Source organism: Harpegnathos saltator, unplaced genomic scaffold (genome assembly GCF_003227715.2).
Source record: "Harpegnathos saltator strain DR-91 unplaced genomic scaffold, Hsal_v8.6 scaffold691, whole genome shotgun sequence".
Classification (NCBI taxonomy): Eukaryota; Metazoa; Arthropoda; class Insecta; order Hymenoptera; family Formicidae; genus Harpegnathos; species Harpegnathos saltator.
In genome coordinates, this window is record NW_020230528.1 from 34355 (window position 1) to 106443 (window position 72089).

Sequence of the window (72089 nt, forward strand, 5' to 3'; positions counted from 1 at the left end):
CGTGTCAACTGTGTGTATCGCGCTGACTTTTTCCTTGATTATTTAATAATACACTCAATAATACTCTAATATAATACAATAAGTTCTAATAATACTCGAAGCTGAAGAACCGAAAGAAACGGAAAAAACTGATCGAAGATTTGTAGTAGTTTCCCAGTGCAATGGACGACATGGCGTCCACAAGTATGGAAAAATTGCACGAGGACCGGTTTTTGATTAATCGAAAAAAGAGCGACTTGCATCAATCAGGATGATTATTCGCTCATATATTATGCATAGTCGTAAAAATAAAGCGCAGTAACTCAATGTTTTTGTGTACTTAGAAAAACTAAATAGTAATATAAATATTAATATATGGATAAAATAATTAAAATCGTATAAAAATTGAAACGCTCTAAGAATAGAATGCTTCCGCCGAAAGCCAAAGGATACGCTCGCGTGCACCGGGAGCGCGTCACGCATTCAGACTTTTGCACACTATTGAAAGTGGAACAATATCTGTGATATATGGACTTACATAACTGTTAACGGTCAATTATGATACAATAGTCCAAGGATTCTTCCGCCGCTTCACGTATTATTCCAAGAACTTGGCGTCGTCTCGACGGAAGAAGAACCAAAAACCACAGGACGCTCGCAGAGTTCCCGGCAAAATAAATGCGTCGATCGGAGAAAGAGAGAAATTAGAGTAAAAGATCTCAGAGGAAAAGGGATTAAAAGAGGGATTAAAGGTGATTAATGGAGAGGAAGTAGAGGAGAATTAAAAATCTTAAGAAATAAAACAAAACCGGAATAAAAACATATAATAAAGGAAAGAAAGATAGTGTATATAACAGATAGAAAGAGATACCATATGTAAAACATGAGTAGAATATAGAATGTAGAATAGGATAATGTATAGAATTGGATAAGATAATGTAAAGGAAAGAAGTGCGAGGAAAGAATGGATGAATGAATGAGAATAAGGCCATATTGTAAACCAAGTCCCTTCTTGGTTAGGAATTAGCTGAAGAATAAATATATACATATATAATATATAAAAAGTATTTCAGAAGAATAGCTCTAATCTAGAACAGTGTTTTTCAAACTTTTTTATCTCATACTTGAACCTTTAGTTAAACTTCCGCGGCACACTTAAATTATGATAATCAAAAAAGAGTTTTAAAAAAATATACCTTTTTGATTTATTTATTAGGTGTACAAATGAATAATCCAATTTTTTCAGCTACATTCAAACTTTATTTTAAAAGGAAGTAAATTAAATTGTTCAATCAAAGTATTCGCCGTTGCTTTCTATAACTTTAAGCCATCTTTCAGGCAGCTGATGAATTCCATCTCGGAAAAATGTTACGTCTTTGGACACGATAAAGTCGTCAAGCCATTTTCGGATCTCATCCACTGATTGGAAGTGCATATCGGACAAGGCGTGTTGCATCGACCGGAACAAGTGATAATCGGATGGAGCAATGTCTGGTGAATACGCCGCAAGTGCTGCAATACGTCCCAGCCAAGACTCATTATGGTGTCTTTTGTATTGGAAGCAATGTGTGGCCTGGCATTGTCATGCAACAATTTCACTGGACGTTCTCCTTTGCCAGTATACAGGCGTTTTCGTTCCAATTTTTGACTCAAGCAGATTAATTGACGTTAGTAACAGTCCGCAGTAACTGTTTCACCCGGTTCCAACAACTCATAATAAAGCACGCCCTTGATATCCCACCAAATGCAGAGAAGAACCTTCTTTCCGAAGCGATTGGGTTTTGCGACCGATTTTGATGATTCGCCGGGATTTACCCATGACTTTCTGCGTTCCGGATTGTCATAGAGTATCCATTTCTCGTCGCCCGTAACGATTTTCCACAAGAAAGACTTTCGACACTGCTTATTGAGAAGAGAAAGACACGCTGCCACTCGTTGATTTTTGTTGGATTCAGTGAGTTCATGCGGAACCTATTTTCCTTCTTTCTGGATCTTTCCCATCTCATGTAGGCGTTTGGAAATCGTTTGCTGCGTTACTCCCAACTGTTCTGCAAGCTCTTTTTGTGTTTGTGCCGAATTCTCAGCGAGCAGTTGTTCCAAATCATCATTATCGCACTTCGGAGGGCCTCCAGGGCGTTGTTTGTCGATTAGACTGAAATTACCGCTTTTAAACCGCTTAAACCAAAATGCGCGCACATCGTACGATACAACATCTTCGCCGAGAAAGGAACAAATCGGTTCGCACGTTCTTGCAGCATTTTTACCTTGTTGGAATTCGTAAGGAATGCAGTGTCGGATATGCACCTTATCTGTTGCCATTTTCGACTGTACTGAACTGAATACTTTTGAAGGTTATGTTGGGCCTTTCGCCAAACTATATGTTCTTTTTAACAGCTATATGTCAACATTGCATAATCACAAAAGAGCGGGAAAATCTATTCAATTTAAAATTGATTTCATAACTGCTTAAAATAATTTGGATTATTCATTTGTACACCTGATATTAACACAAACAAAATGCCACCACCATGACCAAAAAATAAAACAAAACAATCTATTATAATTTGATAAAGGTTACACACTCTACCCACTTTAGAAATAAACCGGTGTTTATTTATCATAACAATGATATATTCGTATAATCAATTTAAAGAGGTTTTAATTTTGATGTACATACTTACTGTGCTTTGAACTGCTTTCGAAAATAATTTAACTAATGATCTTTGAAAATTTTCGCGGCACATCTTAAATCACCTTTCACGGCACACCAGTTGAAAAACGCTGATTTAGAGAGATAGTTTCATCGGGGCACGTTATGCTGAATTGTCGATAAATATGTACGAAGCAACAATTGCAATTTTCTTCTCTCGGGCCATTTTCCCTTCGCTTTTGACGTCAATGCTGATCGCACACTGAGAAAAAAGATTTCGTTGGGTTAACAAAATATCAGTAACCGCGACAAGTGGTTTCTTAACGTGAGCCAGCAAATGACTCCGTTGTGCTAACAAATTATTTTGTTGCTCTAACCAACAATTTCGTGATGGGAACAAACGTTGCATCTTCAACGATGTACACTTGTTAAAATTACAAATAACGAAAAATGCTTTCTCGCGGTAACTGTTTGATTTGTTTTCCGTACAATTATCAAACAGCATTCATTCGTTGTGACAACAGAAGCCTTCTTTTCAGTGCAACTGCCGTTCGCGGAAATAATACGTGTGCAACATTATTTTTCCGATCCTAACCGGACTGAGATAGATCGGTGTGGAAATTAACTGATGACACGATGAAATTTATAATATTTATGCCTGCTCGCTAATGCGTTCGGCTATGCACTAGAAAATTGCTCACTTTGAACTGTTTACGTCGAAATTGTTTCCTGCTAATATCCATTAGCCTCAACTCGCTTCTCTCTGAGACAATTAAAAGAAGAGACGAACATGTATGCAAATAAAACGCTATAAGAAAAATAGTTCTCGTAAAAAGGCGGAAAGAAAAGATGCAATCGTTGAAGAAGAGGTAATCTCTTCGTATGTCATGGAATTTCTTGCGCGATTAAGCCAGGTATGAAAGAGAAGAAAAAAAGAACATAATATCATTGTTGACGTCGTGTCATGACGGCAGTGTCGTCGTGATGCTATGTTCCTGGTACACGCTTTTTACCGGATATTTGTCCGATATGCATTGACGTCATAATAAGAAGTTTACTGTACACAATTTTATTATTGTGCGCTGTAATGAGACGCAGTTTCTGTATCATTTCTTACTCTCAATTTGTCTCCTAGTTATAGCACCTCGTTCATTTCCATACCAGTTACACCTGGGTTTCCCATATTGCGTTTCATTATTCTTGCTACGGGCTTATTAGCAATTGTAATAATTATATCCGCGATCGTCGTGACAATAAGAGGATGCACAAAAAGACGGCGACAAGCGCAGGATCGGTGTCTCGTAATAAACATGTACGTCAAATACAAACTCGTCCAATTTATTCTCAGCACTTGTCAAGATTTTTTCTTCAGACGTTCCGTCACACGAAAGCTGCGTTGCGTCGTATCGCAAAACACGTGCCGCGTCGTTCATTCGCGTCAGCGACGTTCGCAGTCCGCAGGAGACCGAACTTTCATTTTCCATCAGAGCGGAAAAGCTTCCTCCGCGTTTCGTCGACAAAGAGACGTCGTCGAATTCCGTGAGAATTCCACGTCGCGGCTGTGCTCGCAGCCGATTCCGCGACATCCCGAGAACGACGCGAGCGGCGAATGGACTAGACGACCTGAAGAAGTAAGATCGCGCTGCCCGCATAGACCCGCATGGCGAACCGAGACACAGCGGCGATCGATCGAATTCAGCCGGCCAGGCCGCGATCGGCACGTGAGCGGAAGCACATGTGTGCGACACACACGTGCGCCGAGACACGGACGGATATTAGGTGAGGAGGCGATGTGGACGAGGACGAGAGAAGAAAAACGAGAAAGAGCCGACGGGGATCGGTCCCGGCGGCGGTGATGTCGCCCGATAGACGGGGCGACGACAGCTGACCTTGGCGGGAGGGTACCGAGGCCCGTCATCGGGTCCTCCGTCGTCGAGAAGACACCTTTCCCCTACTCGAGCGACAGAGCGACGTTCTACTGCGGCCCCCGGGAGGAGTGACCTTGACTCAGCGTGGCGCGCGGAGTGCAGACGATCACCTGGAAGGCCCCCCCGGTGCAGCCCCTCCTTGCGCACTAACGTTGCTTGAACCCCACTTGCTTAACCAATACTTAAGTCGCGAGCACACCGCGCCGCGGACTATTCCCGCAGCATCGGCCGTTGGACCCATAGCATCTACACGCACGCACCGTCACACCACATGCACGTGTACACCGTCACCGACTACGTACGCGTGCCCTTCCGCCTTCAACGAGACGCCCTGCGATATATACGACGTGTCGGCAGCGGGTATCAGCGGGTATCGCCAGCCAGAGTAGACGGGAACGCGCGTATGCGATCGCGAGCGTGCAGGTAGCAGCAAGGAGACCGGCGAGAGGTCGGTGCAGGGTGGACGAGAAAGAGAAGGAGAGAGAGAGAGAGAGAGAGAGAGAGAGAGAGAGAGAGAGAGAGAGAGAGAGAGAGAGAGAGAGATCCTCGCCCTTCGCGAGGCATCGAGGTGCGACCTTCCGGCCGCGGGAAACGGCGATCGACAATCGCCAGCGGGGGAGCGCAGCACGCCAGCGGAGAGGAGCAGTGTGCGAAAGTCGAGTTCTCGCGAGTCTTGCGGATGCCCCGTTCGATGGTCGGGCCGATTTGACGAGCGGCGACGCTGACGACCAGCACGACGCACGTAGAGAGATCGCAGAGCGGTGACGCTTCGGTGAGGCGGCGGTTTTCGAGAGCGGAAGTGTGAAGTGCACAGTGTGCCGGGCGATTCCTTCGTCGGAGGACTGGAGGACAGGATCTTCGCGCGAAGCTCAGCGGAAAAGCGGGATAAGGTAAGAGTCCGGCGCCTTTGAGCGCCGCACGGCTCAGAGGGCGGTCGCGAAAGCGCGGAGACGTTCCGCCGCGAGAGAAATCGGGGCGTTTCGTTAAATGGCTCGAGACTTGGCGCGCGCCCGTCGGGGGCGAAGCTCGTCCGCGACCTCGTCGGAAGAACGGAGGACACCGCGCCGGCGAATTTCCACGTCGCGAGGCTCCACGGAGCCTGTCCCGGTAATTGGGACTATCGCGCATGTGACCTCAATGTCGAGTCGAGCTTGACCTCATCTCACGGAATCTACGTTCTCGCGCGACGCGGCACGCGATAACAAGGATCGCTCGCGACGACTCTTCGGTCGCTGCAGTCTTCGGGATTTCTCCGGGAGGGTGAAGAGTGCGAGCGAGCATTTATCCCCGTTTGAGGGCCGGTCGTCCGGGAAAAACAATTCCTCCGCTTGGGATCCGCCGATCGTTGCGCCCTGTCGTCGAATCGACGAATCGGAGGGAAGATTTCCAAGGTCCCTGACATTTTGTATTCGACAGCCGATGGCCGCGCGGGAATATTAGCCCGCCGCGGCAATAGTGCAGTCATTAGCAGCGCGGTCATTAGAAACGTTGCAACCGGATTAATCGGAGGTGTCCAAACCGTCGTTATGAATGACCTGTACGTGCGCTCGAGCGCGCAACAGAAAGTAGACACGGCCAAACGACGTGGTGTGGAAACGGCTCTCTCTCTCTCTCTCACTCATCCTGCGCGATTGTTGTTCCTTCGTTGTTGCCGAGTCCAGCACCTGTCGGTGCCGTCCGCAGACGCCCTTAAGCCCATGTCAGACTACGGATTGGGATTGAGTATTGGGTTGATATTTAACCGATCAGGGTTAAGTTTACTTTGAGATTATTTTCTTTTTTCCAATTGGTCAAATTTCAATCCAATCTCAATTCCAATCCATAATCTGATACGGGCTTTACGGTCACTCGCGCGGACAACCGCCCATCTTTTAACCTAATCCGTCGGTAATAACGCGTGTAACCGTGACGGACATGAAATGCTTCATCTTACACAATTGTCTTCTTGACAGAAGTTGTAATATTTGGCGCAAGGTCGTTTTCGAGCGAATTTCTTAACAGCGCGTTGTCCTTTCGCGATATCTAAAAAAGACAGTCCACTTCCGCGCGGCGCAGAGGCAGGGAGAGCGCGTGGGCGAGAAAGAGAGCGAATATTGGGCAAAGTCGACGGAGACATCATCGTCGACGCGCGTTTCTCATCGATTCGGCCGTCAGAAAAGCGAAGGAAAAAACTAGACAACGAGACGGACGTGGATCTCGCGGTCGAACGGAAACGCGACGGCTCGCGGCGATCTCACGGTGGTGTTCAGTTTAGCATACGAATCTAGTTCGATCGACCTTCATCGCGTACGATGATGATGTGATGATATGCATTAGGACGTGGCTGTTTGATTTATTCCGTACGCTCGTCGTTTATAATAAAATGTTAATCATCGACGGACTGAAATTACCTGAGCACGACACTCCTCATCACGCCACGTCGCCGGTCTCATTATAACTTTTTTCTACCGCTACAATGTTTTCACGCGATGCATTTACTGATTCGCAGATAATGCCAGCTTAGCCGTAATTAGATATCGTATGTGTTAATTAGGAAATGCAAATTTCTTTTAAGAGTGCTACTTTAAAACAAATACTGTTAAAAACCATCTTCGTGAAGAAATGCTCTTCGGGAATGATCGGAGATTCCGTGTTTATGACTTTCCTGTCGTCGTTTTTTCTCATCCTATCGTCGTTTTTTCTCATCGCTTTATTGCTCAAATGAGAAAAAATCTCGCACAAAAAAAGCAGGAGTATCAACAATCTAATGAAATCTTGTGACATGAAACATACTGTGACGTCAAAACCGCGATCAGATAATTACATAATTGCACAACTGATTAAATATAAGTGTAAACATCAAGAGATTTCTCCGATACGATGTATAATACTGGTAATATTTAATATATTTTCAAACGAAGAAAAAAATCTACCAAGGAAAAATGTGACGTCCAAGAGCTCGTTTGCCTGATAAAATCGACCGAAGCCTCTACAAAGCGTGTAAAATCGACCAAAAGCGCGGCTGCGAGTCGGAAGCCAAGATGAATATTGCCCGTCATCGCGAGATGAAACGAAGCGTAAAAATTTAGAAATTATTCTACAAGCTAGAGATGTACGAACTATTCGAATTCGAATCGAATCGAATTATATTCCGGTAATTCGAATAATTCGAAAATTTCGAATTGAAGATTCGAGTACGAATCAAATATATTAGCATTTGCGCGCATCAGCTACAAAACGGGCCATCTGGGCCTGTATGTTTGAACTCTTAACTTGTAATTAACTTAACTTATAATTAATAACTTAATTATAAATTACTTTAAATATTTAAATATATATTTTACTTTTAGATGATATATTACAACATCAATATTCCCTTTCATATTAAAATCTTCCATCATTATTTGCATGTTTAATAGTCGTGTTAAATTTTTTAATGATTCGATTCGATTCGATGCGAATTCGAACGAAATTTCATCGATTCGATTCGAATTCGAATGAAATTTCATCGACTCGATTCGATTTAAATTCGAATTTAAAAAATGAGATTCGATTCGATATAAACATTCTTGATTCGCACATCTCTATTACAAATGTCACCAAGTGACGCTAGTGATCCTCCGAGCTCGTTAGCTCTTCGGCGCTATCGTCGAAATTCTGTTCACTTCGTCGAGCACCGCTTAATGACAAGACGATCGAGCGTCGACTTAGCTGATGAAGCCCGGACGTTTTTCGGGATCGTTAAATGTCCACGAGACTGGCTGCCGCAGCCAGTGGAAAGTGTTAAGAGGAAGGAAAAGAACGCATTTGGCGTTTGCACGAGGAATTAGCGCACGCTCGCATTGCGTGGTACACCTCGGCGAGACCTCACGAGTACTCCACGCTGGTCAAGGTCTCTGGGAGTTCTCGGGTCGGCCTGGAGACGGCGACATTCGACAGAGTGTTGACAGGACGCTTTCATTCGGCCAGAGTACGTTAGCCCAGGTTAAATGAAAGAGCAAACAACTAATCGTCCTTACTTAGTTCGCGCTATCCTCCGAAAAGCGCAGATTCACTTCGCTTTCAAGGTAAAACACGAGGAGCCTAATTGGACTCGGGACGCTTCACGCTGCATTTGGAAATCGACGATACGGGATAGATACGATCGATGATAATATAATACTTTAATCTGGATGGGACGCGAAGGTCGCGCAGGACAACGCAGAGCAACTCGCCCGCCGTCACTCATCCGCGAGCATCCTGGCGCGACGCAACCTCGAGTCGACGTAGTCAACCTCATGAGAAATCGCGGCGCGGCAACAACAGCGACCAAAAACAGCGGTGCTTTCACATCGGACAAGAAGCCAGGCGCGATTTTTACTTTTCGACCGACGCAGCGCAAATCGCTGGAGCGTCCAGTTGGAAACCGTAGAACCGCGCGCATAGGCCGCAATTAGGTCCCCTAAAAGTCGGCGCTGATCGGTCGTGTATGGTAAATAGTTTTACGACATTGTCGTCAATCGCACGCTCGCTTCCTCCCTGCTCGCCGGCGGTGGGAGGCAAAACCGCGTCCTGCAAGTCGCAATTAGCCGCGGCCGTAAATTTCGGGGGAAAAAGTTGCGCGCGCGCACGCGCGCGCAGGATCTCTTACGAATATCGCGCGGACGTGTCTCTACTTTCCTCATAAAAGAGAAATGTGGCCGCGATTGATCGTCGGATTTTCTTGCGCTTCCACGAAGAGAAATGCCGCTCGGCTCAGCTGCGATCACTCACGCCAGCGAGTGATCCTCATAGGGGGGAGTCATTAGAGGGATAAATCAAAGCAGCGGCTAGAGACGTGCGCCATCGCAATGCCGCGCCGATCCTCATCGAGGTCCGAATTCATATCGGCGGCGAGAGGACGAGTTCTCGACAGTCGTCGTTTCAAAGCCGTTTTCAAAAGCGCAGCGCCCAGAGATTCGATTCGAACACTGCAGAATCACGGAGGAACGGCGACGCGAGACGCGCTTTAACAGCTCGGCCGAGATATCGCCGAAGTTGAAGAATGCACGTCTCACAGGCCTTGTTCACCGCTCGATTGCTCGCGCTAATACTCGCCATTGTGTTAACGCTATCGTAAATCTGCCCCACCGACGGCGTTTCTAAGTAAGTGCCGTCGTTACCTTCGTGAAACGGTGAAAACGTATTTCAAAATTGATACGTCCCGATCGCGCAAGAACGGCCACGGAGAAATTAACGGACGATATACTCGAGCGTTCTTTCTTCACGACGCGCCACGATGACGCTTAAACGCGAGCAAGAGCCGGGAGAGAGAAGTTTCGTTCTTCCGCGACAGCAGCCCGCGCCTGTTTCCGGGCCGTGTAAATAGTCGCGGCGCGGACTAAGAACGACCGAGCCTGCAAGAGAGCCTGAAAAGTCGCGCTCGGCCGTTCTTACGATCTCCGCGGAGAGAAGCTCCGAAAAAATGTGCCATATCGAGTCGCCGCGAAGTACAGGGTGTAACGTCAACATATAGGTTAGTATGACGGGTTGCCTGTCCCTATTCGAGGACGATAATGCAGAGATTGGCGAAAAAATTCGATTCGTTAACTCTGTTGATAATGATATTTGCAATGCTCCCAGTTATGACAAGTGCAACTAACTTTGCATCGTGATCGTTGTGACAAAAAAGATGTTTAAAAAAGCGAAACTGAGAAATAAACATTATGGATTTAAGCAGAGTTCTTTTTTGTAGGAACGCAGAGCGGTCTTTCGCAGAAACATGGATGGGATATAAGACTTTTAAATATTTCTATACCGTTTTCTCTCTAATTTCAAATTCCTATCGGACTTTTCAACGCGAGAAAGAAATTAAGAAATTATGTGGAGCAAAAAAACGTGTTGCATTATTTAGTTCCTTAACTATTATTCTTATTTACTCCGCTTAAATCCACAATGCTTATTTCTCAGTCTCACTTAAATATCACTTTTTTAATTCAATGAGGCTCGACTCCTGTCGTAAACGGTCGATAAGCTGTCATAACGATTACAAAATTGGTTGCACTCATCAACTGGGAGCACTGCAAATATCATTATTAACAAGTTAACGATTTTATTCGGCAACCTCTGCATTATCGTCCGAATAAGGGCAGGCAATCCGTCATGCTGACCTATATATGTTGATGTTACACCCTGTATACGACGGTTCAAGATGAAGCTCCTCATTTTGGTCATGAGAGCCATTTCGCCTCGCGCGTGCGACTGTCCGTCTCGCCAGGCATACTCAATTACGTTCCGTTGCAAATATCGAGAAAGAGAGAGAGAGAGAGAGAGAGAGAGAGAGAGAGAGAGAGAGAGAGAGAGAGAGAGAGAGAGAGAGAGAGAGAGAGAGAGAGAGAGGGACTCGTTCTCTGCGTGCGGCACGGCGCAGAAAAGTCAAAGCAATTTCCCAGGCCTGCAGCAGAATCCGAGAGAAATATGTCGGCAGTCCGATGGCCCTCTCATGTTCCACTTCCCCGGATACGCAAGCGCATGGCCACGAAAAGTGAGCCACCAGATTATATTGGAGGTGAATTCCTTTGAGAGACGACAACGTCGAAAGTTGTTTCCGTTACTCTGGAGGTAAGCGAGGTACGCATGAGTGAGCAGAAAGACGTGGTGGACGACGTGGTGTCGCAGCCGAAAGTCCCCGCGCAGGTTGATCGGCAGGCTTTTCGCGCTCATGCGCGAAAGTAAATTGCACGCCCGAGATATGAGACCAAAAGGATCGCGCGGATGCAAGTTCACCGTCATCGTCGGGAAGCAACGAAGGCGTGTAACGTGTCACGTTAACAACCGTAACAGCGTCACCTACTTAGCGCGTTCATCCTCTCGGCTCTCACCGAGAGCGTAATTCAGACTCACACAGCGACGAAGCCGCGTTTGAGCCGCGGGCGATGACAACTCGCAGCTGTTTGCGTGATATTCAACCTGACGATCTCTCGGCCGTGCTCGGCTGCTGTCATTCTTTTGTCATGTAGATCGACTCCTCGGCAGAAGAATTCAGCCGATAAGGACCTCAAGCGTTGCAAGTGGGTCGAGTATTTCATTCACGGCGCTCGCAGACACGTTTCCTTATCCCCCGACAATCGCGCGGCTCATTGAAACACAAAATGGTATCTTGTGATATAATTGAGCAGGATGGGCAAAATAAAACGGTGATTTGTAACAAGTCGAGAAATATGCATCTCGCGAGAGGATGCGAGAGTCGCGAGGAAGGAAGAGAAAAGGAGTAAGGACTGGAGTCAAGAGAAAGTCAATGCAAAAATACGCGAATTTTCAGAAGAAGAGAGAGGTAATGAGTGCATGAAAGAGGTGAAGTTAGCAACGAGAAGAGAGATGGAAAACGATGTAATGTGCGACGGACGGTTTATAACGGTGCTCAAAGAAATGTTGCATGTTCGAGCAACGTTTCAATATTGCACGCCGCCCGAAGGCGCAGCAGCTCCAAGCTGGATAACATGCGGAAAGATCACATTCAAGGAAAAGGAGGAAGCGGCGCGAAAGGTGTCCTGTGTGAAGCAAAAATTCAGAAAACAGCTTTGGAAATTTTGCTGAAAGCAGCAAAGTCAGCGGCTCGCTCACTGGCGTATTCGTGACAACCCAGCGAGATGAAGAAATGAAGATGAAAAGGAGAAGGAAGACAAACAGGGATGTTCGTTCACAAGTCGGACTACGAAACGGAAAACGGGATTGTCCTTTCGTCGCACCTACGTCTACTAATGTAGCTTTTTTCTAGATACGGATACGCTTTCCCCCTCTCCTCCCGCCTGACACGGTTGCAATCCGACTAATATGCTATTTGCCGCAAAATCATCGACTTCCTTATTACGATCGGACAGACGCTTTTGCGTAATAAACGCTAATTGACTGTACAAACACCCGTGGGGGCAATCTATGTTTGAAACATCTCTCCTTGGAGAATATCAACTCTTCTGTCGGCAGTTGAAGACGCCGCTCTGTATAAACGCTCATATGTTTCTTTTTCTGTGTCTTACTCTGCATTCCTGTCGGTACTTGCAAGTACCGACAGGACCTTGAAATCACTCAATTGTTATAAAATTTATTTTCTCATGTTTATGACATGCCAAAGACTGCTTCGAATTATGCAAATTTGACTAGAGGATCTTGAGTAAATTAATTCAGGATATAAAGGGTTAAACGAGCGTGGTGCGTGAAGCGAAGGAAAGAAAATCGAACAAGCGACAAGCGGATCCTCAATTCTCCGCTCGGAGAATCTGGGGGAAACTTCGTGCGGCTTCTTCGCGATATCGACGAAAACGTCCCACTCAGTTATCTACGAGCGCAACGAGAGATTTACAATTCTGCTGATTTCTCAGCACAGTACATGGGTTCGAATCGGCCGCGTACACGAGGCGCCAAGCAATACCGCAGCAGTCAGTCCGGGCGGGACTCGACGACGACGAGGCGAGACGAGGAAAAACGCGGCTCGCAGTTCGACGCGGATCCAAATTCCGATCTCGCGTTCGTGATTCGCGACGCGGGTCCTGAAAGTAAGAAGGAGCGCGCGAGCGAGAGAGAAGAGGAAGAGGCGCTCGCGCGAGAAAGGACGACGGAATATGGATCGACGTAGAAACCTGCTGCGGCGTGGTGAGGGGGAGGAGGGAGGGAACGAGTCTGCCGCGCCGTAGAACGGCTCGTGTTGTACGGACGTGACTGCGAAAGACGGCGATCTCGGACTCCGGCTGTAGTGACGCCAAACGACGCGGATCGCGGCTGATCGGTAATTAACCGGACGGGACGACCCACTTACCCACTAAACTCGAAGAGCCATCCTCCGCCGCCGCCGCCGCCGCCGCCGTTGTGTTACCTCCGTCATCGTCATCGGAATTCTCTCTCATTGAGAGAACCGCCGGCCCGGCGATACCGGCCGGCCGGCCCACGACGTTTCTCTCTTTCTCCTCCTCCCTCCTCCCCCCCGCCCCGTCCAACACCATCAGCCGATTCCGCCCTCCGCGTCTCGCACTCTCGCAGCCGTGAGCGGGACTTTCTCTATAGCGAGTACCGTTCGATCGCGGAGCATCTGCGGTCGGCGCCGAGCGCGAGCGGAGCGAGCGAGAGAGAGAGAGAGAGAGAGAGGGAGAGAGAGACGGCGCGTTTCGCCGAGATTCGCGAGAGCCGGACGTCTCTCGTGCGACGAACGAGCGCCTTCGCTGACCTTGCCGGCTTCGCTCGAGATGAATACCCCTCGGGCCTGATCAAAATTACAACAGCGTTTGCGGCTGTAATTCGACTCGTTTCCTACGCCATGGCTTCCGACTTTCGACGTAATTAAAGAGTCCTCGTGAGTCGTGTCGTGCGAACGACGATCGAAGGAGAGACGAGAAATCGCCTGTCCGCGGGAAATCGCGCGTCCGCAAAGGGGACACGTGACCATCCTCTGCGAGACTCCGGCGGAGCTCCCTTGATTGCGGAGACCCTCGATTGCGCGTGTGCGCAGCTTCCGTCGCCCTTAATTAAAGTCGCGGTTCCTCTCGCGGAAAGAAGATCCCCGCGCATGACACTTTCACTTCGGACGATCGGCGAAAAATGCTCGTAGAAACTCGACCCAGATCCTCCGGCGAACGAGCGCGGTCGCAACCGCGCGTTCTCGCCCGTCCGCCGTTTGTTCCCGTTGCGCAACTGCAATTTAGCAACATTGACGTCGGGGCGTGATGATCAGCTTAATAACACGCATTTGGAGCGACCGCGGCGCGATCGCGGGGCGCGATTTCATCGCGGAATGCAATGAAGGTTGCGCATGCGAGGAAGCCGGGACAATGCCGCGCGCACATACACACGCACACACAGCTATGGGAGAGCGCGGCGAGAGAGCGATTGTAAAAGTTGGCCATTAAATCGATAGAAAAAAAGCCGAAGGGCCACGCAACGACATTGAGCAACAACCTTTCCGGGGCAGCCGCATATAACCGTTACTCCAGTTTTCACGCTGCGCCATCGCAATATCAATTACGCAAATGCACACTCTCTGGCCTTAGGTAAATCGCCGCGCAATGACCAAACCGCAGCTCGTTTACTTTTCCACTCTACTTGCCGATTCATCCTGCGTGTCTAAGGAGATTCATGAGCACATTTCGATGTTCGCATGCATCAGGCAGCCGCGATGTAACCGCGATAAGGCTGCTACGCCCGGTAATTCAGCGAGATAGATATGAGTGTACTCGAGAAACTGGTCAATACTCGTGCAGAACAATCTCCGAATGGCGGTCTCGGCGCGCTTGGATCGGTGTCAGGACTTTGAGCGCAGCTTTGTCAACCGACCATCCAAGCAATCGAGGTCGTTTCTTCATCGTACAGGGTGTAACATCAACATACAGGTCAGTACGATGGGTTGCCTGCCTCTTCGGACGATAAAACAGAGATTGCCGAAACAGTCACTCGTTGATAATGATACTTGCAGTGCCCCCAATTATGATGAGTGCAATTAACTTTGCATAGTGATAGTTGTGACCGTTTATCGACCGTTGAAGATGTTTAAAAAAGTGAAAGTGAGAAATAAACATTTAAACATTTAAAACGGATTTAAGCAGACACTAAGTAAGAATAATAAATAAAGAGTAAAAAATAGTTGAGGAGATAAATAATACAAAACATATTTTCTTGTTTCACATAATTTCCTAATTTCTTTCCTGCATTGAAAAGTTCGGTAGGAATTGGAGATTAGAAGAAACAGTACAGAAATATTTAGAAGTCTTATATACTATATTCCATCCATGTTTCTACAAAAGATCGCTTCTGATCGACAACAACTATCAAGCCCTATTTTCGATAAAAGAAGCGTCAAGACTATGATGTACCGAAAATATGTTGCTCGATAGTTGTCGTCGATTAAGTCGCGATCAATATTTCTACTGCATTTCTGCACGATTTATACCTTTGCAGAAGCAATATTTTGTAGAAACATGGATGGAATATAGTATAAGACTTCTACGATAAATATCTCTATACCGTTCTCTTTAATTTCCAATTCCTATCGAACTTTTCAAGAAAGTTCGATCAAGTATCGAATACGAGAAAGAAATTAAGAAATTATGCGAAACAAGAAAATATGTTGTATCATTTATCTCCTTAACTACTACTCTTATTTATTCTGTTTAAACCCGTAATGTCTATTTCTCTCGGTCTCACTTTTTCAAACATCTTTCTCAATTCAATGAGGTTCGACTCCTGTCACAAACGGTCGATAAACTATCATAACGATCACGGTGCAAGGTTAGTTCCATTCGTCATAACTAGGAACACTGCAAGTATCATTAGCAACAAAGTCAACGAGTGACTTTTTCGACAACCTCTGCATCACCGTCCGAATAGGGGAAGACAACCCATCATACTGACCTATATGTTAACGTTACACTCTGTATACTGTCGACAGATCGAAACGCGAGTTGTCTCAGCCTGTTGCCGAAGCAACAGGAGGCTCGAATGATGTTCCGAAGACAGATCGGTTTCCGGGCTCGACGCGAAAGTCGCAGACGAAGGAGCGTCGCGAGGGACTTGTGAAGGTGTCCCAATTCCTCGCGTTTGCGTTCGCGAGGCTTCCTCCAGTAGAAGCCCGTCGATTCTCGCGTTACTCGGAAAGCAAATAGTGAAGTCACGCTGGTCGAAATTGCGTAGAAATTGCGCAAGCGAGCTCGGCTCGAGCGAGCGGTTCCGCCTGTCGAGAGCACCTTCTGAAGGATGCCGCCGTGAAACATGAGACATCGCGATGACGTCGGCGATTACACGCTCGCTATTCCCAGCCCAGGACGAGCCGCCGAAACGTGCGCGGTTATGTCATAAATACGGAAATCGCCGAGTAACGGAGCCGGTGTCTCTCGAAGTGACGCTGAGGGAGGCAAAAATACGCGCGGGAGGGCCGATTACGCGGCGCCTAAATCAGCCGCGGAAGAGAAAACCGCGGATTCGGCCGCCGCGCTTACGCACTAAGTGGTCTGGCCGGCGGAGATTTGCGCCGCTCGGCGCTAATAACGGCGGAGCGGAGCCGCGAAAAGCGCACCCGCGGGTCCCTAATGGCCACGCGGAAGAGCGCGATTACGAAATCGATGATTTCCTCCACGTCCATCGACGCCGCGAGAAAGTGTCATCTTGGAACCGGCGCGGCGGCGGCGGCGGATGAGACAACGAGCGCGAGATCGGGGACAGTCACAGTGACGAGTCTTAAATCTCGACGAGTGTTACGAGCGCGACGACACGCGGAACGCTCGACACGGGCGACGCCGGATTACCGCGGCCCGTCCGCGCCGCGCAGCTTACGACCCGCGATTACGTGACAGCAGTTTATCGCGGGACGATCGTCCGCGAGCGATTACGTGTGTAACCGCCGCGGTAAACCCGCCACGGGGCACGCCTCCCCGCTCTCCATCCCCCGGCGATCTGGTCTCCGAACTGAATTGTCGCTTCTGAGAAGCCTGTCTGAGGACAAGCCGGCTTCACGATAGGTCGGATCTTCCGATATAGCGCACGATAACGGAGGCTGCTGAGCGATTGGAGAGCGGTGCACATTGCGATAAATGCTGAGTTCGAGGGGTTAATCCGCTGGCGCATTCATTAGATCGCGCCTGTCTGGCATTGAAGTCTCTCGCTCGAGAGTCTCGGCCTGTTCCAGAGGACGTCGAGAAATCGCCGACTAGAAATCTCAGCGCCGCTTGCTCTCTGTCGTCGGATTAACAATGTTGCCGCGATTGTTGCCAGCCGCGAGCGGAACATCTGTTCGCTCTCGGCTCGACGAGGGGAAGTCCGAGAGTATCTCTCTTCGATCTCGATGAGCCTTGAATCTCTTTCCTCCTCTTCTTGCTCATTATTCGCAGAAATCTGCACTTCGCTTCGGTACGACAGATCGTTCCTCATTTTATACTTTTTCTTGATAATGCACGTTTACAATGACACAAGAGATGCAGCCGAAAGAGGGAAAAATAAATATAAAAATCATAAATTTCTATAAGCAACTCCTCACGCACTTCGGGGACTCGAAATAATCTCCCGAATTTTTAATTTCACATATCAGGCAACCAGGCAACCAGTTTGTGTATGCTCTAATACATGCAAAACTTTAATAATTAATTTCCTAACTTAACGTTAACTTATTTTAAATTATTAAATTACTTAAATAACTTTAGATAACTAATTTTACGAGTTTTTTGCACGAGTTTTACGACATTCGACAGACTTTGCTGCACATTAAAATTTTTTGAAAACTTCATACTTCTCAGAATGCCCTCAATTCTTGCTTTTCTGCTTTGAAACTTTGCTTCCGTAAAGATCAAAATCGAGAAGGACTTCAAGTCGACCGCGCGCAACGACATTATTTTCTCGAGTCGCACGTTCCAGACCTTCGATAAACTAGACTGAGAACTTGCATTGGTTTTCATGTATAAAAGTGACCTTCATGTAAAACATAAAACGCGCACATGCGCATTGCAAGATCCCGTTGGTATTCTAGGGCCGGTATTTATAGTTAGGTCTTATATTTAAGACTGCCTTAAGTTCATTTTCAGATACCCTGTAACCAATGAAATAATTTATACAGCATCTGAAGATGAACTTAAGACGGTCTTAAAAGTTTAAGATCCGACTATAAATACCGGCCTATGGCTACATTCCGATATTCACTGCCAGCACTAATGTAGTATAGTGACATATATATAGTATATGTATATGTATAGTAGTAGTATATGTGACATAAACTATATATTTTCAATATTGGCAGTGAATATCGGAACGCAACCTATATATATACATAAATATATTGAATAAACATTGAATGTGTCATTGAATGTGACATTGCAAGAGGAAATATTAAATGGATAAATATTAACATCTGGACTAAAAATGTGCATGCGCGAGATTTTAATACATACTTTTACGGAACGTGTTAAAGAGACCAGTTATCGATCTAATGCAGCGTTTTTCAATCGGTGTGCCGTGAGAGAGGATCTAAGGTGTGTCGCGAAAATTTTCAAAGATCATTAGTTAAATTATTTTTGAAAGCAATTCAAAGCACAATAAGTATATACACCCAAATTAAAACCTTTTTAAATTGATTATACGAATATATCATTGTTATAATAAATAAACACCGGCTTATTTCTAAAGTGGACGGGGTGCAGTTTTTCTTACAAATTATAATAAATTGTTTGATCTTATTTTTTGGCCGTGATGGTCACATTTTGTTTGTGTTAATGAATAAATAAAAAAAGATATAAATTTTTTAAACTTTTTTTTAATCATCATAATTTAAGTGTGCCTCGAAAATTGAACTATAGGTTCAAATATGCCGTGAGATAAAAAAGGTTGAAGAACACTGGTCTAGTGTATAATATACTACTGTGATCAAAAAATAAGGTGAATTTTTCATTTAAACTTCGCGGGTACTATAAAATCATGAAATTATTTTTTTGTGGGTTGGTAGCACTGTCTTTGACATCTATGCAGAGTTTCATGTCAATATATTCAATTGCTGCAAAGTTATACGTGTTTTTATAAACATACAAAAGTAAGTTTTTCGATTTTTACTATGTCTGATTTTGTTGAGCAAAGAATTTGCATTAAATTTTGTTTGCGGAATGAATATTCTGCCGCGGAAACGTTGAGGATGTTGCAGAAGGCCTTTGGTGATAAGGCTACGTCGCAAAAACATGTTTACAAGTGGTACAAAGACTTCAAAGAAGGCCGAAAACGAGTTCAAGACGAACAGCACCCCGGACGACCATCAACATCTACCGATGAAAGCCACGTCAAGGAAATCAAACTGTTAACAAGGAATATTATTTGAGTGTTATGCGTCGTTTGCGTGAAGCTATTCGCCTCAAGAGGCCAGAATTATGGGCAGACAATTCTTGGTTTTTGCACCACGATAATGTACCGTCCCACACTGCATTGGTTCTTCGAGAACATTTTGCCAAAAATTCGACTCATATCGTTCCACAACCACCGTATTCGCCTGATTTAGCACCGTGCGACTTCTGGCTATTCAACAAACTCAAAAGACCGCTCCGGGGACATCGTTTTGACTCGATTGAGGAGATAAAAGCCGAATCGAAGAAAGTATTGAAGGCCATCCCGGAAAAAGACTTCTCTGACTGTTTCAAGGATTGGAAAAACCTTGGCATAAGTGCATTGTGTTGGACGGGGAGTACTTTGAAGACGATGAAATTGATTTGGAAGAATAAATAAAGATTTTTCATTTTATAAACAAATTCATCTTATTTTTTGATCACAGTAGTAGAAGTCTGTGTTCGAGACATTTGCCTCGCGATCGTAAACGCCGCGCTATAAGTAGGTACGGACGCGCTGCGTCGGGCGCGCTACAGAGCACCGCGTTTGCAAGCGGACCAGACGCAAGGCCTTTACGACTACTTGCAGCATCAGACTCGTACCCTCCGGCATCGTCCCCGTTGACCGAAAGAACGCGCTGATTTATCGATCCATACGGGAAATGAGACGCCGGGACGGCGGGAAGAGGAGATGGAGAAGGGAAGGAGGAGGGGAAAGAAAAGAAGAAGGAAAAGAGAAGACCGGTTCACATCCGCGCGTAAAGCCACGCAGCGAAAGCGTGGCACGACGATGACACCACGATAACGCTTAATGACGTCCCCGCCAATCTTTTTGACCCGTTGCGTTCCACGTAGAAGCAAGCTTCGCTTTGATAGACGAACAGGATTACACGTATGTGTAATCGCGCGTGTACGGCGACGTGAACGGAAAGAATCATCCAGCTGTCCTGATTGCGGAATCGGTATATCCTCGCGCAAGCATTAGTCGGTTCCCTCAACAACGGTACCGTGGAGATTTAGAAGAAGCGTATCTCGCTTCACTTGCAACTTGTTATCAATCGCTTCTCGACGATCGAGTCCCTCCGCAAGCCAAACATCACGCGCTCCTGTGAGTCTAACGAAATCTACCGCTTTGTCGTTTTCGCGAGCGGTTCTCCTTGTCCGATGCGTTGATTCGCATGAGTCTCGTCGTGTTGCGAACCAACACGTATTTGCCCCGACCCATCGTCCGGATGAAAGACGACCGGTGCGCTTCGCTGTTCACTATTCCCTGCGCATTCCACGTTGCAGAAACGTGAGAATAGATATATCAATGTCCCATGGAACAGCATCAATAAATAAGCGCACGTGTGTCCACCTTCTGTCTTCCAGCGCAGACTTGTTTCTGTCTTTCTCTCTTCAATCTTCTCGTGTTAATCTTCGTCCCCCGATGGACCTACGTTCTGCATGTTTTTCGCTTGGAACGAGAACACGGCTTCCAAACTGGCTTTTTCGCGCCAGCATTGACGCGCAAGACCTTCTCGAGGTTTTCGCCCGGAAACCTGATTTCTCAAACGGAATTTCGAATTCACCTCGCTCCGAGTCAATTAAACACGAAACACGATGCAGCCCGAGCACAACATCCGCCCGGTATGATCCGGTGTGAGAATAATTAACGGACATGAACAGGAGCTTCGTGGGTGCTCAAGGTCTGGTGAAGATGGCTCTGGATCAATATATGGAGATCCTCACGACGGCCTCGGACCCACGTGTCAATGATTGGCCGCTCATGGACTCGCCCGTGCCGACCATCCTCATCGTGCTCCTCTACCTGTACCTCGTCGTCATATTCGGTCCGCGTATGATGGTCAACAGAAAGCCGTACAAACTGAGAGTAGTTCTGGTGGTGTACAATGCGTTCCAGGTGGTCTTCTCGGTGGGGATGCTATACGAGGTGAGAGAAAAGAGCTTGTGTGTGTCGTCAAGAGCTGCGAAAAGCAATCACGCGCAAAAGTTTTGATCTCTTTTTTAGCCCTCTAATGTAATTATTTTCCCGCTATTTTCTGCTTTTGTAAGGTTAGTACTTTGAACTTCCTTAAACGCTATTTATATTATGAGTCATTGGTGCACATAACCTTTCGCATCCCTTTGCTGCGAATATTTGGCCACTGATGTAGAAGGCTATCCAAGGGCCGCTCACGAATGTCTGCGCTTAAGATTGTCATGTATAATCGACTTTTTATCACCAATGACAAAAGATCTCTGGCAAAAGATCTTTTCTGTGCTGTCCGGAAAGTAATATAACGCACATACTCAGCCGGTGAATTTGCAACAATTCATGCGGCACCTATTATCCGAGCTTTTGAATTTTTTCCATTTCATGCAATCGCCTTGAAGCTGTTGCTTGGTCAACTCCGAGCTGTTCTGCAAGTTTTACTTGCGTTTGAGATGGGTTTTCATTCAACAATGCTTCCAAATTGTCGGCCTCAAGCTTTCGTGGCGTTGCAAGGCGCGAACGATCATTCACGTCAAAATCGTTTATAAAGCGACGAAATCAATATTGACACATATCGCGCAATACGATATTTTCCCCAAGAACAGAGCAAATGGATTCATATGCTCTAGCAGCACTTTTTTCTCGCTCGAATATAAAGCTTTTCATTGTTCATTGTATTAACTGTCATTTTTAAAGTTATATACATCAATGAATTGTAATAAATTATAGTAAATAGCATTTTAGAAAGTTTAAATGGATTTACATGCTTTAGCAATACTTTCTTCGCTGGAATTTATATCGAATGTAGTGTCGAGAATAAACTTTTTCGTCGCTCATTATATCAACCGTTATTTTTTAAGGTTATGTACATCAATGAATAATGAAATGTTTTAGAAAGTTCAAATGGATTCACATGCTTTAGCAGCATTCATTCCTCCCTGGAATTCATATCGAGAGCAGTGTCGAATATAAAGCTTTCCATTGCTCATTATTTTTAAAGTTATATGCACCAATAAATCATAACGAACAGCGTTCATTGTGAATGTTGTTTCTAGAAAGTTCAAATGAAGTCACATGCTTTAGCAGCATTTTTTCCTTGCTGGAATTCATATCGAGTGCAGTATCAAATATAAACTTTTCTTTCGCTCATTATATCAATTATTATTTTTAAGGTTGTATAACCAATGAATTATAATGAACGGCGTTCTAGAAATTTTTCAATACTAACCTGACGAAAACACAAAACGGCGGCAAAATATTCAATTTAAAATAATTACATTATAGGGCTGAGAAAAAGGACAAAGACTTTTGCATACATCTAGTAAAACTGACTAACGGTAAGTTCGCGATCGCGAGTTCAAGCACCGAGAACAACCCGTGCAGTCGTCGAATAAATAACAGAGTACGAGATGACAATCGGGATAGAATCGGGCCAGCAGATACCTCGATAGGAAGCGTGCGAGTTGGAAAACGTGTAATTTGCAAAAGAGCAACCCCCTTGGGCAGGAAAAACTCGCGGAGAGAACGTAAGAGCGAAGAGAGAAAATGGCTAGGAGAAAGGAAGAGAGAAAGAGAATGCGCGCGCACGTGTGCGCGAGTTGCGTGTACATGCTCGTGAGAGTTCGTACGACCTCCCGAGGGTCACCCTTGACTTTCGCGTCTTCTTATGGCCATCGTTAGACTCGCTGTGGTGTAAAATGTGCGGCGCGCGAAGTTCATGAGCATCGGCGGCAATCCGCCGGTATCCGCGCGTGGATTTGCTTAGCGATCGAAGCCGGTCGAGCGGCTTTTCCCTTGCGAGTGAAATGGGTTACGATGTAAGTGTGCCGTCCGTGAGTACATCTACGGACATCGAGAAGGAAAGGATCGTTGCTCGCGGAGAGGAGCAGCGGTATATCGCGACGCGCTATCGAAGCTGATGAAGATGCCGAACGAGCGAGCGATCCTCGTTCGCGTGAGATTAGCGTGACCAACAAAATGTGACGGTGAAAGGAGATGAATAGAATATCTCGCGTAATCATTGACAAAGATCGAAGAGGAAACTACGGCCTGGAAATCCCTTGTGTCGCGCCACGAAATTATGGATTTTGCCATACGCGCTAATCATGCGCGTGATCGTGTAACGTGTGATCGTTTTCAGCCTAAGACACGGCTTAATTAGGCCGCTTTCGCGGGCCCATGCTCGGGCGAGCGTGTTATGTGTGACAGCGTCTTTATCGAATCAATAAGGTTTGCGGTCGATAATTACGCTGAGCATCGTAATTAGTGAATGCCCAATTTGTGACAAGTGCACTCTCCCTCCTTCCCCCTCTAACTCGCCATTTTCCTTATAAATAAATTCGTGAATAGTCACCCTAAACATACATTCCTGCTCTAAATTTTATATAGGGTGTCCGGTATCTTTTGGAAACAAAAAATTGTGAAGATTAATTAGATGAAAAGTCAAGAAGAAAAGTCAAGTTCTATTTTGCAAAAATCGCAATAGTTATTAAATTATTAATGATAGAAAATGATCACATCTAGAAGCTCTTTTAATTGATAATTGAAAATACTTGAAAATTTATTTATTTATCTGCGAAAATTTATTTATTTATTTATAGAGTATTTATTTGCAAAATGGTAAAGGATTTTTTTGTTCAGAATGACCTAACCTACAATTATATGATGACTATTGTGCCTAACGACAAGTTCAAGATTCAGGGTTCAAAGTTCAATATATTTACATATCTATCTAGGCACAATATCCGTCATATAATTGTAGGTTAGATTACTCTGAACAAAAAATGTTTCCATTACCATTTTGCAAATAAGTACGCAAATTTTAAAGTCATCAATTAGAAGAGTCTCTAGATATCATTTTCAATCGTTAACAACTTAAAAATTGCGATTTTTGCAAAAATGGTACTTGACTTTTCTTCGCAGTTGATCTGATTAATCTTCATAATTTTTCGTTTCCAAAAGATCCCGGACACCTTGTATATTATCAATTATAAAATTCGGATAAAGCTAAAAGCTGTGACAAATGCTGGAACGTTACAATTGTAAGCGCGCTGACAACGACGACAATTTAGATTGCCACTCGCCGACATTTTACCACAAGTTAATAGTCAACGTTGGATGTCTGTTGGATCTGTGGGATTATCCTTTAATTTCTTCGAAACTAAACTCTCGACGGAAGAAATCAAATTAAACTGTCATATATAAATCGAATATTACAAATAAATGAAGATCTAACTACGACTTGAAAAGACGCAATGTAGCTTAACACGCGAATTATTAATGTATTAATTTTTCTTCACGACGAAATTACTCGGTCGTTAATTGGGAATTCACCTCAAGATTTGCATAACCGGTCAGAGAGTATCACTAAATACATTCGCCGATCCTGCCTTGACGAGCGGTCACGTGCTCGTCAGTAATTGAACGAGCGGTCGCGTGATTATTTCGATGCAGGATTGCACAATCTCTGCGGTCGAGAATGGTTAATTAAGCATAAGAAGCGAAAGAAGAAATGTCTGCTTGCGTGCGTCGACTTAATTCCACGCGACATTTGAATCGTTGCCTCTTCATCCACTTTTCGAAGGTCGCCTTCGCAAGGTTTAACAAAATCTCGACGACTCGCCCTGCACATGCAGCAATTTTCAGACCGCGTTAATGCGTTTGCCGTCGCGAATTCACGATTCGGGTCACTTGCGCCACCGTAGCAAGTCTTTCCGCCCGCTGGAAAATGAAAAGCCGCGCGAAAATGCCGGTCGACTCGCACGATCTCGGGGAGGGACGCGAAGACTGAACGAATTGATCGAAGCGACTACGTTAGATTTGCGCGTAAACTCCGCGTAATGCTTCGAACTAGTTTTCTCGCTACAAACACACAAGCGAGACGCAGCTTAATCGCAACAACGTAACAACTATAACATAACGGCAGTATAATAGCCGAAATCTCCCGCCGTATCTTAGGCGCGCATGCGCGCTACAATTTGCCGGTAATTTTGAGCTTGGATCTCAGATTTTCAACAATCCCGGCGGTGGAACGCAGCGTGGATAATTACACGCATTGCTAAATTTTTCGCCGAAACGCCGTCGGGCGTGCGTTACGCCAGGCGAAATACGCGGCGCGAGATTGATTATGTATTCCGAATATGTCTGCCGAGGTGTCTGTCGATACATTTCGTGCTATATTTATAAATAGAGACGAAGAGGACTACTCGAGAAAAATCGCACTCGGAGTCCACGTGAGATGTAAATTGGCGAAACCGGCCGGTTACATATACTCGCTCCGCTCTGACAGATGTACGATCTCGCTTCTTAACCTTGACCTACTCGCCGCGAACCGCCTCTAATAAAGCCAAGCGGGTTTAGAGTCTCCCGAGCGGCGTTGAGCAAACACACACGCGTGCATGCGCACGTACACACACACACACACACACACACACACACACACACACACACACACACACACACACACACACACACACACACGCACGCACGCACGCACGCACGCACGCACGCACGCACGCACGCACGCACGCACGCACGCACACACACACACACACACACACACACACACACACACACACACACACACACACACACACATACACGGGATCGGCCGCTTTCGAAATTGCAGCGGTGCAGCGTAAATACTAGTTTCACGAAAAACAGCGACGCGTTGCTGCAATGCAGCGAGCCGACGGTTGTTAGCTAATAATAATTGATCGATCAGCTAGATCAGCCTGTATTCGCACCCGAACGGGCAACGGAACGTAATCGCAGGAAATACGAAGATTGTGGTTACCGGAGCTAGCCCGATGCTCATTGCCCAATCGCGATCCGCCGACTCGCGTTTCGTTTGCGGAGCACTCGCGAGAGAGAGAGAGAGAGAGAGAGAGAGACGTCCTGTTTCCACAACTTTCCACAAAGTGCCGAGCCTCGTTCGCCGCGCTTCGATATGCCATCGTATACGCGTATAAGATCAGTACGACGATAACGAGCTATCGTGCCGTAGGTCAGGTAAGAAGCGAATCTTCATACGCGATGAGATGGATAATGAATGGCTGCATCCTTCGCTGCGCATCGCCGCGCGAAAGTTCACCTCGCAGACGCGACGGCCGACCGCAGCCTCTTACCTTTCTGCTTCTAGAGAGTCGGCCGCGCTTTTTGCAGAAATAAAATGGAGCAGATTCTTCAGACGGTTCCACCAGTCGCTGCACACGTCGCTGTTTCGGTCGTACTTTCCTCTTTCTTTCTCTCAAAGTCCGCGCGCTATTATGGCGACTGTTTTCCGCGCACCAGAGGCGAGCCAAATTAAACGGGCGTGAATTAAGCGCGCCATCGGGTGTGATTAATGAGGCGATGAAAAACGCACAACTCGCACAAACTCGCGCAAGCAGAGAGAAACCTGCTCGAGTATCGCTCGACTTTGTACGGAATGTATCATTATGATAATCTATCACGTGACTGCTGTAAAATATTTTATTGACGTACAGCGATCGCCTTGCGGAAGTAGAAATTTCGCTGGAAAATCGCTATCGAGATTTTCAAATGATTCTTCCAATCTCTCGCGCGATTACACGTCCGAAAAATTTATATTCTTATATTAATGTTCTCTTTTTATGTTCTTTCAGCACTTAATGTCCGGCTGGCTGTTGGACTACAGCTACAAGTGTCAACCGGTCGACTACTCCCACAACCCGTCCGCCGTAAGGATGGCGAACCTTTGCTGGTGGTATTTCATCAGCAAGTTCACGGAATTCGCCGATACGGTACGGCTCCACAATCAAATCCCGCATAACATGTGCATAATTCGCGAAATGCAACCGGGACGTCAGGTCATCTTCGGAGGAAAAGCCGACGAGAAAACTGTTGGCCAAACGAAGCGGCGCGCATTGAAACACACGCCGGGAATTGCAAAGACAAAGAAAGCGTTATACACCGCGCGTGACTTGGACTAACAACGTCGATCGTATACCGAGATTATTATCTCGCTGCGAAGAATTAATATTATCTCACTCCTAGGAGCAATTTCTTTTTTCATTTCTTATGAAACGGTGTTTCGAAAATAAGAGAGGAAAGTAGGGAACGGTATTGTGTGCTGTGGAGCGTCGTTTATGCGGAACGAGTATGAAATCGGCTATCCGGCCGATTTCTCCCGGCAGGTCTTATCACTTTATAACCGCGGTTCGAGAGGACAATGAAGCATCGTCCCGACCGACGTACCTACGGTATCCTTATTTTGCATTTACTTTCGGCCGCGAGCGAGAAAGATTATCTATGTAAAAAGCCCCAAGTTCAGCCCGATTATACTGAACACCTGAACGCACGCGTGTACAGTTAATAAACAGCTTGACAGCTACCGGGAAATGACTGAAACAAAGAAAAGGAGAGAAAAAGGACGCGAGACAAATGGCTGGTCACTTTGTGAGAGGCGGATAATCGCGTACAAATATTCGTATCCCTACTCGCGGCGTAATAACCCTTAAGCAATCGTTCCCATTAGCGCGCGCGGGTACTACCACCGAATCGCTATCGAGCACGCAATCCGGCCAGCCGGATTAAAGAAGCAGTTAAGATTTAATCAACCGATCGCCGCGCTCGCCTGCTGACTATCCCGTCGAAAAAGCCAGCGATTCGCAAATTGGACTCGTTCACCTATCCCCGTCGCGAAGGGTGAAAGTGTGATGGACTCCCTATGATGGACGTCTTTCGACAGCGCGCTCGCACGAAATTTGGTGAAACGTCCGAATCATCCGACTCGTTGCTCAATTTCGACACTTGACTGGTGATTACCTCGGAAAAAATTATCTGATTAATGAGCGTGTTGCAATGGCAATGCAACAATACGAGGCACTCTCGGACGATCAAGTCGTTTCCGCCGGTTACTCGCAGATCGTCAGCTATCCTTAAAAATCCGAGAATCGAAGGAGGAACAACGCAATATCGTCTCTCCATTGACGAACGATCGTCTTTCGACCTTTGAAACGACCTGTAGCCTCGGAGACACTGACGACAGACACGTGTTCTGTTTCTCTCTCTCTCTCTCTCTCTCTCTCTCTCTCTCTCTCTCTCTCTCTCTCTCTCTCTCTCTCTCTCTCTCTCTCTCTCTCTCTCTCTCTCTCTCTCTCTCTCTCTCTCTCACTCTCTCACTCTCTCACTCTCTCACTCTCTCACTCTCTCACTCTCTCACTCTCTCACTCTCTCACTCTCTCACTCTCTCACTCTCTCACTCTCTCACTCTCTCACTCTCTCACTCTCTCACTCTCTCACTCTCTCACTCTCTCACTCTCTCACTCTCTCACTCTCTCACTCTCTCACTCTCTCACTCTCTCACTCTCTCACTCTCTCACTCTCTCACTCTCTCACTCTCTCACTCTCTCACTCTCTCACTCTCTCACTCTCTCACTCTCTCACTCTCTCACTCTCTCACTCTCTCACTCTCTCACTCTCTCACTCTCTCACTCTCTCACTCTCTCACTCTCTCACTCTCTCACTCTCTCACTCTCTCTCTCTCTCTCTCTCTCTCTCTCTCTCTCTCTCTCTCTCTCTCTCTCTCTCTCCTCTCTCTCTCTCTCTCTCCTCTTCTCTCTCTCTCTCTCTCTCTCTCTCTCTCTCTCTCTCTCTCTCTCTCTCTCTCTCTCTCTCTCTCTCTCTCTCTCTCTCTCTCTCTCTCTCTCTCTCTCTCTCTCTCTCTCTCTCCTCTCTTCTCTCTCTCTCTCTCTCTCTCTCTCTCTTTCTTCTTTCATATTCCCTCCCTTCTCCAGTGCGAATGTTAATTCCACTTGCAGTTTTTGCGACGGATATTTCAAGTCAGCGCGCCTCGTCGCGCGTAATTAACATTATCTGCGATTCAAAGCCGTCCAACTGACCCAAAGGTCGCGGTAAGCGAAGTGTATCCGCTCCTATGCAAATCGCGGGTCGTCGTATTTAGATGCGATCTAAGCGGCAGGAAGTTACGAGATCTCGAGGAATACGTTGTGACACGATTACTCATCGAAATTTCAGATATTCTTCGTGTTGCGCAAAAAAGACAGCCAAGTGACGTTCCTGCACTTATACCATCACTCGCTGACCCCCCTGGAGACGTGGATCTGCGTGAAGTTCATTCCGGGCGGCCATGGCACCCTCGGCAACCTTATAAACAACGCGGTGCATGTGGTCATGTACGCGTACTACATGTTGGCGGCCATGGGCCCGGAGTATCAGAAGTATTTGTGGTGGAAGAAACATCTGACTACGTTGCAACTGGTGAGTGCAAGCTGTTCCAGCCGATCTCTCCAAGTTCCAACCGAGTCAGTCCTTAAAAGTTCCCATAAGTGAAATTTCATTTCGTATGAATTTTCCATCTTATTAAAAAACGTGACCTCACTTACAGTGGTATTTGATGGTTGTTCTTAAGGAGATCAAGAATCTCTCTTCCCTAAATTGATTAATTAATCGGCCAAGTCGCGGATCTCGCGTATATTCGACATGAATCGCGAGGGAGATTTTCGTTGAAAGAGAATAAATTGAATTCAATAAATACGTAAATACATTATATTAAATGGCAAAAGAAATTTAATCGAATCAAATGAAGGAAATTAAATTGATTAAATTTGTTTAGAAATAAAAAAGTTGACGATAGAGGCGAATTAAAAGCATAAATCAATAGTCAGAAGACGCGAAAGCAAAGAGGTAACAAAGAGAGGAATCGACACCGTGCCCTCTAGAATCCGCGTCGGCTAACCTTCGGCTTAACCTTCGGCTATCGTCATTAACGCTTTGCACATGGACGACGGAATATTCCGTGTTCAGAATATTGCAAATACGATTCAGATTCCGATGATGAATCCGGTTCGTAGATTGATAATGCCGACTTTTCGTCTGAAATTGACAATCCTCCAGAGTTGTGGAGGCATCAAAAACAAAGAAAAAACGCACAACAAAACGAAGCAAAAGCGGAATTTTCCGCCGCTCGCAGATGAGTGTTCTAAAAATAAGTACGAAATATTAATTAACGCGTATAAAGTGAATTGTGAGAAGAATTGCGAGAGAAAAGAGAAGAGGAAGGGATGGCGAAGCTCCGACGAGTCTCGCGTTGCGCGGCACATATTATTTGTTTGTCCGATGGCTTGACTCGGCGTCGTCGACAGCCAATTCCTCTATCTCGCACAATCTGTTGCGTACGCTGAAAAAAAACGCGCGCTCGATCGCGAGAGCGGGATTATACGCAAAAATGCACACGTGATCTGACGTTTCCGAGGCACGGCGGGCGAGCGTACGGTAGCGCAGCGTATGTAATTTTTCCCGCGTGCGGATCAAACCGATTCGTGATACCTTCTTCTTGCACAACTCACGAGTTTCACGTCGAGCGGATAGTAGTCCCGCGCTGATGAAAGTGAACGGGTAGGCACTACTGACCTACTGCGCGCGGTTTAAAGGGTGCACATCGGTAGCGCGCGCGAGATATGCTAATTGCTTACCGAGCCATGTAGAATGCATTTCCTCTCGTCTCTCTTCCGAGGGCGCTTTATGTCTCGCCCTTTTAACCGCAACCCTTTCCACTCGCTCTCCCTTAAGGGTGCTTCACACGCTGCTGCCTTCACTCGCTTTGAACAAGCCTCTTAATTCGTCGGCGAATTCGCTGGTAAAATCCTCCAAATGCTTTTTATTTTTAAGTCGGGCGTGTTCAGCTTTGTGTGGCAGCGGCCACTAGACGCCGGCGGATAAAAATCTCAAGTGTCCGGAAGATTTTTTTCACTAGAGAATTCTAAATTTTAGACGCCAGCGAATAAAAATCTAGGAGAAGTCACCGGCGAGTTTTCGCTGGCGAATTAAGAAGCTTACCTAAAGCGAATAAAAGCAGCCCCGTATAAATCATCCTTTACCGAAACGTTGAAACTAATTATTCCCTTGAGACAAGAATTAGGTAAAGGAGTATCGATTACCAAGTGGCACGCTTAAACACATACATTATCGCCTTGGCGGGAAGGAATTAAAAAAGAAGTCCGACCAGCAATTTTCCAAGATCGGTGTCGCTCATAAATAGTCAAAGTCGAAGCGACTCACACTGTGTTTTTCATTAATCACCGATTTCTTCTTTCTCTCTCCCCTCCTCCTCCCTTTCTCTCTCTTTATACACTAGCTTTTATAGTCCAGTCTTTCCTAAACAGGTTTCGCCGGGGCATTAGCATTTCTCATTACCACACGCTCGCGGTGGCTTTAAATCGATCACGCGATCTTCTTTCGTCGTATGCTACATTGTGGCCTACAATGCGCGGATGAGCTTGCGAGAATACGACTCGCTTCTGTATAAGTTCCGCGGCTGGAACACGCGACGTCCAAGTCGCAAGTCACAAAGGAAAAAGCCAATTAAAGTCACCCAATTTGATATGATAAATAGTTCACCGGAGAAACCGAATTCCGTCGCGCGCGAACGCGAAATCTCCGCTTGGCACAGTAGGACGAGAAAAATGTGCGTGTATATATTGAGTTGTTCGATAAGTTCGATAAGCAACAAGCTAAAATTATTACAGCCTAACATAGCTTTGCACAACATCATATCGACTGTTTCCTCGGTTATCGGCGGATTATCGGAAGAAAAACGAAAGGAGAGAAAAATATCAAGCTGCGAGCTGCTTTCACAAAAATCTCCACCGAGCTGATCGGACAACTAACAGTGAAGTGAATTTTCGCGGCGCCGAAACGGCGAACGGAAATAACAAGGTGAAGGAATGTCGAACCCCGTCAGCGCGTTGCGTCGAAACGTCGACCGACGGAAACCCCGTTCATGCCCGGTTCTCTCGGCGAAACGCGCCTACGCTATCGCCGAAATCAATTTTCCACCTAGAAAGGTGGAACGCGCGGGAAAGATCTAGTCCTTTCCAGCGGCGACGGCGGGGTGACCGCGCCGCCGCCAGAACGGACCCGCGATCGCCCGCGAATTCTGGGCCATCGTTGGTACCTCGACAGATTGGCCGGTTTCGGTCTCACTAGCTGGGCAAAATTTCATACATCAAGCGCATGGTAGGGGTGAGGGAAAGTGAAAAGTACAACGTTGGGCAATTCTCGACTGACTCGCTTTAGCCGGCCGGACTTAGCCGGCCACGTTAGTGGTGGCGCAACAATTTGGCATTCCGCTATGCCATACGGTGTACACCGCGTGTACACTACCCCACCATCGCTATCGTCATCGTCGTCACCACCAACGCCGCAATCATCACCACCCCGCGCCGTCGCCGCCGCCGCCGTCGCCGCCGCCGTCGCCATCGCCGTCCTCGCAACCGGCGTCGCGAAGTATCGGCCAACCGGCCGCATACCTGCGAAGCCTCACCTATATGTGCTTACCTATCCCAGTTGATCTCGCAAGACGCATTGATTCGTTACGTACCGCGCACCTGTGTACGTACGTCCGGCAGGACAGGTGAACAAACCGCCTCGCTTTTGTCCGCTCGCCAGTCCGTGCGACGCGTCAGGCATTCGCGAGGGGTTCAGAACGGAGACGCGAGGACATTCGTACTTAAGGAAGGAGAAGAAGGGGAAAATGGCACGATGGAAGTGTCGCCGCGGTGAGGTCGCGCGTTTCCAAACGAACGACGGATATCCTGCAGATGCACGCGCATTTTCCGATGAAAATTTTTCGATTACGAATTATCTCCCGCGACGTCGCGCTCGAATGAATCCGATGCGAGAGTCGTTTAACATTTAAGTAAGCGACAATTGACAAGTATTGCTTGCGCTTTGAGAGGTCCCGCATACGAACAGCGCGATGCACCGATTGCGAATCTCAAATTAACACTGCGATCGAACAGCAATCTAACCTAACCTCGTCGTCACGGAGTCCGTGGCATTTAGTTTCGCAAGTAATTAAATTAGTCGATTAATAGAGGCCTAATTGCACTAATACATCGATAACATTTGCAAAACTCGTTGAACAGTTTCGCCGCCGGACAGCGGAGCGAAATTTCCAGATTTACGAAGTTCGTACAAACATGGCCGACCATATTAAGTTTGCCTCAAAAAATCCCGATACACCGAATCCAAATTTGCATATCACTTCGGAGAAGTGAAATATTTCCACTAAAAACTAATTAACTAACACGTAAAAACCAACACGTTCGAAATGTAAGAATTTAGGCCGGTGTTCATAGTCAGGTCTTGTAGTTAAGACTGTCTTAAGTTCACTTTCAGATACCCCGCAGTCAATGAAATAATTCGTACAGCATCTGAAGATGAACTTAAGACGGTCTTAAATATAAAATCCGACTATGAATACCGGCTTTAATGTCCTGTCAATTCTCTCTGCATGGTACTGCTCATGCCTGTGAGTTTATTACGCAGAGACGGAGAAAATTAAGACACAGCCGGCTTGATAATCGCGTAGATCGAGCATTAAACCATTGAAATACGCAAGCAGTTTTTCGCAATTCCGCCACCAATGAGATAGGACTTTCGCCGCGAATTTCGATGTCTCGCCCCACTGTGCGCCGCGTTTGCCCGCAAGACACGACCGTTCGCAGCAAGCGAATTTAACTTCACATACTTCGAGCGGGGGAAGGGGGCAAATTAAACTATGCAGCCGCGCCAGATACGACTCGGCGAGAATTTGGGCGTGAAAAACGCATAGTCGCGAAACGAACCGGTTGCGGAGAGCAACACATTTCTGCTACCAATGTTTTTGTTCATTCCACATTACGAGTTAATCTCCCTCGCGTGCGCGTTTCGGCCCCCTCCTTCAGCCCCGTTCGCCCAATCACGGCGACCGAAGTCTGTTCCGAAATCGGTTTTGGAAACTCTAGTTTTAATTATAAGGTTGCTAGGCCTTAAACTAACTCAGATACGTTTCCGTAATTGATCAGCTGATAACGCTTAGGAGTTCATAGTCATGTAATACTTCTGCTTACAAACTTGATTTTAGCTATTAATTTTGTAATATCAGATAGAGAAGATAGATTTTTCTTTTTTATTACTTATTACCTTGACAATTGATCAGCCGATCAATTACGGAACGTAGGTTAGTTTATCGGAATTACGGAATCTAGATTAGTTTAAGGTCTACCAACCTTAGAACTAAAACTAAAATTTCTGAAACAAATTTTGGAACGGGGACCTTATTCTCGAAAATTTGTGAAAAATATCGTATATGAAATATTTCATCAATGGAATAATTCAATTAGCTGAGAATCGTGATATCTAGTAATATTCATGAAATATCGTATGCGATATTTTTCAAGAATACGGACCCCAGACCCTTATTCTCGAAAATTTGTGAAAAATATCGTATGCGATATTTCATCAAGGAGGCAATTTAATTGGCTGAGAATCGTGATATCTAGTGATATTCATGAAATATCGTATGTGACATTTTTCAAGAATGCGGACCCCTTATTCTCGAAAATTTGTGAAAAATATCGTATAAGATATTTCATCAATGGGACAATTTAATTGGCTGAGAATCGTGATATCTAGTGACACTCATGAAATCTCGTATGCGACATTTTTTAATAATACGGGCCCCGGGCCCTTATTCTCGAAAATTTGTAAAAAAAATATCGTATGCGATATTTCATCAATGGGGCAATTTAATTGGCCGAGAATCGTGATATCTAGTGACACTCATGAAATCTCGTATGCGACATTTTTTAATAATACGGGCCCCGGGCCCTTATTCTCGAAAATTTGTAAAAAAAATATCGTATGCGATATTTCATCAATGGGGCAATTTAATTGGCCGAGAATCGTGATATCTAGTGACACTCATGAAATCTCGTATGCAACATTTTTCAAGAATACGGGCCCCGGGCCCTTACTCTCGAAAATTTGAAAAAAAATGTCGTATGCGATATTTCATCAATGGGGCAATTTGATTGGCATGATATTCAGTGACATTCATGAAATATCGTATGCGATATTTTTCAAGAATATGAGTCCCGGGCCTCCGTGCCTGCTGGGTTTCGAATAGTTTTCGATTCCAAGCGGCTGCGATTTTCCGTGTAACAAGTCGCTGCGTTTCGTTTCAGGTGCAATTCTTCCTGGTGTTCGTGCACAGCACGCAGGCCCTCATCTTTGACTGCGGCTACCCGAAGCTAGTGGCGGGCCTCCTGCTGTTGCACTCGACGATCTTCTTCGTGCTCTTCTCCGACTTCTACCAGCGTGCTTACCAGCGTAAGAGGAAGTTCGCGAAGCAGCTCAAGGACGAATAAAGCGCGCTCGCACGCGCGCACGAGAGAGAAGACATCGGGAAGAGGGCAATTTCATTCACCCCGACCACGCTGGATCGGAGACGCGTAATATATACGTACATGTCGCGCATGCACCCCACTTTTTATGCCGGCGATACAACCGTCGAAAGACGGCCCTGCACTCGCTTCGATTGGCATCGGCGATGATCGAGATATCGCGATCGTCGCGATACTCGCGTTGCGACATTCGACAGCGAGAGCGCGACGTTTGTTCGGCGCAAAGTGCGAAAGAGGAAGCGGTTTCTGGAAAGAGGGGAACGTTTTATCTTCGTAGCGGGCGCGTTCTACGGAGGAATGCCTTGGTCCTGCGGCGCGTGTGACGGGATTATTGAATTCGATAGTGAGAAAAGTAAAAGTACAGCACACCCGGACAAGGACCATAACCGTTCGCCTTTCGTTTGCCGGCACAATTTATTGGGTCAGTTAAAGACTTCGGTTCGGATACGTGACGTCATGTCGTGCAGCCAACGGCGCTGATGATTGTCCCGCTTGTGCACAGAAAGTATCCCTTTCCGATTCTCAAACTTATGAAATATTGCACGTAACGTTCGTGTGAGGGAAACGGACTGAACGGGTAGGCGGGTGTGACGTGCGCGCGTTGAAAAACGTGGACGTCGACGACGCAACAGAGTGAAGCTTAGCCCGACAGTCGCGACAGTCGGGTTCTCTTGCTAACCTGATATGAGGGGAATCCGTCTCCTCGTGTTCAAAGATCGGGAATTGCGAGAAACGAAATTTCCACGACGACGATGAGGGGAAACTGATGAACGAAACGGCAGAGTCAGTCGGTCAATAGGTTAATCCCCGTGTCGTATCTCTTTGTTTGTTTCGCATCCGCTTGATCGGAGAAACGTGCGCTGCTACACAGCGCGAAAGCGATGATGCAAGGAGAGAAAAAAGCGAGGAGATACACGCGGGAAATTATATCTCACGAGCCGCTGATGATAGATGGTGATAATTTCGAGTGCTCTTGCAGACGTAAATCGCACGGGCTCTCGTTACACGAATATGTTGGTACTTGCGGCCATGAGGATCGAGGTCAGACGTTTCACTGGCAGGCGCCTAAGCGCCGGAGATTGCTTCCGTAAGGAAGAATCTCCGGCGATCGTTATTCAATAGCGTTCTCGCATCGGCCGTCTGGGTGGGTTATCCCAAGTCAGGCGACAGTTTTCCACCGGAGAACCTCTTCCGGTACACTCGGCCCCTCCCCTGTCCCCGTCGGTCCCTGTCGCCCGCCGCCCGATTTTCTCGAACCGTCACGCCCTCTGTATTATCGTCTCATTTCCGATCTTCCGCTCTGATCTGGATCGGTTCTTTGTCCATTCGAACGGGTCGTTCGGTCGCGTTTGATAATTGCGACCGATTAAGCGAGATAAAACACGAGACACTGAGAAACGAGTTTTCCGTGTCGCGTAGTTTCTAATGGTCGATAAGCGCGAGGATAGATGAGAACAGGAACAAGAAGAAACGCGAGGACGCGCTTCGAAAGTCACGTCGGCCAGTAGAAAAGAAACGTACTTATATTATGGCTCTTCGTTCTCCTCCTCTTATTTTTTTCTTCTTCTTTTTTCAAGACTCCGCACGGAGAAGACAGCTTGTCTGTCGCGTTCATTCGAATGAGCTGTTTTCTCCGTGTGCACTTTTGTAAACTCGATCACGGCTCACTTATCGAGAATGATCGCGTGTGAGGTGCTCGGAATTGTAATCTCATAAGAGCCACTTCGCCTCGTCAATCTTTTGTAAAGTATAAATTCGTTGTAAATATGAAAGGTAACTGAGATCAGGCGCTCTCTCTCTCTCTCTCTCTCTCTCTCTCTCTCTCTCTCTCCCACCCCCTCCCATTCTCCCTTCCTCCCTCTCTTTGTCTTTTCTCGAAGTTTTTGCCGGTACTAGTTGGCAAAGTGTGTTTGAGATGATGAACAAAAGTACGATTTTCCTGCTCACAAGTAGGGATGAGCAATTTTCATCGATTAATCGAAAGAACCGATAGTTTTTTCTCAATTAATTAATGCTTTCAGATGATTTTATTTTTGTTGAATTAATCGATGTTTGATGATTTTTTTCAACATCAGTAACCGATTTTTATTTTTTTTTTTAAATAGAAGATTTTTGTAATATCGTCTTTCAGATACGGTAAATGAAATTTATGAACGTTAAGTCCAGATCTACAATAGATATAGTAAGCTTTAAGTCTTAAGAAATTACCACAGTTAATTATTCCTTGTAAAAGTAGATTGGGAATGGTTAATTTTTTAAGTTTACTACATTTATGGACAATATGGACATTCATGGACAATAGGGTTGTTCGGTTTTTATTGATAAGTTTCGAAACGTTGCCAAATGGCCCAATAAGAGCACTTATCTTCCTAAAATTAGTTCTCTTGGTTCACATAAAATTAGTTCACATGGAAAATACATCAAATGAGATGCCGAGTTAAAGACCTCGCACACTGACGCGATTAGCAACAAACAATAATCTAATAAGAGTTCTGTTTTAAAGAAGAAATGAAAGCTCTTTTTTCTTAAAATAGAACTGTTATTAGATATCGTTCATAACATAGTCGCGTCCAGTGTGCAAGATCCTTTAGGAGGATTTCTAGCAATACTGAGAATACCATGGGTATCATTTTATCCTTGTTTAACATTCAGTGAAAAATAAGGATTGAACAATGCCGGCTACATCTGTTGCGAATTTAAGAACGCATCCAACATGTAAGCAAGGGGAGCATCCGAATGATGTTTCCGAACGCACCCCTAGCAGTGTTCAATCTGGTGCTAACCAATTTAAATGTTTACTTTGTAAATTTAATCGATTAATCGATAAATCGATTTTTTTTCTAGAAAATAATCGGTCATTACAATATTTTTTTTATTAATCGATATTTTAAACATCGATGTATTTTCGAACATCGCCCATCCCTACTCACGAGTGTTCACTCGAGTATCCACCCCCGAAAGAGATAACGATCTGATAACGGTGAATGTCTCATAAAAATCACGTCCGAGGTAGTATCGCGGGGCTGTCGACTTTCCTGCGAGAAATCGCGCCAACAGAAAGTCTCGCCGTCGTTTTCTCGCCGGCCCCGGCGAGACTCGTGGATACACCGCAGTGCGGTACGAATGACAAGAAACTCGCGTTCATGTCAGATGCGAGGGAAAAGTGGCGGATATATGGAGAGAACGATTCGCGCGCAGCTGTGTGAACGATGCGTTTGAATCCCGACGAGGCAAGCCTGCGTCCCGGACAGCGGAAGTGTCTGAGAGGCGCCTTGGAGGTGCCTGAGAGACACCTTGTTTCTTTCTTCAGTCTTTGAAACGCACCTCAAAGACGTGTCCTAGACACTTCGCGCCGCCTGTTTTTGTACCATGTTGAGCGTAATTGTGTGAACTTACAGCGTTTACAGCGCGTCGAGGTCGCTCAGACTGTCGCACCGCGACGTGTCGTGCTTCATCGTTTTCGCGACTGCGTCCCGATCCGCCTCATCTGTCTCTTCTCTCCGCGCGATTAGGGAGGTAGATACATGATTTAATTTAATACGGAGAAACGATCAATATCCCATCGCCACTATGTCGCTTGTTGACGTCTTACCGCGCTCGTCCCTGCACGTTATTTTCTTCCCACGGGATTACGGGGTGCAGTAGGACGACGCGAATACCGGACATATGCAAAACAGGAAACCGGCGCGGACGGCGCGATGCCCGACTCGACGGCGACTCGGTGCCGTCGGAGGAGAGCCGTCGGAGAGCCGCGGCTCCGCGGCGCTCTCTACTTTATTGATTCCCTCGATGAAGCTGCGCAGCTACGAAGAGCGCGAGAGCGCGCATCCCATGCGTACATGGAGAGTCGCGCGACCGACCAACTGAGTCGGTGTATTTGATACAATCACCAGAACAATACAACGAAGAACGATAAGTTATTGCTCTCGGACGCGAGAGAGCCAGTCTCTCGCTAGAGCGAGACGTTATTTTTTACCTCCAACCTTAGGATTAGAGCGCGACCAGAGCGGCGTATCGACCAGATCGTGCGTGCGCCCTTTTGTACATACTGTGTATCTCTTCGTTTGTAATGATAAATAAAACCTTCACTATGGATCTTACGTTCTTGGGGTCTCTGCTGAGATCAAACTGCGAAATTAATTGTCCGACCTGACGCGTGGGAGGATCGTTCACGAGAGGACGATTCAGACACACAGACACGTCGGCTTCGCGCCAGATCCGTTTCGCGGAAGATTGACGTTTACTTTGTAATGTATAGCAAATTGTACATTAAATGTTTGAAAGCCAATGCAGTATCATATACACTCCTGTGACACCCGAGATACAGGGTCTGCTTTTTTCAGTTGAACTGGTGCTGCACTGGAACTGCACTGGTTCAGAACTAAACTGCCGAGTACAGCAAAAGTTCATAGGTGCAGAAATGCCAGGTAGAATAGAAAAGAACGCCATAGTGCAGGAGACAACACGTTATTGCAGCTGTTGACGATTCTTCAGATGAAGATTTTATTTTATCTGTATGTACCTCCACCTTACACGCAGAACCTATCTGGGATGAAGAACATGATGATTGATTAATATTAATAAAGTAAAATCTGCAAAGTATCTAATAATCCAATAACCATCTAAGATATATCTTTTTCAAATATACTGCCTGAACTAGGAAACCTATAGATTCCAAACAGAGAAAGAAAGAAAAAAAGACTCCTTGACAAGAAGGAAAAGAAAAAGAAGAGAAAATGCGAGATTGAAGTTAACTTAAATTATCATTGTCAGACACTTTAGCAAATGTAACAAGTCTATTGCTATACATTTTATTTATAATATATTTATATACAATAGTACTATAGAGCAATATGATCAATTTTACTCATGCAACCTAAGTTGACGCGACACAAATCAATTTATTAAAATTCTATGATAATAGACATTCAAGCAGCTGTTGCTTGTATCCTCTTCTTTCTCTCGAGGAGACGACGTTCCCTCTCATATTCCTTCAATCTTAGGACAGCACTATAACAGTATAATATTTATCAGTATACATTTATAAAACAGGACATGGAAAATACGGGATATGTGTATGTATTATCTATGTATATCTGTAATTGTCGCAAAAAATAATTGTAATTAGTCAAAACAGTACAATAACTTACTCATCAGCTAGACAATGATGATATTCGTGTTTCTCATGTGCACACTTCAACATAAATGGATAATGATGCCTCTGGCATTCTAGAAGATCCATATATTTGTGAGCACAAAAATCACGTTTGTTGAGTGGGATCTTTGCAGCTATCATGTCTTCTTCTGATACCAACATTTCTGTAAATTTATTAAACTAAGCAGAGATTGTAGATAAACAAAAAACAGATATATATACTAATAAATAAATAAATATGCAGAATGATTCAGGACCTCTGTGATAAACTCATGAATTCATCTATATAAGTACATTTGTTTTGTTGATGTTTATGCTTACAATATGGTGACATTTATTATAATTATGAACTGAGTAATTTATTTATTATTTCAAGTATACTTGCATAGTTTGCAAGTATTTCAAAATATATACTTAAATGATGCATCAGAGAACATGAGTTGCCTGATAAATATGATCCTTTTTATGAAATCTATTTAATTTCTCAAGGTCTATTATAGAGATCCTGAATATCACTCTGTACATATATATACATATATTTTATTTGCTATTATTATTCCTATGAAGAAACAAATATGATAGAATAAGCAATATTATATATTGAGAGATTTCTCAATTAATATAAAAGTCAACAAAATGTTATTTTATAATATGAGAGTCAAATCAGTAAAATAGTCACTGATGATATTAACTGAATGTAATATATTTCTACTATGAAGCAATTATGGTACAATAATTACTCGAGAATAACAAGAGAGACATATTTAGTTTATTTGCATGGTAAAGTTATTATCAAGGTAAATCCAAATGTATCAAGTATTCAGTATATACTTACCATGTATCATATATTTTATCAATAAACACAAAACAAATTGCAAAATTGTACAATATAATTAGATATTAAATGAGACTTAACTCTACAATTATGTTATACATTTGTGACAAGAAAATTCAAGGTAACACGATGGTGATATAAGAAAATAAAAAGAAAATAATGTTGACATATTCTTGAGCGCATGAACCAGATGATTGATTCCAGATTCACATCCGACCAACAATAAAGGCTTTATAATCGAAATTTGTGCACGTATAAGGTTAGTTCCAACTGCCAATACTTGCCCCTCGGTTTCCGACCGTCTGGAAATCCTAACATCGGGTCGAATGTCGCTGGTCCCTGGGGAATAGGCATCACATCGGTCTTGGTGAAATAAGTACCGATAAAATTACCCATTCTCACAAATTGTATCCGAGCAACAATAGCAAGTAAACCACAATCTCCCGCAGTACTGTATCGCACTGACATCTGTTGACCCAACTTACATAATATTCGTATCGTTCGCGAATATCTATGTCGAATTGCAACAATAATGTAATTATTCAACATATAAATTGTTGCCAAATAGGTGTATAAAACTTTATATTTTAATTAACTCGAACGCGATTTTTTGTTAATGGAAATATTTACAGACATATATTTTTCTGTTATATAATTGTATTATGTTTCATATATTATTATCCAATTATATATATATATATAACAAAAAACGAGACGATACACACAAAATATATTTTAATATAAAAAAATATGCAACATTCTAGATACTCAGTTTTACAATAGAAGAACGGGAAGTGGTTTTCGTGGTAACAAGACAAAATTCTTATATCTTTAAATAAATGTTTATTCGGACTTTGCTGAAATAAACATATTAATATATTAATTACGTTCGTATGTAATGTAAGGAATATGGAGAATCGCTTCATGGCTACATTTTTAATACTATCATTTTTATTTTTTATGACAAAATGGATATCTGAATTCTTTTGGCAACGACATATATATCATATGTGTGTGTAGTATACAGTTTCTCATTAGCTTTATATCATATACTCATTGCTCCTTCAATCTAGATACTTACAACTGCAGGGAAGTTTGTTTCAGACTTAAGCTACAAATGTACAAAAAATAATATGAATTAATCATCATCCTCCTCCATAGCTTCCAATGCTCCATTTCCTGAAATATATATATATATATATGTATAAGTTATATGAATTTGTTTGCTTTATTTGCAACACATGCCATGTGAAGTTACATACCATTCTGTAGTCGTTCCTCGCCTGGTATATGGCCAGCTTGTAGCAGTTTGCTGAGTCTTTGCACCTCTTCTAAGGAGGACGCGTTTGTAATGGCTTCGCGAATCTTTTTACGCTCCTCAGCAGAAGTAAGAGGTTTCTCTGCAGATGTACCAGCCGTCTGTGCCTTCACCTTCTTGGCTATCTCGCGTGCCATTTCCTTGCCGCGTTTGCTCCTGAAATACTCTATTGCCGCCTCGCGTTCCTTTTGCTTAATTTTTCGGAAATCAAGCAGTCTAAGTTGTGGGAATCTATATATGACATATTGTCGGTAGTGCTGTTTAGCTGACACTGGGTTTTGCAGCAAACATAGGTTTGTGAGATTTTTCAGTGGTATGAGAGGTTCCAAGTCTCCCAATTCTTGTATCATGTTGCCAGTTAACATCAGAGTATGTAAATTTGGGATGCAATGCTCTAGGCCTTCGGCAATTCTGACAATGCGATTGTTATTGAAGAACAGGGTTTTGATCCTTTTCAAGAGTGGAAATCCATCCAGTTTACGTATATCGTTATCTGAGAAATCTATAGTGTCAAATTGGTCCTACGTAAAAGAAGAATTAAATACATATATGTTAGAATCACAATTGTGAAATATTTTGCTCTGTAACAATAGCTGTTATTTGATATTTGTTTGATATACTCAGATTTGAGTTTAGATTTAAATGTAAGTTTTTTAGTTGAATTGTAGTTACATATGTGATAATTCATCACATGGAGAACTCAGACTTAACTCTAAACCCAAGTTGGAGTATCTTACAAGAGACAAGTTTTAAGTTGTAACTATCCATCGGCAAAGTCAAAGTACTTACCAAAGTCGCTCCTAGATTTTCAATAGTGGGTATTTTGTATCCTATAACACACAAAGGAAACATAACAATCGCAGGATAAACATAATACACATGATATGATAACACATCAAGTTAAACTTGGGCGATTTCTTACAAACCTCTGAGATCTAACTCACGATCACGCACAGGATTGATGTACTGCATTGATTGCTCTATTAAATCCGGTGTGAGTTTCACCATCGTGAAAGAATATCGTGGATTATCAGTTCAAACTTGACTTTTACGTTTTGCTCAAACGTTCTTAACCTATACACGTCCAACGATTGAATCCGTACTGTTTGAGATAATTCTTTCTCTCTCTCTCTCTCTCTCTCTCTCTCGCGCCCATTTCTACCAACCTTGGTTAAATAAATTGGTTGGAAGTTAACTGGCTGGTTATTCGTACGGAATTGTCCAATCGTATCTGCCATTAATCAGGGTAACGATCATGAATCTTTCACGTGAACTTCTTTTTCATTTCTCACTTTTCACTGTAAGTAATTTCATATGAAAAGTGAACTGTAAAAAAGTGAAAAGTAATATTTCTGGGTAATTATTTAAAAGATGGGCCTCACCTTAGATTTCGCTCAAACTCACCTATTTTGTGTATTTTGACGTGTAGAAGCCGAATCTGCAATTAAAAATAGTCGCTCGGCTTTAGTTTGCGCGAAATAAATAGTTAAAAAGTGACACATGCGAGGTTAGGAAATCTGTCATGTCGGTAATACAGAAACTTATGGTCTGTTCTTTTTAGTCGGAAAGTGTAAAATAGTACACGTTGGGGAGGGGCGAAGCCCTTTCCCCAAAGCCATTTTCATATATTAAACATATGAATTTTTAGCTCATGTATCAGTGGTTATTACACAACAAAATTATTACACAACAAAAACTATTGGTCCTTACTGTTAGATCCTTACATTCAGACAGATAACGTTGACAAATTATTCGACAGTTGCTCAACCGTTGAGTGTTGTGAACGCATCCAATTCTTATATTTTGAAAAATCAGCAGCGGAGGGATAGATACATAGTGCAAGTCATTCAAATGGAAATTCGTCTTTTGCAAGATATTGAACAGAAACAGGTATGTATATTAAATTTTAAGTGAAATCGTATTTATTTAGTCACTAATCGCTCACTGAGCGGTTTTCTCTGCTGAATGCAATGATTGTTGACATACTTATGTCATACCACGTATATTTCATTTCTCGCTTTTCGTTGTGAGTTACTGCGTAAGCGTGCTCCGCAGCCGGAGCAGCAGCTCTCATCTTTCTCGAGTCGGGATGCGTCCCGAAAGTCATAAAAAAAAGTGAGAACCTTTATGTCCGCGACCATCCGTCTTTTTCGCAAAAGAATAATGTTATGTTACGGAAAAATAACTTATGTTAATTTAAGAAATAATTTATTATTAGCACACAAGAAATATAAAAATAAATTATGTAATTTAATTTTTAAATTATTCTAACACTGCAATCTGTAGTGTGCTAAACAAATAAATATAATGAAATAGAGCAAAATAATTTTGCGATTATATGCATTAATCTATTGCACATTTATTTTGTAAATAATAACGTACATATTGTTCCTCAACGGAAACCGCGAGAAGGTGGTGGTCTCTTCTGTCAGTAAGAAAATGTAAATGTATGTTTCATCAATGTAAATGAAAAAAAAAACGTTTTCTCTATTATAACTATTTTATATATAGAATAATTTTGATATGTACAGGGTGTCCCATTTTAAGTGTCCACCCCAAATCTCTCTTATTTTTTATTTTAGAGAAAAATGGTTCAGACACGTATTGTATGGTTTCGAAGGGGCCATAGGATGGTACCATTGATTTGACCTTGAAGAGTCATTTGAAGGTCACGTGAGGGTTACCTCAATTTTTTAGAAGGCACCCTCTATTTTTTATTATATATTCTTGTGGCTGACCTCGAGAGCTTCCCAAAGCACTATATTCAAATGTTTTTTGGTGAAGTACTTTTCGAGTTATAAAGCTCCAAATTTACAAAATTTTGATAAAAATACAAAATATTTCGTAAAACATTCACTTTCCGATAGTCTTATCTTACATGATCCAACCAGTCAAGGCAAGATCCGAGCATGATCCAGCCAGTCAAGGCAAGATTCGAGCATGATCCAGCCAGTCAAGGCAAGATCCGAGCATGATACAGCCAGTCAAGGCAAGATCCGAGCATGATTTAGCCAGTCAAGGCAAGATCCGAGCATGATACAGCCAGTCAAGACGAGATCCTGTATTGCCTGATAATCAATGAACTGTAACAATTGTGAAAGTCCAATTGTCAATTCTTTTAATGAAACAAATATCAAGAGGCTTGTTTCAAATTTCTTACTTAGGCAACTGTCGGTATTTTGGCGAAGTCTCAGACAAACGCATATTATTATCCATTGACTTTTTTTTTGATAAGACAGGAATTTTTTGTTTTTTGGCGCTTTTTTCTTTATAATTATGGCTGCTTATCCACCAAATGAAATTGTGGACATGATTCGCATTTTGGGTGAGGCCAGAAATAATTATTCGGCAGCAGGAAAGCTTTATGCTGAAAGATTTCCAGACAGACGCCATCCTGATAGGAAAGTAATAAAAAAACTTTGCGACAGAGCTGAACAGGGTTTTCTTAGAAGAAACCGGCGAAAATCGGGCCCTGATGAAGTCACATCATTGACTATTATAGATGTCGTTGCTTTGAATCCTCAAATCTCTACGAGACAAATTGAGAGGCAATACGGTATATCTAAATCAACAGTCAATCGTGTGCTCAAGCTCAACAAGTTTCACCCATATCACATTCATCTAACTCAGCAATTGGAAGAGAGGAACTACCAACGCCGTGTACGTTTTTGTAACTGGACTCGAGATCAAATCCAACAAAATCCCCGGTTCATTGCTGATACGCTTTTTTCTGAAGAAGCCACGTTTTGTAATAGAAGAGGCGTTAATAGACATAACTGCCATTATTATTCAGATGCTAATCCACATTGGCAGAGAAGCCAAGAGTTCCAACGGCAGTGGTCCATTAACGTTTGGGCAGGCATCCTGGGAGATGTTATTGTTGGTCCATATTTTTTTCAAGAAAATCTCAATGCGGCAATCTATTTAAGATTTCTTCAAGATGACCTGCCCAACCTCTTGAGACATGTCGACAATGATTTACTCAGACGAATGTGTTTCCAACAAGACGGAGCACCGGCTCATAGATCTCGAGCTGTTACACAATATTTAAACAATAGATTCCCGAATAAGTGGATTGGTATGGGCAGCCGAGTTCAAGAATGGCCCCCAAGATCACTCGACTTGACACCCCTAGATTTTTATTTCTGGGGCTACATTAGAGATATAGTTTATTCGCAAAAGCCTACAACCGTTGAAAATATGAAAAACTGGATCAGACAGGCTTGCAGAAATATTAATGTAAGTGTTCTTGAAAAAGTTAGGGACGACTTTCACCATAGACTAGAGCTATGCATACAAGTAAATGGCCAAGTTTTTGAACACTTTAAGTAATTGTACACAAAAGAAGATCTTGCCTTGACTGGTTGGATCATGCTCGGATCTTGTCCTGACTGGCTGGATCATGGTCGGATCTTGCCTTGACTGACTGGATCATGCTCGGATCTTGCCTTGACTGGCTGGATCATGCTCGGATCTTGCCTTGACTGGCTGGATCATGCTCGGATCTTGCCTTGACTGGTTGGATCATGCTCGGATCTTGCCTTGACTGGTTGGATTATGTAAGATAAGACTATCGGAAAGTGAATGTTTTACGAAATATTTTGTATTTTTATCAAAATTTTGTAAATTTGGAGCTTTATAACTCGAAAAGTACTTCACCAAAAAACATTTGATTATAGTATTTTGCGAAGTTCTCGTGGTCAGAATATGTAATAAAAGATAGGGTGTGCCATCTAAAAAAATTGAGGTAACCTTCACATGACCTTCAAATGATTCTTCAAGTTCAAATCAATGGTACCATCTTATGGCCCCCTCGGAACCATACAAAACGTGTCTGAATCATTTTTCTTTAAAATAAAAAATAAGAGAGGTATTTGGAGTGGACACTTAAAATGGGACACCCTGTGTACAGGGTGTCCCATTTAACCTGACAAATCGTAATATCTGGAAAACTACATGTCGGATCAAAAAAAGTGGGTAATGAAATTTGTTTGTCTCGAAGGGGGACATCCAATGATATCAAACTCGACCTCCCACCCCACTCCCGGAGGGTGGGGGTGGGAGGCAACTTTGAAATATTAAACAGGAACCCCCATTTTTTATTGCAGATTCGGATTCTACGCCACTAAATACGTAAGTTTCGTCCGAAACTTTTTTTTTATTCGTGATAGATGGCGCTATAATCGCAAGAAATTAGATTTTCTGCAATTCTCCAGAAATGATCATTGGATTGAAAAATAAAAAAATACCTGTTCAATATTTTTAAAAATATTTTTAAAAAACATAATAACAGTTATTCCTCCCCAACCCCTCGGGGTAGGGTGGGTGGTAACGTTCAAATCTCAAATGAGAATCCACATTTTTCATTGCAGAATTAGATTTTACGTGAAGTTTTTATGGAAACAATTTTTTTCATTCGTGATAGCGTTGAATTTTTCCGAGAAACTACTTTTAGCGTTACCCAGGAACAACGACGAGGACGTAGTAGCTTTCTATTCCCTTCGGGGTGCTTGTTTTAGGTGAGTTCCCTCGCCTTTCACCATCGGGGGACTCATCTAAAACAAGCACCCCGAAGGGAACAGAAAGCTACTACGTCCTCGGTCGTTGTTCCTGGGTAACGCTAAAAGTAGTTTCTCGGAAAAATTCAACGCTATCTATCACGAATGAAAAAAAATTGTTTCCATAAAAGCTTCACGTAAAATCTAATTCTGCAATGAAAAATGTGGGTTCTCATTTGAGATTTGAACGTTACCACCCACCCTACCCCGAGGGAATGGGGAGGAATAACTGTTATTATGTTTTTTAAAAATGTTTTTAAAAATATTGAACAGGTATTTTTTATTTTTCAATCCAATGATCATTTCTGGAGAATTGCAGAAAATCTAATTTTTGCGATTACAGCGCCATCTATCACGAATAAAAAAAAAAGTTTCGGACGAAACTTACGTATTTAGTGGCGTAGAATCCGAATCTGCAATAAAAAATGGGGGTTCCTGTTTAATATTTCAAAGTTGCCTCCTACCCCCACCCTCCGGGAGTGGGGTGGGAGGTCGAGTTTGATATCATTGGATGTCCCCCTTCGAGACAAACAAATTTCATTACCCACTTTTTTTGATCCGACATGTAGTTTTCCAGATATTACGATTTGTCAGGTTAAATGGGACACCCTGTATATATCAAAATTATTCTACAGGGTCATCGAAAAGTATCGGACCCCCTAATATCTCCAGTTAAAATGCATTTTGGAGAAAATGTCCAAAGCAAAGTTGTGTGGTTTCAAGCGAGCAGTAAGATGATGACCTTGACTTTGACCTTGACCAATATAATAGAAAAAACTTTTTTTTTTCATTTACATTGATCGAACATACATTTACATTTTCTTATTGACAGAAGAGACCACCACCTTCTCACGGTTTCCGTTGAGGAACAATATGTACGTTATTATTTACAAAATAAATGTGCAATAGATTAATGCATATAATCGAAAAATTATTTTGCTCTATTTCATTATATTTATTTGTTTAGCACACTACAGATTGCAGTGTTAGAATAATTTAAAAATTAAATTAAATAATTTATTTTTATATTTCTTGTGTGCTAATAATAAATTATTTCTTAAATTAACGAAAGTTATTTTTCCGTAACATAACATTATTCTTTTGCAAAAAAGATATACGGTAGCGGACATAAAGGTTATTTTTTTTAATGACTTTCGGGACGCATCCCGACTCGAGAAAGATGAGAGCTGCTGCTCCGGCTGCGGAGCACGCTTACGCAGTAACTCACAACGAAAGGCGAGAAATGAAATATACGTAGTATTACATAAGTATGTCAACAATCATTGGGTGCATTTAGTACTACAACCGCTCACTGAGCGCTAAGTGAGCTCTTGCATCTGATTGGTGTATATTTTTAAATCTAAAGGTATATACCAATCAGATGCAAGAGCTCACTTAGCACTCAGTGAGCGGTTGTAGTACTGAATGCACCCATTGCGTTCAGCGGAGAAAACCGCTCAGTGAGCGATTAGTGACTAAATAAATACGATTTCACTTAAAATTTAATATACATACCTGTTTCTGTTCAATACCTTGCAAAAGACGCATTCCCATTTGAATGACTTGCACTATGTATCTATCCCTCCGCTGCTGATTTTTCAAAATATAAGAATTGGATGCGTTCACAACACTCAACGGTTGAGCAACTGTTGAATACCGTTGAATCGTTGAATTTGTCAACGTTATCGGTTTGAATGTAAGGATCTAACAGTAAGGACCAATAGTTACTGCGCAGGCGTGCTCCGCAGGCGGAGCAGCAGCTCTCATCTTTCTCGAGTCGGGATGCGTCTCGAAAGTCATTAAAAAAAAAGTGACATCCTTTATGTCCGCGACCGTACATGTTGGCCAAGAGTGGATTGTTCAAATTATTGTTCTCTCTCTCTCTCACTCTTTCTCTCGCCCGCACGAAAATATCGTCGGCGAGTCAACGCGTATCTTGAAGCTAGCAGTGTGTTATAGCTATATAGTAGCTATACTATAGGAAAGAAAGAGATCGCGCAGATCGCGCTTTCCTTCTCTACTACCCGAAGCTTGCCGAACGCGGAGCGCACACGGACACGGCTCAACACGTACATACGTTCCTCCTTCATATGCGCGGGCTTAGGGGCAATGCAGCGAATCTGGCAGCTCTGGAGCGCGAGCGCACCATAGACATATAATATATAGACCGCGCATTCGCAACGTTTCTTTTATTTGCCCATGTTCAATATTAGAAAGAGGTTACATGCTTTCGTAGAGCAGTCTGTCTCTTGCTAATGATGCGTGGTGGGGTATTTGGCCCCTCCGCCTGTTTAGAATGGAATGTTATGTCTCCGGTTCTCTTTCTTTTCGTGACACAAAGCATATGTAAACAAAACGATTGACATTAAAGATTATAAAACGTATTTACTCATAATAGTATAATCATAACATAAAAAGTATAATCGTAACACAATGAGTCTATATTGTTGCGTATGCCACAGTAATGCATATAAAAGTGACAAACAGATTATTTTCCACCGGTATGTAATTATACCCATCGTCATATGTCTATATTCATCATTTTTCCATATGCGTGTATTTATATCAGACGTATTTTCTTCTCTTTGCCTTTTACAATCCCCCTTTCTCTACATTCTCCTACTTCTGTTTCCCCTATCACGGAAGACTGCTTTACCCCCACTACGCATCGTTAGAAAGCGATAGATTGCTCAACGAAAGCATGTTGTCTCTTTCGAATATAGAACGCCGCCTCCGCTGAACGCGCGGTCTATTTATTATACGTCTATGGAACGCACTCGCCGAGAGAGGTTAGATCGCGAACGCGATCGCCTGTGAGAGGGTCTCTCCCGATGCCGATGCTTACTTTTCCTTGAGGAATGTGGTGAGCAGGTCCTTTTGTGCCGCGGCATATCGAAGTGCTGTATATGAAGGACTAATCACGAAAAGATATGTTTGAAAAAAACTCTGTCAACTCTGCGAGAACAGAAAACACAATGACGTGGCATGCGTGGCGCAGCGAGACGTGCGTGGCGCCCGCGCGTTCCTTCTTTTGAGCGGAAGCTATAAATAAAAAAGCTATAAACCATGAAAGAAGGAGGGCGTACTAGGTGGCGACGGGACGCCGTGCGTTCGGGACCTACATCTTATTTTCGTTCCGAAGAGAGAAAAATATCGAGAGCTCGGTAGTCGCTAGACCGGGAATCGAACGCGGGTCTTTCGCTTGCCGGGCAACTGCTCTAGACCACTGAGCTATCCGACGCTCCACGCTCACGATACTCTCCTCTCCCTAGATAACGTTGAGAGATGTCGTTCGGAAGTGGCATCTCTAGTGCTATCTCGAGCGCACGGCGACTACAGAGAGAGGCATTGTTACTTGTACAGGGTGGGGAAAAATTATTGGTCATGCTTTTGCCAGTCGATTCTACTCGTCGAGATCGCCAACATTGCATCATAAACATGATGCCGCAAAATTAACTTTCAAGGTCATTTTCAATGTCAAATTTTTTTTATTAGCTTAGTCGATTCTACTCGTCGAGCTGAACAAAAGTCTCAAAGGGACCATATGCCGGAAATCAATATTTCATAGAGAAATATTCGTTTGAAGTTTTTAGAAGCCAAAAAATTTCGTAAAATTAATTGTCATGGGTGTAAAATCTGCTTAATCTACTATTAACGCTACCCAGGAGCAACGAAATGGGCGTGGTAGATTTTAGTTCCCTTCGGAGTATCTTGGTACCTAGTAACATTTCAACGGCTGTTGGTTTTTTAAAGCAACGGTCATTTGCCTCGGAGAGAAATAATATATCGCTCCATAAGACATTCGTTACTTGTGCTTAAGAAGCTTTCCATCCATATCCAGACCTTTTTCGTGATTATTAGAAGACCGCCGCCGATCTTGAATCAATTTTCAGTGTAAAATTAAAAAAAATTGTTTCAATTTTTTATCAAATTTTTTCTAAGAATAACGTTGCTATAGCATGCCTCGACGTGGTGGCCGTGATCGGGCACATCGGGATGGGCGTGACCAACGTTTAATGCTTCGAGCAATTGATCGTGCTCATGGTAATTACACACGAGCACGAGCTCTTTATGATAGTTGGTTGCGACGCCAAGCTAATGGCAGACCATTACGTCCAGGGTCCGTGCCTGATCATCGAGAATTTCAACGACTCGATGAACGATTCCATGATCAGGAGCAAAGGAATTTTGCAAGTGCTGGCCACCGTAGGGCAGGTCGTCCTCGTGTGTCTTGGAGAATTGAGGAACGTGTGATTGCACTAGCTCGAACTTATCCTGTCATGGGATCACGACGCATTGGCGTGCGAGTAGGGGTAGATCATAAAACAGTCTTGCGCATTCTCCGTGAGGAAGGCCTACGACCCTACAAAATGCAGGTAGTGCATGAGGTGACCTGGTGATCGCACAGCTCGTCTTCGTTTTTGTCGGTGGATGCTTCGCAAGATCCGAAGAAATCGGCACTTTCTGAAAAATATAGTGTTCACTGATGAATCCAGTTTTTCCAGCATTTCCATTTTGAACCGGCAAAATATTCGCATCTGGCGCAGACGCAATCCACACGCAATGGTCCAAAGAGTTCAGTAGGGCCGTTTTTCAGTCAATGTTTGGGCAGGGATACTCGGGAATAATTATATTGCTCCTGTGTTTCTCTCAAACCGATTGTCAAGCGTTGAGTATTTGCGGTTCCTACGTCATACTCTTCTGAATCGACTGCGACGTATGGTTCCGAGGAATGCCTGTAATCGAATTTTTTTATGCATGACAGTGCTCCACCGCATTTCGGCAGGCAGGTCCGCGCTTTTTTACAACGAGCTTTTGGAACTCGATGGATCGGTCGTAATCCTACGCCACACTTATGGCCCGCCCGTTCACCTGATCTGAACCCTCTGGACTTTTATTTCTGGGGAGCTCTGAAAGCCATTGTTTATGGGTCAGGCAGAGCTTTAAGACGGCTCAGGATTTACGAGATCGCATTGAAGAGGCGGTTGCTACTTTAGCATGAGCTGTGCTCCGTAGAGTGCGAAATAATTTGGTGAAGAGACTCTAAGCTTGCATTGATAACGGTGGTGGTTACGTTGAACCGTTTCGGTGCAATAAACTATGCGAGGCAAAATGGATGACAAAATTATACCGTGACGTGATTCGTCATCGGTGTGTTCACTGAGAAATGAAAAAGGAACTGTATACAGTGAGAATTGATGCGTGCAATACGAATAATGTCCAAATTTCGACTAACCAGACCACTTCATTCGCGAATAAACAAAAGCATAGCGGCTCATTATTCCGCAGATATTCAATTGCCTAGGACGATTTTAAGAAAATTGACTTTTGGCCAGCTTTTCAAGCTAAACATTCCACAGTGCGACGGCAGAGGCGACAAAGGAGGCAGCGATTGTTGCGGCGGCGGCCACGTCGCCAACGACGACTACGTCGACGATGGCGGCAGCATTGGCGGCGTGGGCGACGAAGGTGGCGAGTATGTTGGCGATGAAGGCGGTGAGGGTAGCGGAGACTGCGGCGCGGGCGGCGGCGGCGTTTGAGTTCATGTTTCGTCATAAACATCTGCGTCTGCCAGCAGTTGGAGTAGCCAAACCACAAAACTGTTAATTTCGAATGCCAGCGAACGCTCGCGGCAGATTAATAAGTCATTTTCTTTTTCAGAAGAAAATGTGTGGGAAAAGTATGCATGACCATGTGAACATGTCATCATCATATGCGATAATTACTCGCGATTTTTTATCACAAGTACTTAGGTACATTATTATTTTGGATAATATCTCACTAGTCCTTAGAATTTTAAGTGTGAATAATCATGAGCAATCGTTTCATGCATTAATTATTTTAATGATGAAAAAATATATTATGTAACTTGTTTTTCAACTAATTACAATAATACTGGGATTTAAGCAGCAATTTATGGATTATAGTAAAGCTAATCGTCTATTTACTTCATTCGCATATCATCAAGATAGTAGTGACGACAGTAATTAATCATCGATAGATTCGGGAGAGTAATACTCCTTCATAAATTTAATTTCCCAGAACAATATTGCGCTTACAAACATCTTTACGATCGCAGAGCGTGCAATAAATAATGATTTGAAATGATTGTTTCAACAAATAAAAATATGGGATAAGGGTTATCAATAAATGAGTAATGCATAAAATTTTCTCAATGTAGCCGTTTATTAATAGATTTTAGTAATTCCTTAAAAAACAGAGAGACGTTATCGCCACTATAATTATATATTCCAGTCGTTTCCTCATTCTCCAAAAAACGCACCGAGAAGACAATGAAAAAATAATTAAATAACGGTGCTATCAATTCCTAGGTTGATTTTCATAGCGCCATGCTGCCGTCAATATTCCGTTGCGATTAATATGGTTATATTATTCGCGATATAATGAATATCACTATAAAAATGTTTTCTTTCTTTTGTTTCCTATATGCGTGAACGTGCACTCTGGAAATTGTACACGAAAAAATTATCGGTGAATTATCAAATATTCATTTTTCCTCCCTTTTACCAGGTATGTCGGTAATTATTTTCCGGTTTTTGTAACAGATGTCACTAGCCATAAGTATGCAATGTTATGATTTGATACATATGTCATTTTATTCTACTGACATTAACCTCAAAACTACACAAGTTACGTTCTGCCAAAATAACAGCGTTATAGATTAATAATTTTTTGAAAATGTCGAGTTTTGTGCCTGAAAACGTGCATTTGCGGCACGCATTACTTTTCTTGTTTAATCAAAAGAAAAAAGCCTGGTAGATAGTCTCATCTCCGGCTTAGAGACAAATATAGTAGAATATATTTTTTACATTTACTTAAAAGCTGTTCAATAAGAGTTAAATGAGACCGCAATGAGGAATGCATTATAAATAAAATCGTGACGATGTTATGGAGTATTCTAGCAACTTTGCTACTCGCACCTTCTCGAGAGAAGACACTGCGTTTAAGAGACTTTGCGAGACCATCGCGACGTGAACTTGTTTATATTTTACAACTTGATGAATTCCTTCACCATTATCCATCCATACGAATATGATTAACACCGATAAACTATAAGATATTCGAGCATGAAAATTTCGCGCTGCGACTCGCTTTCTCTCTCTCTCTCTCTCTCTCTCTCTCTCTCGCTATCACGAGGCTCGTCAGATCGACTATTTGCTTTACTCGAAATAATAATAGAAGGAATAGAGGATTTAAAAAATATATCCGCCACGACAGCGCAAATACTCGCGCGAGGAAACGTCGGGATAGCTCACCGACGCCGCGCCAGTAGAGACATACGAGCGAGATTCATACAACAGACCACACCAAGAAATAGAAAACGTCGGCCGGAACACAGAGAATCACGCTAGACTGCGCGAAGCAAAGGACCATATTCCACTCTTCAACGGTTCGAACGAAGGAAAATTTATGGAATTCCTAACTGCGTGTGATTACGCATTTGAAATAATATACTTCGCAGATGAAGCTGCATTAGTAAGGGCAATAATCTGCACAAAATTAAAAGGAATCGCGTTAGTCGAAATCCGCGCAACTACGCATCGTTAAAAAACACATTAGAAGCGTGTTACGCGAGAAAAAAATCCAGTACACGGTTACATCACGAATTTAACTACGCACAACAGCAACCGGGGGAAGAAGCACGTGTTTTCGGTAAACGAGTAGAAAACTTGGCGGCCGAACTATTCACAGCGACCACCGAAGGCAACGAGTATTCCGAGCACGAAAAGAGCGCTATACATCGATATATTAAACAACAAGCGCTCGCGAACTATCAATTAGGGTTGAACGAGAAATTACAAACGATAATACGCTCTCGCGCTCCCGCGACATTAGCAGACGCGATAACTGAAGCCGTAGAAGGAACGGGTGAAAGGGGTAGGAAGTAGCAATAGTCGCCCCAACGAAATCACGCGATATCAAAGAAATGCGATGAGTATGCCCGCGCGAGAACCACTCGCATTAAAATGCCTAAAGTGCGGAAAGCTGGGGCACACCGGGCGAGAGTGCCGTAACAGCCGATACGGAACTCGATTTTCATTGCCTAAACCTGAGGGAATCGCGCGCGTAAACAATGTTAGTAAACATTGTACATTCTGCGACAAGTCGGGACATACACGCGAGGAATGCTGAAACCTCCACGGGAAGACGACGCCCGCACACGCCGCAGACACACCTAAAACGCGAAATCCGAACCTACGAATGGTGCAGTTCCGCGAGGAGAAAAATAGACTCGCGAAGAATACGCAAAGCGACGAAGATAGTGATCGCGATGAAAAGCGCAGACGACGCAAACCCGCCCGCGCGTATCCAATCAATCAATTGCAACCTCGAAATAATAATAAAAAAAGAACGGGATTAGAACTGATCTATTTAACCGTGAAACAATTTAAAAGAGAGAAAACATTGTTCCTGCTGGATACCGGATCCGCGATAAGCTTTATTAAATTACGAAATCTCAAGGGTGAAACCCTAATCGATGAAGAACAAATAGAGTTAACCAGGATAACCGGACATACAATACACACCCTCGGAAGATTCCGCGCAACAATCCAAATAGGAAAAGCAGCTATCAAGCACATTATTTATATTGTGCACAACGACTTCCCTATTGATTACGAGGGAATATTAGGAATCGATTTCCTACAAGTAACGGAGGCCACCTGCGACTATAAAGAAAGACAGCTAACAATAATGGGTACACACCTGAAATTGTATCCCCATACGGTCCTCCGATTAAAACTGCGCTGCGCGACTATAGTCCTTGCGACGGTGGATAAAAATAAAACCGGGTTTATATATTCCAAGGAAATACGCCCAGAAATATTCATAGGCAACTGTTTGGTAAAGCCTATAAACAACAATTGCAAAATCAGCATATTAAATACTACAGAAAAAGAAATCGAAATGGGCATGCCGCATGTAACACTAGAAGCCATAGATAACGCCGTGGAAATATACGCGACGCGGACAAGTCATCGCAACGCGATACCTGAATCACGCGCCGACCGCGTAAAAGAACTATTACGTGTACATTTAAATAGCGAAGAGCGAAAAGCAATCGAACGAATTTGCGCTGACTATAACGATATATTCCAGTTAGAAGGCGATTCATTAACTCATACGGACGCCGTGCGACACGAGATAAACGTGCAATCCGACACCGCGCCCGTAAACATAAAACCATACCGCCTGCTGGCGAAGCACAATTACGAAGTCAATTCACAGATAAATGAAATGCTGCAACATCAAATAATTCGTCCGAGCCGCAGTTAGTGGAACGCCCCACTCCTAGTGGTGCCCAAAAAACCTGACGCATCCGGAAAATCAAAACTTCGAGTAGTCATCGACTTCAGGAAGTTGAATGATTTAACTATTAGCGACTAATTTCCACTGCCCAATATCACAGATATACTGGACCTAGGAAATGCAAAATATTTTACAACATTAGATCTCGCCTCGGGATACCATCAAATCAAGACGGCGAAACGCGACAAAAGAAAGACCGCATTCTCAACCCCGTATGGACACTTTTAATTTAATCAGATGCCATTCGGACTTAAAAACGCGCCAGCGACGTTCCAAAGACTCATGAACACGGTATTGACGGAACAGTAACAGGCATAATAACGACCACGACCTGGGATATTCCGTACCAGGCTTTGTTTAAACTAATAATAAATTATTTTCAGCAATTTCCAGCAGAAATGCTGGAACCAATTAACTCAGATCTGGCCCAAGTGGCTTTATTTTCAAAATTATCTATTAACAAAATAGACACATCGCGAAATAATGATAACGAACAAGTAAACATAGAACAGATAGAACCTAACGAAAGTAGTAATAATAGCAACACAGAATCAAATGACACAATCAATTTAAAGGAAACGAATGAAATCTCTATAGGAGATAAGAGGGTCAATAAAAAACAAAGATCACGAATAGCCCATTACGAGGGACTTAGCAGCCCTGCCGATAATGCGATAACAGAAAACAGCGGGAGTTTTTTAAGAAACAGCGGGGGCTCGGCAAATAATAACAAGGGCTTTTTAAAGAATAGCGAGGGCGTTATAATAAATAATGAAAACTTTAACAGTAACAAGGAAATAGGAATAACAAAACCTATCCTAACTTCGACCCGGAGAGTAAGTTTAAGAAATAAAACAGACCCAAGCGAAGTGCGAGCAAGTGAAGTAGAAACCGCGAACCCGAGCGATGTATGTACACGAAGTAGGCCGAATAAAAATGTAAAAACACACGATCCCGCCACGTCGCTGGAAGAAAAATCAACGATCGAAACTAACCAGCAAATTTCACCAGCAGAAAGAGAGATGGCAGAAGATAATAGCCAGCAGGAACTCCCAGATAACCTGGAGGAGTTGCAACAAATCTTGGAAGAAACAAAGAAAGAGAAGGAGCAGGCGATAAAGGAACAATTAAAAGAGGCAATAAAACAAATAAGACGCGAAACCATGGAGATAAAAGCCTCAATTGAACGAAAAAGGTCGAACGAGACATGGGAGGAGTTACCGACAGTAGAAGAAGAAAAGGAGGAACAAAAGTCACCATCACCGCCGTGGATTTATACCAACCAATCGCCAAAGAGAGACACATATACAATTGACATCAACCAACCGTCAACAAGCGGCACATACAGAGCATCAAGGAAATTACAACTCACGAGATACTCTACAAAACGAAGATACTCTAAGAGGAGGGAAAGACCTTACGTAGATCTATCGGTCATCCCAAGACCAAGAAATCGTAACGGTCAATATAGAGCATGGACGGCGGCCGAATCAAACGAATACAACAGAACAAAAATAAAAAAAGAATTCTACACGACCAGTTATTCGTCGACGAAGAAGATATCAGCGAAGTCGCTCAACGATATAAACAAGTAGCGACAATAATAAAAACAGAAACAACTAAAAAACAAACAGATCCAGGAAAAGCAACCATAAAGTGTATTCGAAAACTTCTTCTTGTGGACATAAGCACAGCCAAAGTCATATTACGCGACATACAAACCGATAAATGGAAACAACGGCTGAAACAAAAAACACCACCAATGGTCACAACAAGTTTAAATGTTTCCCCTAAATCGCGGGAAGAACTGAAGAACATAACTCCACCGATTCAAACAAATAATAACAAACAAATAAAGGTAAACATTCAACAAACGATCCCTGTTAATATACAGCTAAACAAACTCATGGATCAACTACAAAAGAACCTAGAAGACAACAGACAGACTAATGAAACACAAACAGAATCAGAAGACTCCGTCAGGATAATTACACCTGCCATAAAACTAAGACAACCATCAGCTGAAACACAAAGCACAGCAGATGCAGCAAACGAGTAACGTCTCAAGAAAAACAAAATCCCAGCTCATACCCGCGGCATCGGAGAAACAAGCAGGAGCAAGGTGCACCCGACCCCGGATGCAGGAATGGCGGACGAGGTTCACCACGAGAAGAAGACGTGAAATAAAGAAGATATAATTTTATTTTATTGTTTGCGTTTGTAAAAGAATAGCAAGTTTTGTTAAATTTTTGTTACGACGACAATGGTGCAGGAATGTAGTAATGTAAATCCTGATTATGTTTTTTTGTTATAGTTTTGTTTCAGTGGAAATCCACAATATGAAGTTCAGTTAATAACTTTTCATTATAACAGTTTATTAAGCATATAATAATCCAAGTTCAGTTATAGTTTTTTGATAAGTATAGCGGAATAAGTACACATTAGTTTTCTTTAAATGATGGATTCAGACATATATATAGTAAGATAAGTTTTCTTTAAAAACAAGACAAATACCCACGTCAAAAAAAAAATAAAGGATGGACTAAATAAGATTATAGAGTGGATAAAAATTACGAAAACTTAACCTAACCTAACCCAACCATCCTGACTGACCAGTCGATGCGTAATCGGGGTACCCGATAGTACCATAGCATAAGTACCATAGCAAACCTAGACTAAAAAGACCAAATATGGTAAGATGGTACAAAAATGCAAGATGGTACAAAGAAGCAAATGGTTAAAATCAATTTAGCAAAATCAATAGCGCAAGGTGTAAAGCATTTAGTTTAATTAACCTATTAACGCCCAAAAGTCCTAAAATATTAGCTTTACTTTGCAACTGTATTTTATGTAGAGAAACATATTATATAAGGTTGGAATAGCATTTCCTTATAATTTCGGGGTCGTTCTACAAGATTCCGGCATCAGAATTCGTTTAGATTCACAATAAAATCCAATATGGCGGAATTTTTGAAAAAAGTGATAAGTCGACAATTTTATTTTTTATAAACTTGATTTCGTATCAAAAATGTTATTTTGATACAGATACAAGTGTCACATCTTGTCTCAAAAATGTTGAACTTTCAAGGTATGCATTGGTGAAAATGTGAATTCAAGATGGCTGCCTCAAAATAGCGGTTTGAGCGAAAAAAACTTAAAAAATAATGTATTTTTAGAATAACTTCGCAAAATCCTAGTATTTAGCATCAATTTAGTATTCAAGGTACTGATTTTAGGATATTTGTTGACAACTAATTCATATTAGAGAATTTCAAAATGGCGGATCCAAAATGGCGACTAAAAGGCACGAATAATCGTTCAAATTTCCAGATTTTCATGAATTTTCTTCTATTATTTTCATATTCATAAATTATTTTCGAGACGTACACATACAGGTACGCACATATACAGAGTGGGTAATTATAAACTTACAAACTTTATAAAAAACAAAAAACATCGAGATAAGTACAACGGACGGAAAAAAATAGAAATCGATTACGTAAACTTTTGAGAAAAATTGCTAAATAAATGAGCGTTAAATGATCAATGGGCATGTGTTGTGGGCATCGCATGTATGCTACTCTGTACGGCGTGGGCCGGATTGGCAGGCAACAACAGTGGACCGGCGCACGCCGTTGTTGTCTGTCAATCCGGTCCAAGCTGTGTGGAGTAGCAGGCCTGCGATGTCCGACCACTGCGCATTTATTCGTAAATTTATAATTACCCACCCTGTATATGTGCGTGTGTACGTCTCGAAAATAATTTATGAATATGAAAATAATAGAAGAAAATTCATGAAAATCTGGAAATTTGAACGATTATTCGTGCCTTTTAGTCGCCATTTTGGATCCGCCATTTTGAAATTCTCTAATATGAATTAGTTGTCAACAAATATCCTAAAATCAGTACCTTGAATACTAAATTGATGCTAAATACTAGGATTTTGCGAAGTTATTCTAAAAATACATTATTTTTTAAGTTTTTTTCGCTCAAACCGCTATTTTGAGGCAGCCATCTTGAATTCACATTTTCACCAATGCATACCTTGAAAGTTCAACATTTTTGAGACAAGATGTGACACTTGTATCTGTATCAAAGTAACGTTTTTGATACGAAATCAAGTTTATAAAAAATAAAGTTGTCGATTTATTAAGACTTCTTTCCAAAAATTCCACCATATTGAATTTTATTGTGAATCTAAACGAATTCTGATGCCGGAATCTTGTAGAACGACCCCGAAAATATAAGGAAATGCTATTCCAACCCTATATAATGTTTCTCTACATAAAATACAGTTGCAAAGTAAGGCTAATATTTTAGGACTTTCGGGCGTGGGTTAATAACAGTTTATTACAGTACTAAATTTCGTTTATTGTTAATTTGAAAAACAACCACGTATGGTGAAATGGTAAAATCGGATTAGTCACAATGTTCCAAAGATAACGATGCTAAACTTTTTTAAAACTAACCATAGAATCACCACCTTACCAAGCATTTTAAAAATCAACTTTTGCATGATAAAAATACTCGGGATAACACACCGCCTTCTGATAACAAAAATCCCGTAACGAAATTATTTTAGTTATTACCAAAGTATCGATAAGAGCGAATGTTGTACTCACGTACATATATATTAGGAGTACAAATAAGTTTCCGCCGTTTTCTATCAAAAATTAGGAATTTATTGTGAAAGAACGGTACATTACGTTTTATTCAAAGTATTGTCCATCACTAGCCACTACTTTTTCCCATCTTTCTGGCAGCATTCGGATACCACGTCGGAAGAACTCTTCATCTGTTGAGGCTATCCACGAATCGACCCAATTTTTAGTATCTTCATATGATGTAAAGCGCTGCTTAGACAGGCCATGTGCCATCGACCGGAACAAGTGATAATCGGAAGGAGCAATGTCTGGTGAATACGACGGGTGGAATAGGACTTCCCAATTAAGTGTTTCCAAATAGGTTTTGACCGGTTTTGCGACATGTGGCCGAGCGTTGTCATGTAAGAGAATAATTTTGTCGTGTCTGGAGTAGTAATGGGCGTCTGGAGTAGTAATGGGCGCGTTTTTTCTTAAGTGCTCGGCTCAATCTCATTAATTATGTTCGGTAGAGAGCTCCAGTAATGGTTTCGTTCGGTTTGAGCAACTCATAATACACGACACCAAGCTGATCCCACCAAATACACAGCATGAGTTTTTCCATGAATATTCGGTTTGGTTGTCGATGTTAAAACATGGCCAGGTGGTCCCCATGATTTTCTCTCCTTTAGGTTATCGTAGTGGATCCATTTTTCTTTACCAGTGACTATACGATGCAAAAAACCCTTTCTTTTATGCCTGGCAAGCAGCATTTCACACGTGCAAAATCGGCGTCTAACGTCTCTCGGCTTCAGTTCATATGGAACCCAATTTTCTTGTTTTTGAATAATTCCCAACGATTTTAAACGATGTGAAATTGCTTGTTGAGTCACTTCTAATGTAAGTGCAAGTTCTTCTTGCGTTTGGCACGAATCTTCCAACAATGCTTCCAATTCCGTGTCTTCGTACACTTTCGGCCTTCCACTACGTTCTTTGTCTTCCACGTAAAACTCACCGTTTATAAACTTTTGAAACCACTCACGGCAACTTCTCTCACTTAAAGCAATCTCACCGTATGCTTCTACAAGCAATCGATGCGCCTCAGCTGCAGATTTCTTCAAATTAAAGAAGTAAATCAAAAATTCCCGCAAATGACGCTTATTCGGCACGAAACTTGACATTTTCGCACGAAAAAAATTATGTGATGCTAATACGGAGTCACTAATACTTCAAGGTTATGTTGTTACCAGATGTTCAAACTTACGATATTATGTTTTACATCTGATAATTTCATAACCTTCTGGTAGGGCCATCTGTTGTCAAACGGCGGAAACTTATTTGTACTCCTAATATATATAGCGCGCAAGAAAATTATATTTTTTGAAAATTATATCAGGTGTAGTAAAAAGAAATCCATTATTTTTGCATGAAATTGAAGGCTTTAATTATCATAGTTAGAATGATCCGATTTAGGTCAAATATGCGCGTTTTGTTCGATAACTTGTTGCCATTTTGAAGATAATTTCATTATGCCTCTCTCATAGAAGCCCTCGTCCCTATTGGCAAAAAATTGAGACAGTCGATTTTCACAAGCCTCTCTTGAAGCGAATTTTTCACCAGCAAAATTGTTCGCCATGGACAGGAACAGATGGTAATCACTTGGTGCCAGGTCCGAGCTATAAGGTGGATGCATAAGAACCTTTCAACCAAGCTCCCGGAGCTTCTGGCGAGTCACTATCGATGTGTGTGGCCTGGCGTTGTCCTGATGGAACACAATTCCTTTCCTATTGGCCAAAGCTGGCCGCTTCTGGGCGATTGCTTCCTTCAGACGGTCCAATTGTTGACAGTACAGTTCCGAGTTAAGAGTTTTGCCGTAGGGGAGCAGCTCATAGTAGATAATTCCCTGCCAATCCCACCAAACACACAGCAAAACCTTCCTGGCCGTCAACCCTGGCTTGGCCACCGTTTCCGCCGGCTCACCGCGATTCGACCACGACCGTTTTCGCTTGACGTTGTCGTAAGTGATCCACTTTTCATCACCAGTGACCAACCGCTTCAGAAATGGGTCGATTTTGTTGCGATTCAGCAGCGATTCACAGATGGAAATTCGGTCCATGAGGTTTTTTTTCGTTAACTCGTGTGGCATACATCGGCCCATACATCGAGCTTCTTTTTGCATCCAGCCTTATTCAAATGGTTCCAAACGGTTTTTGTGCAATCTTTAGCTCTTGGACAATCGAAACAGTGCTTACATGACGGTCGGACTCGACAATGTCCATGATTTTATCGATATTTTCGACAATTGGCCTTCCAGTGCGTGGTGCATCTTTGACATCGAAATTACCGGAACGGAATCGACGAAACCAAAATTGCGCGTGATTGGCTGTTACAGTATCAGGACTATTCACATTTTCAGCCGCCTGGCTTGCGTTTTCGCCTTTATCGAAGAAAAATTGTAAAATATAGCGTATTTTCTCTTTGCTAGTGTCCATCTTTGACGCGCGCTCAAACAAAACTGAGTCAACTAATCACAAAACTGTCACAAAAGTTTTTTTAGTACGAAATCTCATCTTTCTAACGCCATCTAGTGGAACCCGATCGGACTTATACAACGCGAGATACAGATAACTAGAGCCATCTATTGGAAAAATAATGGATTTCTTTTTACTACACCTGATACTTGATACGACCCTGAAAGTTAGCACAGCGAGGGCCCTGTAAGTGTACGGGCCTGCGAGACCCGGCGTATGCATGTGCACAATATGTCCTGGTCTACAATATGTGTTGTAAGCTGTAAGCCGTAAGAACTGACCAATTATAGCCGATTATTTTTGTAATAATCGACTGTGATTCGTCAATTCTTACGGCTTACAACTTACGACACATATTGTAGATCAGGCCTATGTGTCGGCTTTTTTTTTTTTATAACGGTGGGGAAATCCATAATGGATACCCCCGCCCCTTAGGGAGGGCGGGGGTTATGCCGGACTCCTATCGGCTAAAACCCCACCGGGGTATCTATTTTTCGGACCGTGGTGGGGAGAGTCAGGGGAACTACTCCCGTATTCCCTCCCCGACATCCCGGCCCCAAGGCTCATTAACAGAACCCCATGCCCAAGTACCGTGCCCCCTCCCACAAAGGGAGTTGGGGGCGCGGTCCCCCGGCCGGTTGCCCGGCCGGGTTGGCCTTCTGATTATATTTACTGGAGGGGGGATACCCACCCTCGCTCCAAGCCCCCCTTGCTCGTCAAGGGAGACGGGGAGTGAGGCTTAGCCCTAACCAGGCCTCCACTCCCCTTTCCCGGTCCCTACGCTCGGGGGAGGCAGGTTAGACACCCGTCGCCCCCTCGCGTTCGAAGGCAGGCCCGAGGCGGCCGAGGAGGCCCCCGAATCAGTGGCGACTCCTCGGCCGGCGCCACCTCGGGCCCGCTTTCCACCCCCGGGGAGCGCCGCCCCCGCTACGCCCTACGGCGGGCACCTGGGCGACGCTCCCATTCGGCGGCTTCTTTCTGCCACATAACGTCCTTGCAGAAAGAGGCCGCCGCCCCCCATGCCTCCTCGCTCCTGCATATGGCCTTAACCATGCGCGGGAGCGAGAGGGCCTCCACGTCGCAGCCCACCGCCCGGGCCAGAACACTGCGCTGCTGGTCCCATGCTGGGCATGAGACCAGCGTATGGTGCGCGGTTAGGTTAAGTTAGGTTAGGTCCTTCAAGACCTATGTGTCCGTTATAACGCGAACGGACCGGACAAAGAAGGTGGAAGAAAGGGGTGGCCTACGTGCCTCGTGCAGGCGCAAGCAGGCTCAGTCTCTGCAGGACCGACGACAAGAGCAGACTTACGTCGCGTGCTAAGGTCGATGTGCATACAAATACAGAGAAATGCAGAAAACCGCAATAAAATGCAGAAAAACATAGCAAAACAATGAGTAACACAAAAAGACGAAAAAAAAACGATGTGGATGTGGATATGAATGTGGATGCGAATACAGAGAAACGCAGAAAAGCCCAACAGAACGCAGAAAAACGATGAAGAACGTACATAAATACAGAAAAACTATGAGTAACGTAAGAAGACGAAAAGAGAACGATGTGGATGTGGTTGTGGATGATGTGGATGTGGATGCGAATATAGAGAAACGTAGAAAAGCGCAACAAAACGCAGAAAACGCTGGAGAACGCAGAAAAATACAGAAAAATAATGGATAACGTAAAAAAACAAAAAAGAAACGTTGGAAAACGCAGGAAAACACAGAAAAACATAGAATATTGCAGGAGAACGCTGAGAAATTTCTTTTTCTGCGTTTTTCTGCTTTTTTTCGTTCTTCTGCGACATCCACATCCGCACCCTCATTCTCATCCACATCTACATCCACATCATCCACATATGCGCGATGTATATGTGGATGTGGATGTAGATGTGGATATGAATGAGGGTACGGATGTGGATGTAGACGTGGACGTCGCAGAAGCACTAATAAAAGCGCAGAAAAACATGGAAAAAAGAGTTTTTCAGCGTTTTTTTCAATATTCTACGTTTTTCTGCGTTTCTCAACATTTTTTCGTCTTTTTGCGTTTCTCATTGTTTTTCTGTATTTTTCTGCATTTTTCTGCGTTTTCCCGCGTTTTTTCAGCATCTTTTTTATCTTTTTGCGTTATTCAACGTTTATCTGTATTTTTACACGTTTTTCTGCAATTTTCTTCGTTTTCCTGCGTTTTTCATCGTTTTTTAGCGTTTTTTCGCTTTTTTGCGTTGTCCAGCGTTTTGTGTATTTTTCTGCGTTTTTCTGCGACATCCACATCCACATCCACATCTACACCCTTATCCGCATCCACATCCACATCCATGTCACCCACATCCATGTTAATGATGTTCTTTTCTCTGTTACGATGCTTCTCCAATCATTCGTCTCAAGGTGCGCTCATTTGTCAGATTTCTGTAATTAATAACTCGATAATTATTGTGAATCTTGCAAAACGGTATAGGACTTTTATGTTTGTTTCAACCCGATCTATCTTCATACTTCGGGTTCGCAGCTAATTACCGGACACTTTGTACGATCTTCATGATATTAATCATACATAATGTCAATTCTTATTTTTTTGCACATGTTAACATGTTAATTCATGTTACAAACGTGTAACAATGTGCGAGACCGTGCTTGTCAAGTACACTATTATGGTTGTAGCACGGACATAAACCGCCTGAAAGTGGATGTAGCACATCCGTGCTTGCCACTACATGCAGGTTTTACCGCCGAGACCTGGGTACTTATTATGGAACTCGTCGGAATCGATTTCGATCGGAATAATTCCGTTCCCCCTAGAAAAGATAATAGAAATCTAGGAAATAACGGAATAAATTCGATCGGAATCGATTCCGACGAGTTCCATAATAGATACCCTGAAAGTGGATGTAGCATCGTAGTCCCCCTCTCAAAATAAATACAGATGGCATCCTTCTCCAGTGCGGAATAGAGTCCCTACAGTAAAGCTAAGACTCCATGCATGCGGTGAGCTGCGGCAAATGCTGCGATGACCAATTAGGAGGGAGGCGCAAGTCCGGTTGCGGCAAGCTCCGGCATGCGTCTGTCTCCTGATTGGTCACCGCAGCCGTTTGCCGGAACTCACCGCATGCATGGAGTCTTAGCTTTAGTTTAAGGGTCTACAGAAGCCTACTAGAGACCTCTTGCGGAGAACCGCGAACTAGGCAAAATTATACTGCAAATTATGAACAAAATACGAAGAGAATCACCTTATATGTATGATATTTGTAATCAGGAGAAATGTCCACATGCTCGTACAGAGCGCTTTTTTGGAAAAAAGGTCTGAATAAAAATCGAATAAAAATTTTGAATGAAAGTGCATCCCGCGGTGCAGCACGAGGCTATATTTCCATTTATTACAAATTTTCAAGAACCTAAATGCAAAATCGGGCTCTGTACCGACCTAGATACTAATATAAGGAAGATGCCTATGTAAGTCTGATAAGCAAATATGATATCTGCGTGGCAAAATATGCTACACGGAAAGTGTAGCCTAGTTGCACTATGGTGCAGTCTGTATGACCTAACCTTCCTGCCTTGCGTTCGCGCGAGCAATGCATTAGCATTAGGGTATATATGAGCAGTGCATAAGTATTGCCGTGTGTATGTACATGAATACCTTCCAGCTTCCACTGTAAAACATAAAATATTTTGTCACGTTGACGATATATGTAACCACCAAATTGATATGGAATATTCCTTGAACTATTATCAAGGTCCCTACAGAGCCAGATTTTGCAATCCAACCGTCCATAATTTATGAAAAATAAATGAAGCGTCCGCCGTACCAAACACCGCTGCGAGTTATACGAAATATCATTTTACGAGATACAAAATTTCATCTTTTTGACGATACGATATTATTATCAAATTGTTGCAACATCTTCTTCGTACTATTTCCAAGATCAGCACAAAGCCGGATTTTGCAATCCGGTCGTCAAAAATTTATAATATATAAATAAAGCCATCCGTCGTACCAGGTGTTAGAGCGAATCAGTCGAGAAATGATTGTAGGAAATGCAAAATTTCACCTCGTGGACGATATATTTAACCGCCAAATAATTATAGCATCTTCTTTGAACTAACCTCGAGAAACCTACAGAGCCAGATATTGCAGCCAGGTCGTGAAAAATGTATCATAAATAAATAAAGATGTATGAAGCGTCGGAGCGGATCACGTACAATACCATTTTACAAGAAGATAGCCGCCTTATTAGCGATATATAACCGCCAAATTTATATAGAATATTCCTTGAACTATTATAGAAGTCCCTACAGAGCCAGATTTTGCAATCCAGCCGTCGAAAATTTATAATATTTTAATAAAGCGAGCGTCGTATGAAACATCGCAGCGAGTCCCGCGAAATACCGTGCTACAAGAAAAGATATTTTGCCTCGTTGCACTCATATATTACCACCAAATTGTTACAACATATATTTCTCGATCTATTTCCGAGGTCTCTACAAAGCCAGATTTCGCAATCAGGCCGTCTAACTTTTATCATAAATAAATAAAGGCACCAAGCGTCAAGGCGGATCACGCGAATACAATTTCACAAGAAAAGGTATACCGCCTCGTTGACGATATATGTAACCGCCAAATTGATATGGAATATTCCGTGAACTATTATCGAGGTCCCTACAGGGCCAGATTTTGCAATCTGGCCGTCCAAAATTTATAATATATATAAATAAAGCATCAGCCGTACCAGGAGTTGCAGCGAGTCAGGTGGAATACCATTTTACAAGAAGCAATATTTTGCCTTATTGACGTATATATGACCATGAACTTGTTTTAGCATCTTCCTACAACTATTCCCGAGATCTGTACAGAGTTAGATTTTACAAACAGGCCGTCAACAATTTATTATACATAATTAAAGCGTTAGCTGTACCAAATATCGCAGCGAATCAGGCGGAATACAATTTTACAAGAACAAATATATTGCCTCGTTGACAATATATATAACCGCCAAATTATTATGGTATCTTCCTTGAACTATCCCTGAGAACCCTACAGAGCCAGATCTTGCAATCCGGCCGTCAAAAATTTATCATACATTAATAAAGCGTCCGCTGTACCAAGCGTCGCTGCGAATCACTCGAAATATCATTTTACGAGATGCAATATTTCGTCTCTTTGACGATACTCTCTTTGACGGTATTATTACCAAATTGTTGCAGCATCTTCTTCGTACTATTCCCGAGATACAAAGCCGGATTTTGCAATCCGGTCGTCAAAAATTTATAATATATAAATAAAGTGTCCGTCATACCAGGCGTTGGAGCGAATCAGTCGAAAAACTATTGTAGGAGATGCAAAATTTTACCTCATTGACGATATGTTTCACCGCCAAATTGTTATAGCATCTTCTTTGAACTATCCCCGAGAAACCTACAGAACCAGATTTTGCAGTCAGGCCGTGAAAAATGTATCATGAATAAATAAAGATATGAAGATATGAAGCGTCGGAGCGGATCACGTATAATAGCATTGTACAAAATGAGATATATTCCTTCACTGATGTAATATGTTATCATCATATTGTTATAGCATATCTCTAAAACTATTTCCAAGATCCTCACAAGGCCAGATTTTGCAATCAGACCGTCTAACTTTTATTATAAATAAATAAAGATGCATCAAGCGTTAAGGCGGATTACGCAAATACAATTTCACAAGAAGAGATATTCCGCCTTCTTGGCGTAATATATATGTAACCGCCGAATTGATATGGAATATTCCTTGAACTATTATTCAGGTCCCTACAGAGCCATATTTTGCATTCCGGCCGTCAAAAATTTATCATATATTAATAAAGCGTGTGTCATACGAAACATCGCAGCGAATCCCGCGAAATACCATGTTACAAGAAAAAATATTTTACCTCTTTGCTATCATATAACAGCATCAAATTGTTATAACATATTCCTCGATCTATCCCCGAGGTCTTTACAAAGCTAGATTTCGCAATCAGGCCGTCTAACATTTATCGTATATAAAAGACTGTACCAGGCATTGCAGCATGTCACGTACAATATAATTTTGGAACATGAGAAATATTGCCTCGTTAACGTAATATATCACCATCAAATTGTTCTGCCGTATTCCTTGTATTATATCTAACGTCGTTATAAAGCAGGATTTTGATTATTAACACATATATATTTATATATATATATATATTATAAGCGACTGTACGGGACAACAACAGGTAACTGTTAACTGTTAACTCCTGCAAGTAACTGTAGGAACCATTAAAGTTGTTGTAATATTAGAAGTGTATTAATGAATTTATTTTTATTTCTTATATTTCAGGATCGATTTTGTAAATATATATACAGGGTGCTAAATTTCAAACGTAACAGGTAAAAAATCTCAAAAACTATGAAAGATATTAAAAAAAGCTAAAACACGTGTTCCATAATTTCGAAGGGGAAAGAGAATGGCATTATCAGTTTTTTATTTGGAAGGCATTTTCAAAGTTGGTTGAAGGTCAACTTAATTCTTTTAAGTTGGAAGCCCAATTTTTTATTATATTTTCTTTTTCTACCAATTAATTTGAACAACTTTTGTCTGAAACATTTTTTTATTTGCTTAATATTTTTTAGAAATATTTAAGGGAAACTTGGTAACTTTTTCAACAATTAACTTACGATATCTCGCTAACTATTCGTCGACAGAAAAAACAGTATTAGACTTTTTTACTTTATTTACTATCAAGAATATACTACTATAATAATGTCCTAACTTTCGTTAATGTAATAATTCTGAAATTTCCAAAGGTCTATAAGTTAACAAAAGTTAGGGCACTCTTATAATAATATATTTTTGATAGTAAATAAAGTAAAAAAGTCTAGTAATATTTTTTTTTTCGACGAATAGCGAGATATCGTAAAATGTTGGAAAAGTTACCAAGTTTTCCTTAAATATTAAATATTTCAAAAAATATTAGGCAAATAAAAAAATGTTTCAGACAAAAGTTGTTAAAATTAATTGGTAGAAAAAGAAAATATAATAAAAAATTTAGTTTTCTATTTAAAAAAATTAAGTTAACCTTCAACTGACTTTAAAAATGCCCTCTAAATAAAAAACTGATAATGCCATTCTGTTTCCCCTTCGAAATCATGGAACACGTGTTTTAGCTTTTTTTAATATCTTTCATAGTTTTTGAGATTTTTTACCTGTTACGTTTGAAATTTAGCACCCTGTATATATATTTACAAAATCGATCCTGAAATATAAGAAATAAAAATAAA

General features: G+C 42.9%; 4 protein-coding genes and 1 long non-coding RNA gene across 6 annotated transcripts in view; 2 read left to right on the forward strand and 3 right to left on the reverse strand.

The window, feature by feature from the left end:
• The window catches only part of LOC112590009 (uncharacterized), a 3944-nt gene extending 3172 nt beyond the window's left edge, over positions 1–772 (reverse strand). For both annotated transcript variants that reach the window (XR_003113925.1, XR_003113926.1), the window contains exon 1: positions 518–772. This is a non-coding gene — a long non-coding RNA (uncharacterized LOC112590009). The remainder of the gene's footprint in view (positions 1–517) is intronic.
• Positions 773–20972: 20200 nt separating this feature from the next.
• Positions 20973–39798, forward strand: LOC105190304 (elongation of very long chain fatty acids protein AAEL008004). The gene is made up of 4 exons (XM_025305300.1): positions 20973–21258; positions 26925–27062; positions 29299–29541; positions 35292–39798. The coding sequence occupies exons 1-4, from the start codon at positions 20986–20988 to the stop codon at positions 35472–35474; spliced, it is 837 nt and encodes a 278-aa protein (XP_025161085.1). The 5' UTR covers positions 20973–20985; the 3' UTR covers positions 35475–39798.
• Positions 39799–40327: 529 nt separating this feature from the next.
• On the reverse strand, positions 40328–41981 carry ND-B18 (NADH dehydrogenase (ubiquinone) B18 subunit). Its single transcript, XM_011153007.3, has 3 exons — positions 41785–41981; positions 40661–40829; positions 40328–40520 (listed from the first exon to the last, which is right to left on the reverse strand). Exons 1-3 carry the CDS (start codon positions 41966–41968, stop codon positions 40439–40441), a joined length of 435 nt encoding a protein of 144 aa, XP_011151309.2. The 5' UTR covers positions 41969–41981; the 3' UTR covers positions 40328–40438.
• Positions 41982–42368: 387 nt separating this feature from the next.
• On the reverse strand, positions 42369–43954 carry U2A (small nuclear ribonucleoprotein polypeptide A'-like U2A). The gene is made up of 4 exons (XM_011153009.3): positions 43745–43954; positions 43608–43648; positions 42763–43339; positions 42369–42679 (listed from the first exon to the last, which is right to left on the reverse strand). Exons 1-4 carry the CDS (start codon positions 43824–43826, stop codon positions 42639–42641), a joined length of 741 nt encoding a protein of 246 aa, XP_011151311.1. The 5' UTR covers positions 43827–43954; the 3' UTR covers positions 42369–42638.
• Positions 43955–57943: 13989 nt separating this feature from the next.
• On the forward strand, positions 57944–66492 carry LOC105190309 (probable serine/threonine-protein kinase tsuA). Its single transcript, XM_011153012.2, has 4 exons — positions 57944–57997; positions 58090–59127; positions 59247–59761; positions 66276–66492. The coding sequence occupies exons 1-4, from the start codon at positions 57944–57946 to the stop codon at positions 66490–66492; spliced, it is 1824 nt and encodes a 607-aa protein (XP_011151314.2).
• The last annotated feature ends 5597 nt before the right edge of the window (positions 66493–72089 follow it).

Bases quoted from the DNA above. Each gene is read 5' to 3' on its own strand.
- LOC105190309 (XM_011153012.2), top strand. From the start codon at position 57,944: ATGCCATTCGGACTTAAAAACGCGCCAGCGACGTTCCAAAGACTCATG. The intron at 59,128-59,246 runs GTAGATCTATCG...CTACACGACCAG, and splicing joins AGAGGAGGGAAAGACCTTAC to TTATTCGTCGACGAAGAAGA. The intron at 59,762-66,275 runs GTAACGTCTCAA...ATGCGAATACAG, and splicing joins ACAGCAGATGCAGCAAACGA to AGAAACGCAGAAAAGCCCAA.
- ND-B18 (XM_011153007.3), bottom strand. From the start codon at position 41,968: ATGTCAGTGCGATACAGTACTGCGGGAGATTGTGGTTTACTTGCTATT. The intron at 40,830-41,784 runs GCAAGTATTGGC...ATAAATTTACAG, and splicing joins AGACGGTCGGAAACCGAGGG to AAATGTTGGTATCAGAAGAA. The intron at 40,521-40,660 runs GTAAGTTATTGT...ATACTGTTATAG, and splicing joins CATCATTGTCTAGCTGATGA to TGCTGTCCTAAGATTGAAGG.
- U2A (XM_011153009.3), bottom strand. From the start codon at position 43,826: ATGGTGAAACTCACACCGGATTTAATAGAGCAATCAATGCAGTACATC. The intron at 43,649-43,744 runs GTTTGTAAGAAA...TGTGTGTTATAG, and splicing joins TCGTGAGTTAGATCTCAGAG to GATACAAAATACCCACTATT. The intron at 43,340-43,607 runs GTAAGTACTTTG...TCTTTTACGTAG, and splicing joins AAAATCTAGGAGCGACTTTG to GACCAATTTGACACTATAGA.
- LOC105190304 (XM_025305300.1), top strand. From the start codon at position 20,986: ATGAACAGGAGCTTCGTGGGTGCTCAAGGTCTGGTGAAGATGGCTCTG. The intron at 21,259-26,924 runs GTGAGAGAAAAG...ATGTTCTTTCAG, and splicing joins CGGTGGGGATGCTATACGAG to CACTTAATGTCCGGCTGGCT. The intron at 27,063-29,298 runs GTACGGCTCCAC...TCGAAATTTCAG, and splicing joins TCACGGAATTCGCCGATACG to ATATTCTTCGTGTTGCGCAA.